This window comes from Pelodiscus sinensis, chromosome 14 (assembly GCF_052426305.1).
Source record: "Pelodiscus sinensis isolate ZL-2025 chromosome 14, ASM5242630v1, whole genome shotgun sequence".
Classification (NCBI taxonomy): domain Eukaryota; kingdom Metazoa; phylum Chordata; order Testudines; family Trionychidae; genus Pelodiscus; species Pelodiscus sinensis.
Genome location: NC_143065.1, coordinates 10,777,370 through 10,847,539, shown reverse-complemented (window position 1 = coordinate 10,847,539; position 70,170 = coordinate 10,777,370). Strand labels below are relative to the sequence as shown.

The window sequence follows — 70,170 nt, the reverse complement described above, 5'->3', positions numbered from 1 at the left end:
TGATGAAATGAACAGGCTGCGGGTTTCAAACAAACAAAAGGAAGTACTGTACGCACCACACTGTCAACTTGGGGTGTGCCACGGGATGTTGTGAACCCTTATAATTATGGGTTACTTTAACCAATTACCCACTCACAATGAGGATTTACGCCCACTTTAATCTGAGTGTTCACCTCCCAAAATAACCAAGGTAGGGGAGTTATCAATAGAAGGGGACATCAGGATGCACAACAGAGACTTCATAGTGCTCTTCCTAGAATCAGTACTGTTGTTAGCCGGCCACACACTGCAAGCAAGCAAAGGAGAGACATTTGTACAGAATGCGTAGTACAGGTTGAACCTCTCTAATCCAGCACCTTCTGGACCTGACTGGTTCCGAACCAGAGAGTTTTTCAGATCATGGGAGGTCGATATTGTCTAGCTGCGTTACCAACATTTCCACTGCTTTCTGGGCTGAGAGAGGATATTGAGGGGTAAATTAGAGCTAAATCGCAGCACAGCACACTGAGAGCCAGGCCCGGGGGTTGTAAACACACTTCATGGGACCAAGGGAAACTTGGCTGCACCCGTGAAGAGTGGACATCCGGCTCACTGAAATCATGCTGGATGACGGATGTTTCTGGAGCAGAGTGCTCTGGACTAGAGAAGTTCAGCCTGTATCTGCATTGCTCCCCCCACCCCTTGCAGAAAAAGCTGACGTCTTATAGTCTTCATTCTCACCCCCACTGGTTGTCAGCCTGGTACTATTCCTCCCAAGACACGCAGACTGGACACAGATTTCATGATGTTACGCTGATGCCTTTGAGCTTCCACACCCCACTACTTTTGGAGTGCTCTGTTTTCCACAGGCTAACCCCTTAGTTCTCCCTATACTCATTAACATTGCCATAGTAACAGGCAGTCACCGTAAGGAAGTCTTCAACTTTTCACCCTGTCTGCAAAGGTCATCGTGTGGTGTCTACTGATCTCTAGTAGACATTATTATCCAAACTCAGCAGCTGGTTTCAAACCATCAACATGTTGCAAACATACACACAAGCTCAGCAGATAGTAACTTAATTGATCTTCTCTTGAGAGTAATGCTAATTTACCCTAAAGCATAATTTGGCTAGTTATACTAAACTAAGACCTCTAGGACCTGTGTATTACAACACGAATTCCTATTTATATTTCACCTCTATATCCTAAACATACCTCATCTTTTTCATCTTTATCTACAAGTTGCCACCCTTGATGGAGTGATTAGCTATAAAAAGCCATCACCCATGACTATGTTAAGGGCTGGTTGTTTCTCCGGATAGGAGGTTCTGTGAGGGACAAATAGAAGCATAGGCACAGACTTGATAAAAACATTTGTGTGGGAGAGTGAATTACTTTGGTTGTTTTTTACTGTGGCTCTTGGTTGATTTTGGACATTGGTTGGAACAGCTCTGAAGGACACTGGATAGGCTGAATTCATTGTGGCTGGTTCCTTTTGTTGTTTTGACATAAAACCTTTTGCTATCCACATAAGGAAATACTGAGTGATCACTATTATTATAATGAAAGCTTGAACCACAAGCCATCCTCTGAATCCAGTTTCTATTCCCAGAGGAGTTGCTAACATTTAATCTGCTCCATCTGATAATTTACAAAATGTTTGTTTTGCTTCGTTTGTGATGTTCCTGATTTCAGTAAAATGCAAACTTTATTTTAATAACTATTTTATTTGCAAATCCAGTGGCAGCTAATGCTCTTGAAACTTCCAGTTGTTTTGATCTACAGGCAGTCCCCGAGTTACGCGGATCTGACTTATGTCGGATCCGCAGTTACGAACGGGGCCCTCCCTCTCCCTGGTCTCCAGCAGACCAGGGAGAGGAAGTGTCTGGGCTGTCCGCTGCCCGCGTGTTCCGCCGCTTTGCTCCTCGTCCCCCTGGTCTGCAGACCAGGGGGACGGGGAGCAAAGCAGAGCAAAGCCACGGAGCCCGAGGGCAGCAGGACAGCCACAGCGCGTCTGGGCTGTCCCGCTGCCCCCGTGCTCCGCGGCTTTGCTCCGGATGCCTGTGGTACAGCAGCTGGGGCGCTGCCGGTTGGTCCCGTAGCGCCGCTCTGGGTGCTACGGGACCAACCCGGCAGCACCCCAGCTGCTCTGCCCCAGGCGTCCTGATTCAGCCACTGCTGGTCAGTTTCAGCAGCGGCTGAATCAGGACGCCTGGGGCAGAGCAGCTGGGGTGCTGCTGGGTTGGTCCAGTAGCGCCGAGGAGCGGCGGCGCTACTGGACCAACCCAGCAGCACCCCAGCTGCTCTGCCCCAGGTGTCCCCAAGTCAGCCGCTGCTGAAACTGACCAGTGGCTGACTACAGGAAGCCCCTGCCCCGGGCTTCCTGGAATCAGCCGCTGATCAGTTTCAGCAGCAGCTGACTTGGGGATGCCTGGGGTTCTTAAGTTGAATCTGTATGTAAGTCAGAACTGGCGTCCAGATTCAGCCGCTGTTGAAACTGATCAGTTTCAGCAGCGGCTGAATCTGGACGCCAGTTCCGACTTACATACAGATTCAACTTAAGAACAAACCTACAGTCCCTATCTTGTACGTAACCCGGGGACTGCCTGTACTCAGTTTTGATTGTCTCAATTGCAAATAACATTTTATTTTTAAAAACACGTATAAGAGAGATTACACTAAGCCCAATACCTGTAGTTGAACAGAAGTTTTGAGTTGTGAACACATACCTAATTTGACCTTAATAAAATTGTTTGGTTAATAAACATTACTGCCTTGTCTATTATAGGTCAATTTCTCCAAAGGAGATTTCTACTTCATAAGCTGTACAGGACAAGACAGTGGTGTTGAACTGGGATTTAGTTGGTTTCTTGGTTGGTCCTCTTCTCCTTGGCCATATAGTGATGGTGTTAACACACAACACCTGCAGCTATACTAATGGTCTCTTTGTGAGCAATGGGTGAGCCATGAGTTGGGGGTAGGGGATTTTTGATAAACCACTAGAAAAAGTTCCTGCAGTTGCTCTCTGTAGATATTGTATTCCAAGGGGACATCCAAGCAGCAGTGTTATTTTGGAATAACTGATGTTATTTCAAAATAACATGATGTGCATCTATACAGCAAGTTGTTATTTTGAAATAATGTCGAGCTGGAGGACTTCTTACTCTGACTCCTATAACCCTCATTTCACGAGGAGTAAGGGAAGTTGAAGGAAGAATGCTCTTCCTTCGACTTCCTGCTGTACAGACAGCCCCAAAAGATTAATTGAGCTATTTCAACTTCAGCTACACAATTAATGTAGCTGAAGCTGCGTATCTTAATTTGACTTTCGGCCTGCTGTGCAGACATATTCTACGTGACCTACAGAAGTGATAGTTGCCGACCGATCCAAATATGGGTGTGGTTAACCAAGCACGGGTAAAATCACTGTGAACAAGATATACAGGGATTCTGGTGCACCACAATTTTCTTAATAATGTGAACCACGATTAGGATGGGGGGGGGGGCATGTCATACATCCTACATTTCTGATTGCCTTGATATCTATTTTCATTTAGTGCAGCATTCGGCTCTCTCTGCTGTAAATATCTGAATGCATTTTGGACAATACCAGTTTCAAATTTGCTCTTCTTTGATAAAAGGTGGGGCATTTCCAATTCTAACAATTAAAGGCAGCCAATGATGCTGTTTAACACGTATTTACCATATGCAGAACAAATGTTTCACACTATTGTGTACTCATTGATGAGCAATAATCTTATCCACAAAGAGCACCAAAAAGAAAACTGTTCTCGTGGTGTATTCAACAGTGAAATTCAACTACTATGACAACTTGGCAAATTTCACACAACAGGAACATGAATAAATTGAACCTGTTTGACTTATACACCTGGTATAGGTGCAGCCGCCTCCCCCCTCTGAAGTTATTGGCTGGGGAAAGATCTTTGTCCACTTTTCTGAGGTGCCATGGTGACCTCCACTAACACACTTGGCTCCCTTGTTTGCACCATTGGAGTCCCTTCAAATACATACTTTTCCAATTGACGCTTTATAGACAGCTAATGCGATCCCATTAGTCCAGGCTATAATTTTAGTGCCTCCCCTATTTTGGTTATTAGCCTTCTCCAAATTCAGCATACTGCCATGGGGAATGACATCATGGACTCTAGAACTGGAAGGGACCTCGAGAGTTCACTGAGTCCAATCCCCTGTCCTCACAGCAGGACCAAGTACCATCTAGATCATCCCACATAGATGTCTGTTCAACCTGCTCCTAGATATCTCCAGTGATGGAGATTCCACAACCTCCTTAGGCAACTTATTCTAGTGTTTAACCACCCTGACAGGCAGGAAGTTTTTCCTAATGGCCAACCTAAATTTCCCTTGCTGCTTCTTGTCTGATCATTAGAGGCCAAGGAGAACAATTTTTCTCCCTCTTCCTTGTAACACCCTTCATCCTGCTTCTCTGAAGATGAGAGCCGTGTACCAAAGGGTATGCCTACATCAGGCTGTCCCAGATCTCAGTTATGGGGTGTCAGAGCTCTCACAGGCTGGAGCTTTCGCACACTCTGTTTCCTCCACATGGGGGTCTGATACCAGACTGAGAGTTTGCGTTTAGTTGACTTGCCAGGTGCCTGCACCAACTCAACTGTCAGGGCAGCCAGGTTCTACAATGGAGGAACAACACCGCCAGGCAATTCTCGCTGTAAGCCAGTTCTGACCGTGGCCTCACCGTGGCTGGTGGTCGGATACCTGCAAAGACCTGTCTTTTCCCTGATACAACTGTAGTTAATGAGCATGGTAGATTTGATCTGTTACCTTTCTTTTCCCACCTGCTCTTCTGATGTGTATCTTGAGAAGCTGAGTCCACCGGTTGCATTGCCCACGGTTTGGCACTGATGGGCTAAACGCAGGGCCAGATCTCCAATACCCTGCTGGTTTTTAACAAAGTACATTTTTGCCTTTCGCTTGGATTTTTCAATTTTAACAGCTACCTACCAAGGCACATTGTACACCTGCCGGTGCCAGATTGGAAGACTTTCTTAGTTTGTAAGGCCAGTGCAAAAAAAAATCCTATTTTGCTTTTGGTCAGCCCCCTCAAAAGGCTGGCTCAGGCAGCAGAAGGTACTCTAAAAGCCATTGAAATGACAAGCATTCCCACCTCCCAACTTGCCATGGGCATTGATCAGCTTCCAATCTGATAAGAGGATTGGTTCATTCGACTATCTCTGAAAACGGGGGGTGATGAGAGAAGTGGGACTTTGGTTAAATTATATTCTAACCAATAAAATGGGGTTGTTTTTAAGTGTCAATGTTATTTTTGATGAGAGCCCTCATAGAAAACACATCGGAGCATTAGGACTGGCAGAAGGTGGGTTAATCTGTAACGGGAAAAAGCTTTTACCCCCTTTGAAAAATATCCACTATCAGCTCCCTTTTGTGTAAGAGGTAATGGTCCTACAAAATCAATGTGCAGAGTTTAATCAGTTCCCCAGTGGTTTTCAAAAGGAACATCGGCATTGAGAATCTTAACCGCTGAACTGGGTTTATGTTATTTTTATTTGCCTTTCGCAGGGCTTTCAAATCAGAGACAAAGTCCTTTTGACTTCCCTTAATCAGAGAAGCTGAAACGGGAGTGATAGGCTGGTTCACAAATGTGAAAGCCAGTTTACGTCGCATCCCCTACAACCCTTTCTGGGAGCTAAATTTGCTTTCAGGGTAAGCCACAGAGGCTCTGTAGTACATGAGTTAATATTCTATTTCACCTCTATATCCTAAATATATCTGAGGTGTCTTTTGGCCTTGTTGCCATGGATAGAAGAGAACTGGGTGTGGTAACGTGGGAATTTTGGGGTAATATTTTTGTGAATCCATGCGTTCCTCAGTTTCCTCCCGTTACTTTGCAGTGCTGCCCCCTGAAGAGGAAGGGTTACATTTGCTATCAGGGCAAACTAAGAGGCATGGGGAAGGGTCACCTGACCCCATCTTGGTGGAGTGAGTAGAGTCGTTAAGGACTGACCAAACCTAACCCAGATCAACAAATGGTCCAAAGGGAGAAGGCAACTTCCAATGACTCATGAACACTCAACAATGGGATGCTCTAGCCAAGAAGGTTTGAACCTGGCATGGTCCTGCTTGGAAACTGGCTATTACGAGAGGTGTCCAGCAGAAAAACACAGGTGCTGGAAGAAGTAGGTTGCTCTTTCGGACTAAGGGAGTCGGAGAGACAGAACTTGGAAAACGGAGTTCGCTACAACGTGGTGGGTGAACTGCTCTGGTTTGCCCTGCATGGTCCCTGCTTCAACCTGTCTTTCTCTGGGCTAACCAATGCCATGTTGCACTCACTGAGAAATCCAACTGGTTTGAAAACGGTGCTTCAGAGTCACTGAAAATACTGGCTGGAGCACGTTAATCCCAGGGCTTAATCTGTGAATGAAAAGTGCCAGGGCTGAAGCGAGTCTTTTGCTTTTGTAACCGATGTGGCAACCCGAGAGATCCCAGGGCAGTGAGCTGCCAAGCCTAGCGAAGCTGCGGGTAAGCCCTGGCAAGCCCTGGCACAAATTACACCCTGATTAGTGCTTGAAGAATGTACACGACTCTACCAGGAGAGCGTCTCGCCTGGCCTTGCTGCACAGAGCTCCCTGTGTGCAGTAGGGGTCCGGGAGCCCTGCAGCACAGTCGAGGAGGTGGCAAGGCAGTATGCCCTCCTCCCCCGGAGAAAGGGTGAGACTCCGTCCTGGCACGTGAAAGGGGTCCCTCCCAGAGGCTGCTTAACAACTGGGATGTAGCACAGATCCTGTGGATCCCGCCAGTGGACAAATAGGCAAAAATAGGGAGGTAACAGTGTAGTCGATTAACCAATTAACCGATAAGCAAAAAAGTATAGGTTAATGCTATAGACGTCACACATTCTGCCCCTCCTTGCCGGTACATTTTTTAGCAGACTGGCCAGCAGCCTGGCTGAATCCCAGCTTGCACTGGGTCTGGGACCTACCCCCGCTGCAGCTCTGCATTTAAAGTGTATTAGGAGCCGGGCGGGCAGGCAGCCCAGCTCAGTCCTGGCTTGTGCAAGGTCCAGGACCTTCCCCCACAGCGGCTCCATATTTAAAGTGTGTTAGGAACTAGGTAGGCAGACAGCTTGGCTCAGTTCCTGCTCACACAAGGTTCAGAAGCTCAGACCCCGCACCCAGATAGAGGCTGCTGCCACCCTGTGCTGCTGCCTCTGTATCAGAGGCAGCAGCATGGGGCGACAGACAGCCATCCGCGAAGGGAGCTGGTTTTTTAACTGGCTCCACTTGTGAATCAGTTTCTGCCTGGCACCTCACGCTGCTGCCTCTGATACTGAGGCAGCAGCACAGAGTGGCAGGGGGCTCCCCGGGTGTGGGGCACACTGGCTGTCAGTCCCACCCCCAGGGAATATAGAATAGTTGAGTAACTGATCAGAATTCATGAGGTTAATCGACTATTCAAATAACCGATATTTCACAACCCTAACCACAACCCCATGCATCAGGTGTCCACAAACCTACTGCCAGAAATTGGGACTGGACAGGATGGATGGACTTCTTAAAATTGTCCTGTTCTGTCACTGGCAGAAGACAGGATACTGAGCTAGACAGATCACCTGTCTGATCTAGTATGACTGTTCTTATGCCTGGGCTGTATGGCCTGCCTCTGCCCACCCTAAAGAACAGGAGAGAGACACCTAGTTACTGCTGCCACCAGGGGACAGACACAACAAAACCCTCAAGGAAGTTCTAAGCACAGCCAGTTTGTGCTGGCATGACACAAGGAAAAAGGTGTTTCCTAGGGATCCCAAAAGAAGCTTTTAGGTCAGAAACAAATATGGAATTAGTCCTACCCTTGAGAAAGTGTGAATGTTTTAACGCATCAATGAATATACAGAAATTATGCTGGACCAATATTTACAAGAACTTTCTACAGCATCAAACCCACTGGATGAACTAAGTCCAACACCTCAGGGTTATGGGGCCAAATGAAGAATCTGCCCTCAAAAATGGGAAAAGAAATTATCTCAGCCACTCCAGTTCTCAAGTGCGATGATGTGATCAAACCCACGAGGGTTGGTGCACATGCAAGTAGCTATGGACTAGGTCAGGGATGGGCAATCATTTTTGATAGTGGGAACCACTCCAAGATTTGGTAAGTGTTCAAAGGCCGCACGTTGGGGGTGTATGTGTAGGGTCTGGAAGAGAGGTTGGGTGCAGAATGGGGCTCAGGGTAGAGGAAGGGGATGCAGGACATGGTCTGGGGTCTGAGACAGCATTTGGGTGAAGGAGGGGACTGTGACCTGAGGTAAGAGATTTGGGGTGCAAGAGAGGAGTGCCTAGGGGAGAAGTGTAGGAGGGGTGAAGGGTCTGGGAGAAGTTGTGACCTGGGGAAGTGGGGGCGTGCAGAGGGTTTAAGTGGTGACCAGGGAGAAAGAGAGAGCAGGGGCTGGGGTTCAGGAGAGGGTGGGGCAGGCTCTGGCCAGGAGGCATTTACCTAGGCAGCTCCCAGCCAGTGGGACCCTCAAGCAGGCTCCCTGCCGGCTGCAATCCCAGGCCGCTCAAAGCATCTGGTTGCTGGGTCCATGTGCCTGAGGGCCCTGGTGGACTGTGGGCTGGCTGCAAACCTTGGTGGGCTGAATCTGGCCCATGGGCCACATTTGCCTGCCCCATGCCTAGGTGCTACAAGGTTACAACAAAATGACTGAGTGGAAGTTAGTTGCATTGTGCTCTGCACACTCATGGGAACAGAAATACAATCTGCTGGAGTGCGAAGGAGCGCCTGCCGAGCACGTGGGTGGACATTCCACGTCACAGAGCTCTATGCAGATTGGATTCCTGTACACTGACCGAGACCATCAACTGCTTTATGACCGGGACCCAGCGCTGCTGAGATGCCCATGTCTATCGATGAGACTAATGGGTTCATAGAATCACAGAATCCTAGGGCTGGAAGAGGCCTCAGGAGTCATCAAGTCCACCCCCCTGCCCAAGGCAGGACCAATCCCAACTAAATCAACCCAGCCAGGGCTTTGTCAAGCTAAGACTTGAAAACCTCTAGGGATGGAGATTCCACCCCCTCCCTAGGGAACCCATCCCAGTGCTTCACCACCCTCCTAGTGAAATAGATTTTCCTAATATCCAACCTAGACCTCCCCCACTGCAACTTGAGACCATTGCTCCTTGTTGTGCCCTCTATCACAGCCTCTCTCCAGCCTCTTGGGAACCTCCCTTCAGGAAGCTGAAGGCTGCTATCCAATCCCCCCTCACTCTTCTCTTCTGCAGACAAAACAAACCCAAATCCCTCAGCCTCTCCTCATAGGTCATGTGCTCCAGCCCCCTTGCTAAATATGTTCTTGCCAAAACCCAAGGTAGCAGCAGACATTGTCAGAGAGCCCGGCGGTGCTCTCAACTAGCTGGGAGCTCGAAGATGCCATAGATGCACACAGACCCACGTCGGAAAATAGGCTACAGCAGCCACAACAAGCAACCTCAACAGCTGTGCAACTTCAAGAAGGTCCAAGCAGCAATCGAGCCACCTGGCCTAGTCACTGAAGGGCACTAAGGCAATGGCAACTGCGGTACATGGACAATTAAGCAAGTCAAATGGACTCATGACTAAGGCAAGTGGCTTATAATTTAGAATTAGATGAGAAGCCCTCAACTTCGCCCAGGAAGGACATCCAGGTCTGAGAAGGCCAGCCCGTGCAGTGGCCAGGCATTGGCAAGTTCAAAGAAGAAAGTATCTGCATGTGAACATCACAGAACAAAGCAACGTAACTACCAAGAGCCTTTAACACCTCTGCCAGGCCGACGTTGAACGAGACCAGCTGTAGAGGTAAGTGAATACAGAGGACACCGTTATCTGAACATACGGGTGTATTTTTTCAGGTGTATAAAATAATACCCATGGAAGTCATACCACATTGAAGTGTGATAGAGACACTGAAATGCAGTTGTGCTCCTTCGTATTCCTGGACAACTAGCGATGGACAATGGCCCACCAACCCCTTCAGTGGAATTTAAGTCATTCCAAAGGAAGTCTGATTTTAATCATTACTAGCAGCCCACATTACCCACGAGCAAATGGAGAGGCTGAGAGAACTGTCCAGACAGCCAAGAAAATCCTACGGCAGGAAGAGCCGTTCCTTCCTCTTTTGAGCTAAAAATCAACACCGATAACAGTCACTAAGCACAATTCCTGATGGGAAGACCACTCGGAACTACAGTTCCGCTGGGGGACAAGACCCTATCTCCAAAGGGGCCAGACATGAAGAGATTAGGCAAATTGTATTAAAAGACAAAAAATGCTTCTGAACTTTCAAAGACCCTCTCTCTGAACTGCCTGGTCTCGAATCTGGTGAGTGTGTTTGTGTCAAACTGGGTGGAGAACACCAGCTGTTAGAAAGGAAAATAATTTATCACCCAGATTATATGTGATTGAATTCTCCACGGTTGATCTCAACAGAAACTGTCCACTTCTAAAGTCTGTTCCTCAGAAGGGACCATCAGCAAAGAAAATGCCACAGACGGTGGATGCAGAAGAAGACAATGATTCCAGACTGACCACAGCTGATCATTGCAGCTAATGGTCAGCCAGATGTTGTTTTGCTCTCTGGTCACGTAATTCGAAAACCAGATTCAGAAACACTGTTACTCGTGGTCCCGATGTCTCTTGTCTGATATTATGTATGTGACTGTGGTGCCTCGGCGTGTGTGGAGCAGGGGATGTATCTCGGTTAGGGGTTTATAAGGTGGGACCCCGATCTTTAATTGGGCCCCTATGTGCTACCCTGATACAAATAAAACACCCATGCTGGAGACTCATGGGCAAAGGCCATAGGGTTATGCAAAACTAGGATGATTCAGAGACACGTTATAAATGGAAAGAAAGTAAAATGAAGAGGGGAAGATGTAATGGAATATTAAACCGTATAATACTGTTCAATACTAGGTGGTACCCTGTGTAGCATTCCTTATCTGAGCTGCGCATAGCTAGCTGTGTACTAGAGATATCTTAACGAGACCACATCTTCATGTCTCTCTCAGGCGGACGTTCTGTGAGCAGCATGTGCCTGATACATGACGACTCGCGTTCAGCATCACTCTTGGTTAATGATACCTGGTGACAGCAGCAGGAAGAACTCGCTGTAAAGCCCCCAGGACTGGAGCTCTGGATTTTGCAGACACAAACCTAGTCCAGAGATGGGAAGGGTTTGAGCTGTGTACAGCCATGGCCAGGCAGGAGAACAACCACATGGTGGGAATGGGGTTGACAGAGTGCTATTAGCTGGAGATTTCCTCTGCAAACAAAGTACACAGGCTTTGCTCTAATTGCTGCTAAACCAGGCCCATGCATGCATGGATTACTGCTCTCTGCAAGCCAAGGAAGGGAGCTTAATGCCATTCCTTGAGGTGGAAGATGATCTAGCTATGTATTTTAGAAATGTGCATCTGTCTGAGAGTCCGCTTGTTCAAGAACTCCTCCTAAACGGTCAGAGCTACGGCCGCCAAATTCAGTAGGCAGCTTCCTCTTCTCTTAACTTGAAGCAAGGTCAGGGTTTGGTTGTGCCTGGAAAACGGGAAGTGCTGGGAATGGGACAGTTCCTCCATAACATGGAAAGGGAGGGGGCAGAGAGAGGAGGGATGTGAAAGGAAGAGGCACCAAGAGGAGGGAAACTTCCACCTGCATATGAGCATGTTTCGCCAAGAAATCCTGCACACGCAGCTTGGAAATGTGTGTACATGGGTCAGGCCAATTCCACTGTTCACAGGAAAGGGAACCCAAATCAGAGGCTGTCAAACCTGAAGCACATTCATTTAAAGATTCAGGCAAATTCTTGGGGACATTTTTGTGGTCTTCATCCCTTCCTCACCCGTTTACTAATGTTTGCAAGACCAAGCGAATTGCCTATCGACATGCCAAATCACTGAGAGGCACCAGCCTGTTCTGAGCCAGAAATACAGCTCCTCATCCCATCCCCTTCAAACAACAGTGAGAGGAATTAACCGCTGGAGCGGTTCACCCCGTTCTCCCTTCAGCACTACAGAATCAGCCGCTGTGACCATGACCCTGAGCTTCAGAGCTGCTGCATGGTCTGATCCATCATTCCATTAGCCCTTGATGAGGTGTGGAGGATGGCAGAGAACTTCATTTCCCCGAGCCTCGCCGTGCTGTGCTGGAAAATGGCCGGCTGGAAAATGGTAGGCTTGACAGTTTCTCTGCTATACTAGCAGATGTACCCGGCATTACTTGGGTCTGTAAGTGAGGTAGGAGTGCAACTAGCTCTTCCGGGGGGGCATGCAAGGTATGATTTTGGGCCCTCCTCCTCTCACTGCTCACCACTTGAGCATCGCTGCTTAGCTAATGTCAATTATTTGACCCCATCTTCTCAGTGCATTCAAGAGCAATTAAAGAAGTTTGCGTAGTTTTAATTGTGCCTAGTATTACACAGGGGGTGAAAGTAACGTAAGTTACTCAGGGCAGAGGGGCAGGGGAGTGCGATATGACTGTACCTGTAAGTAATTTAAGTGTGGGGTGGAGTGTGGGCTCCAGACGGGGTGGGTGGGTTCAGGAATAATGGGGGTACTGGAATCAAGGCAGGGGTCTGGGGATAGGGAACTCAGGGCTGCTCTTCCCCCCGACTCTCAGGGAGTGAGCGGGAGTGCGCAGCATGTGAGTCTCCTCTGCTCTCCCCTGGAAGGCGGGAGCGAGGGGAAGGTGCACACGCTGTACTTTCCCCTTGCTCCCCCAGAGTCAGGAGACGGAGAGCAGAAGCGTTCCAGTCTCATGCGGCTGCAGCCCCCCTCACCCTCCATAAAGGGTGAGGGGGGAGTCTAGAGATTGGGGCAGCTCCAGACCGGGGGAGGGAGCCACACCCATCCCCCACCCCCAACCAGCCCCTTTCACTTGCCTGCCTGCCTGCTTCTAAGCAAGGCAGCCTGCAGGAGAGTCCTAGGAGCGCAGCTGGGAACAACAGCAGCTTAGCACCCCAGCCCGTCGGCGTCTCTGGATGGGGGAGATACCATGCTCACGAAGGTGGTTTCCCCAGGGTGAGGCTCATCCAGTGCACTGCGGGTGTGCTGACCCCTGCGATTTCCCCAAATGCGGGAAATTCGACTGCATGATTTGTGGTAGAGGGGGACTGCGTTCACGCTTTCCCCTGGAAATCCTTTCTGCGGCGTGAGGGAAGACCTGGCACACGCGTACCTCGAATGCACCAGGTTGCAGTCCCTATTCCGGCTCCTCCAGCACCTTTTATTGAGGTTCTGGCTGCACTTTTCCCCTCACCTTTTTATTTATGCACACCCCATCTGTGGCCCCACAAAGTCGTGAGAAATCCTCGTCAGCCTCCTCCTGGCTCTGGCGAAAGCTGCTATATACACTACCAGGAGAAGGATGCTGGACGAGGAGGTTCTCTGCGACTGTGGGGCCTACTTCCGCTTCTCCCTAGTGTCATGCATCCAGGCGGAGTTCCTCTGGGTGGTGTCCTCTGGCTCCATTGACAGATGTGAGGAGCAGTGGGTGCTGTTCGGGGATCTCTGCTCGGTGTCCCCATCCGGGTCCTTCGTTTTAAATCTGTGACCCACACCCCTTGACCCTGTTTTGTCATTATTTGTCCCCCGATATTAATTGGATCCTGGGTTTAGTCGTCCCTCCTGCAAGGCTGGGGGAGGGGCTTTGAGAAGTGGGCGGGCTGACGCCTGCCCACCTCTAGGGTTTCAAATACGCATGTCATGTTTGCTCCCTCGCTGTGGAAGAGGCGGGGCGAGGACAAAGCAGGGCGGGGCTAGAGAAAGGGGGAGAGCAGGGGCAGGAAGATGTGGGGCAGGACAGGGCCATGGGCAGAGGAAGAGTTGTCCCAGGCCCCGCACCCCCCAAGAATAGCCCTGGGGGCCAGACAATAGTTACGTAATGACAGCAGATGTTGGGATACAAAAGCTTTCTACTCTTTAAAAGACAAATTTCTGGCATCACATGCCTGAGTGTACTCAGTGAACATCCTTACATCCAAGTTCTCAAGCCGCAGTCTTCTCCCTTTACCTGGCCGTGAATTTCAGTGCTTATTGATGGAACTACTTTGCCACTGGTCTGCGTGTGCTGGGTGCAATCGATGTTTGCTGGCATTGACTGAGAACCATTGAATCCTTCCGAGCCTCCTGATGCGACTAGGAATCTGCGCAGGAGTGTGAGGTGTATTTAGTATACGAAGCAGAGATATCACAACCGGAGCACCAGGACTTTTCTCCACGGCGCCTCCTGGTACTGCCTCCAAAGAGCCTGTCCTGCTGAAAAGCAGATGCGTTGCAGCCAGAGTCAGATTCAGGTTTCACAGCCCGGGCCCTGTGCTCAGGGCCATTCTGATCCAGTTTTGGGTCAAGCCCCATCAGTTCTATTGCACTGGAACGATGCAGCCTCGGCATTGCTCAATGGAGGTTGGGCCTTTAATAAGTAGCTATATCAGCATGGGGTTCCTCCCTTCCCTGGGGCCAGGGAACATCTTCCTGGTACTGTCGCTGGTGCAAGAAGCCAGCTGAGAAGTCTGCAGCACCAGGAATGAGACAGGCCCAGTATACAGGGCCAGCCACACTGCTGAGACATAGAATCATAGAGCTGGAAGAGACCTCAGAAGGTCATCAAGTCCAGCCCCCTGCCCTAGGCAGAACCAATCCCAACTAAAACAACCCGGCCAGGGCTTTGTCAAGCCGAGACTTAAACACCTCTAGGGATGGAGACTCCACTACTTCCCTAGGTAACCCATTCCAGGGCTTCACCACTCTCCTAGTGAAATAGTTTTTCCTAATATCCAACCTGGACCTCTCCCATCGCAACTTGAGCCCATTGCTCCTTGTTCTGCCATCTGTCACTACTGAAAACAGCCTCTCTCCATCCTCTTTGGAACCTCCCTTCAGGAAGCTGAAGGCTGCCATCAAATCCCCCCTCACTCTTCTCTTCTGCAGACTAAACAGACCCAACTCCCTCAGCCTCTCCTCATAAATCATAAGCTCCAGCCCCCTAATCATTTTGGTTGCCCTCCGCTGGACCCTCTCCAATGCGTCCGCATCCTTTTTGTAGTGGGGGGGCCCCAGAATTGGACACAATACTCCAGATGTGGCCTCACAAGAGCCGAATAAAGGGGAATAATCACATCTCTGGATCTGCTGGCAATGCTCCTCCTAATGCAACCTAATATGCCATTAGACTTCTTGGCTACACTGTTGACTCATATCCAGCTTCTCATGCACTGTAATCCCCAGGTCCTTTTCCGCAGAACTACTACTTAGCTGGTTGGTCCCCAGCTTGTAACTATGCTTGGGATTCTTCTGTCCCAAGTGCAGGACTCTGCACTTGTCCTTGTTGAACCTCAATACACATACACTGAGCAGTGAAACCATCTCACTCCTCTGATGGGCGGGAGCACACAAGCCCCCATGCCCTTGGTCCCAGCACCTCTGCTGGCCACGTCTCTTGGCTGCTGCTAGCTGAGGCCTGGGGCACCCACCCTCTCTCCTGGGATGACCAGTGGCTGCTAAAAAGGGAGGTCAGATCTCATTAGGGAGGCCTCTGACAGGAGCCAGAGCAAGGAGCCGACAGCTAAAGAAAGGCTGTGAGAGGGACCTAGCGCCGAAGGTGTCCAGGCTGGCTGTGCGCCCCAGGACAGGGTCGGCGCCGAGGCACAAGGACACACAGTAGTGGAGAGGTGAATAAAAGAGCCACAAAAGCGATTCAAGGGCTGGAAAAAAGGCCTTACAGTAAGAGACTTAAACTCTTAATCTGGATGCCTTTCTCAGGGTCACATTAGTCAAACCCAAGTTACTGGGTGTGACGGCGTGTTGGGGTCCCCCGCCTCCTGCACCCCCGTAATGGCACGAACCGACTCCACCAGCCGGTAGAATAGAGGTGGTTTATTGCTTCTTCAGGATACAGCACAGATGTCATCAGGTTACAGGGCAGGCCTAGGATGCCTCAGCCCCCCTTGATATGGGGTGTGGGGGGTCCGGCTTCTAAACCCCCCAGCCTGTTGCTGAGGCTGCTTCCTCCATGCTCCCAGACAGAAACTAACCTAAACTAACTCTCCTCCAGCCCTGCCTCCCAGCCAGGGCAGCATCCACCTTCCTTTGTTCCTCTCCATGGGGGTTAGCTGGTCAGACGGGTTGAGACACCCTCTTTGCATAATGACTCATCGCCTGTCTTGCTCGGTGGTGCTACAGACAGTGGCCAGTGAGTTAGCAAGTTACCCCCAACTACGTCACACTGGGCTTGACAGACGGTGTCAGGGTGAGGTTCACTGGCCTGGGACGTGCAGGAGGGCAGACTAGAAAAGTCCCTTCTGGCCTTAATCTCTCTGGAACAGTGAGGGATTGGCGGGTGTCATCTCTCGGCAGACCCTGGCGCAGCAGCCTGGGTCTCCCTGTCTGTACAAACAACTTAAGATGCCAAAAGGGAACCGGATAGCCCCCATCCGAGTGGGAGAGGAGGTGTCAGCAGCGTGCCAGGCCGCACCGCTCACCGCTAGCTCCAGTGCACATTAATCTTCAGGAAGGTACCATACTCCATGTTGACTTTGTTTCTTTAGTGCAGAGGTGGGGAACCTAAGGCCCGGGAGCCGGATCCAGCCCCTGAAGCTTGGGGCTCCCCTCAGCATCGGGAGCCTGCGCTGGTGCTCCAGTCCCCCACCGTCTCCCTATGGAACTGGAGCACACAAAATCTACTAGCCTGGTGCGTGAGGGGAGTGTGGGGAGTGTGGGGAGTGTCCTTCTCCTCAGTCAAGGGCCGCACCAGCGAGGGGGGTGGTTGGTTTGTTTGTTTGTTGCGCTTCTCACTTGTGTGCGGCCCGGAACGGATTTTTCTGTGGGTCAGAGGCCTCCAGCCCAAACAAGAGTCCCCAGCCCTGCTTTAGCATCTCACTTGAAACCAACCTGAGTTCAAATTGCTGGCTTCCCTGTGCCCCAGCACAGTCTGTTGGGTACGTCTGCCCTTCGAACTGGAGACGTTAATCCCAGCTCCCAAGCAGACATACCCCCGCTGTGCTGCGTGGCCACATGCTGGTTTTTGTGCACTAGCTCAGTGAGAGCTGGTGTGAGTAGGTCTCCTTCCGCTGGCAACGACACCCCCAGCCCTCCAGTAAACGTACCCCCTGGCTAGCACTTCTGGGGCAGGTGAAGGAGGCCCCAGAGGAGCTGCTGTCCAAGTCAGAGGTGGATTGCTAGGACTTTTGAGACAAGGAGGGGTCTCGTGGGAAGGGGGAGCCCCCGTCATTGTGCGTGGGGGAGCCATGTTCCAGGATGACCAGTCCTGAGTTGTGGCCATCTCTGCTCTCCCTTCTGGAACTGGCTGCGAAGGACTCTGTGTCTGGGATGTGCTCTGGAGACCCAGCAGAGCCATCAGTCATGGCTGTCACCCTAATAGAGACCTCTGGGCTGTGTCTGCTCCCCCAGGGGGAGTGAAATGAATGGCTGCCCACGTGGTGAGGCCAGGTGCAGGAGCGGGAGCATGGCGCTGGGAGTCGCGCTGTGGTTAATGGGACTTGTCGCCACGCCAGCCCCAAGATTGATGTTTCCACGGCAGAGGGGCCGCGTCTCAGGGACGCCGCGTTCTCAGCTCTTGTTCCCGCCTTAGGGCGCCTTTGAAAACTACAAAACTTCCAGGGCTTCGAGGAGGGGGCTGCTCACTGCGGGACGTTGGCAGATCCTCTGGGCGGCAAGTGCTCTTCCAAGAGCTCGCTGCAGCTCAGCGCCGCGGTGCAGACAAAAGAGCATGTTCTGCCACTGCCTAGCCTTGCCTTGCCTTGCCAGAGACTCAGTAGGAGCCTGCACAGTTAATTTCCCCACCTGGCTCTGCACCTGACAGCCCATCTGTTACGGGGCCCTGCTGCGTCCCAGCCCAGAGGTTGTCATACAGCCATGGCAGCCCCGGGGCTGTGTGAGTTCTCCAGATGCTGGGCCCTCCTGTCCAAGTAGCAGCACCAAGCCCCTGTCTGCCTTCCACCCACTCTTTCATTTCCACTGTTTCCCTAGCGTCTCCTCGCTGCAGCCTGTATCTCACTGGCCCCCCTTCTGGTAACCGCAGGGACACAGCTACCTGGTCCCATTGCAGGCCCAGTGTGAGGGGTCACAGTCTGGGGCAGGGCCCCCCAAGCCTGCTGCATCCCCAGTACCTCCAAGCCTGCTGTTTCCAGAGTGGCCTCCATGAGCCTGCAGCTTACATAGCACCCCCGAGCCTGCCGCCCCCACAGTGCCCCTGAGGCTGCCGTCCCCAAAGTGCTACCCCCGCAGCGCCCCCCTGAACCTGCCGCTTCCACAGCAACCCAGAGCCTACCACCCCCACAGTGCCCTCACAAGCCTGCCACCCCCACAGCGCCCCAGAGGCTGCCGCCCCCACAGTGTCTCCAAGCCTGCTGCCGCCCCCACATCGTCTCCGAGTCTGCTGCCTCTGCAGCACCCCCCAGAGATTCTGCCCCCACCACATAACAATTCTGAGCCTGCCCCGCTGCGGGGCGTTGTGAGGGGAGGTACAGAGCTCTCCTCCCCCCACGTAGTCTCTCAGTGGCCACGAGTGTGGCACTTGCTCAGTCCTTGGCTCAGCAGAGCACCCGGGCCAGGAGGGGGTTGTGTTGGGTGGGAGGGGGGTGTCCTCCTCTGAGGTGCAGAACCCAGCAGGTTTGGGACAATGCTGAGCCCAGGAAGCAGGACAGTTGCTGAGTGCACAGGGGACTGGCCACACGCAGGGAAGAGGCGGGCGGGGAGCAGGGCAACGTGGACAATGCCACTTCTGCAGCACTAGCGCCGGGACCTGGTGACTGATGGGCCAGGGAGGAGGTCAAAGATGCACAATGTCCCTTGCCCCTCACAGGCTGGCCCTGCCCAGGTCCCCCCAACTCTCACAGGCTGGCCCTGCCCGCTCCTTGTCAAGCTGGCAAAAAGGAACTGAGCCCACGTGCCGTGCTACCGCTGTACGCGATGCCGTGACTCGGATTCGAACCGAGGTTGCTGCGGCCACAACGCAGAGTACTAACCACTATACGATCACGGCGAGCTACTGGGGCTCTGCGACAGCCGCCTGGCGCTAGCGCTCTTCACAGCGGCGCCGCTGACGTCATCCGTTATACTACACCAGTAGCTCCGCCCCCTGTTCTTTCTAAGACCCATTCGTGTTGTCGCTTCTACGCATGCGTACCGCAATGGGGCGGGGCGGGCTCCGTCCGGCAGGGAGCTCTGTGCTGTGACTGCGCATGTGCACGATAGGGCCCGTCGTGACAGACGCTCTCCTCCTGAGCGCGCCTTTTGGGGGCGGAGCTGCGGGTGTCACTTGTGAGCATGCGCGTGCTCGCTGGGCGGGTGTGTGGGCTTCTCTGCTATGGGCCGCTGCCAAGACAGGCCCGCTCCAGGGCCTCCCCCCCCGTGAGGCACAGTGACCTCCCGCCCCGCGGGCACACACAATGACCCACGGGCACGCGCGCACTCATACTCCTCCCAGACAAACATGCACACTCAGCCACTGCTCCCCCACGGGAACACACTGCACTGGTTCACACCCACAGGGGCACTCACATCTATTCACAGCCTGATATCCATGCACAGCTGTGTGTTCAACACCCCCGCCTTACACACTGTGCAAGTGCCCCCTTATGTCCCCCTTGTCTCTCCTATGAAATGGGTACATACAGAATGGAGGCAGAACATGCATTCCAGAAGAACCTTGACTTACTAAACAAGCTACACCAGCGGTGGGCAAGCAGTGGCCCGGGGGCCGCATGCAGCCCATCAGGGTTCTATGTATGGCCCATGAGACATTTTGTTTATTGTTGCCCATGCGCAGAGTTGCCAGATTCCGCTGGTTTCTGTCTGTGTCATTTTTTCCACTTAAAGCCAGGGCATGTAAAGTGAGGTGCGTGCTTATTGCACAGAACATTGTGAGAGCCATGCACTCCCTCTGGCCAATCAAAGCCCTGCTACAGTTCAGTCAGCACATCCCACAAGTGCAGTTAGCAAAACTTCTCTATCCCGGGAGAAAATCTTGCAGCCCACATTGATGAAGGAGGGCCACTCCTGTGGCCCACTTACTAGCCTAGGTTGTCCCTTGCTCAGCTACACTCCTGTCTTGTAGAGCTATACTCACCCACAGTCCTTGCAGCATTTGACTGCCAAGCTTCCTTTCATAAGGCAAGCACGTTGTTTAGCTTGGCTCCTTAGTGCAGAATCTCATGAGTTTCATTGTTTGAGTTTATTCATAACAGGACATCCCCACTTGCTGATTTTTTCCTGTAGATTCTCTGGTAGGTTTCTTGTAGGCTGTCTACACTGCACAGCTTATAGCAGCAAGGCTGTGTAGACGTGGCCCTGTCACTAAAAGTTGGCATCTGTCTCTTGGCCTGGGAGAGCACAATAGGCTTTAACCTTCTATCTCCCAAATATCATGGCAATGAGCACAAGGTAATTTACCCATTAAACACTGTACAGTTTACCATAACCTTGAAAGAGACATATAAACAATAATACTACTTTAAAGTTCTACTGTAAAATGTAACAGCCCAACTATCATTTACACATCTTCCCAACAAATCCTTAAAGGTCGATCCTGGGTCAGTTAGCCTATGAGCTGGTTAACCTTTCTGGCCATTTGCCACATTTTAATCAGATGTCTAACATTTCAATCAGATAAAGTCACAATCGCTGCAGCTGACAAAGCAGCATTCACACATGCGCTTGCCTCCATAAAACCTTGTTGTTCATCGGGAGGTGGGGGTTAAGCACCCAGGAAAAAAATAAACGTTTTATTGGGCAAGTGCAGGTATAGACATAGCCCTGGTCTTTTGACTGGTATCTCGGTAGGCAGGCAGGTTTCGTGGGGAAGAGGACAATACTCACAAGGCCTGACAGACAGATAAGAGTCTAGTATCAGAGGGGTAGCCGTGTTAGTCTGAATCTGCAAAAGCGGTGAGGAGTCCTGTGGCACCTTATAGACTAACTGAAGTGTAAGAGCATAAGCTTTCGTGGGCAAAGACCCACTTCAGTTAGTCTATAAGGTGCCACAGGACTCCTCGCCGCTTTTGCAGATCAGAGTCTGTTTCTTCTGGCTCCCAGACCTCAAGAACCCCTTTTCCAGTCTGGACACATCCCTACAGACACTTTGTAATGAGTATGACCAGTGGGCACACCTGGCCATGGGTTGTGACCTTACTTGTTCCCCGTTCTGTGACCTGTTAAGGAGATACCCAACTCCAGGGATCCCTGTAAATCTCTGTGCCCTCTGCCAGTTAGCTCCCTGGGTTGCAAAATGTTTTTTTGGGTTTGTTTCTAAGTATTTGAATAAAAGTTACATTTCTTTTGAGAAGCAGTGTGGGCCCAAAGCCTTTAAGGAGGTGGGTGGGTGCCAACAAGCCCCCTAAAAGCTTCACCAATGAATTAGTTGTCGCACTCTGCAGCCACCACATTTGGGGTATGTCTACACAGAAACATTATTTTGAAATAACTAGTTATTTAAAAATAACTTAGTCTGTGTCGACACAGCAGGCAGTTATTTCGAAATTATGTCAAAATACTGGCAAGCTGGAGGACTTCTTACTCTGATTCCTGTAACCCTCTTTGTACGAGGAGTAAGGGAAGTTGGAGGAAAAGTGCTCTATTGCAAAATAAGTGCTGTATAGATGCCCCTCATTTTGAAATAAGCTATTCTGAAATATGATACACAATTGACATAGCTCAATTTGTGTAGCTTATTTTGAGTTAAGCCTTGCTGTGTACATGCACTCTTGGAAAGCTGAACCCTGAAGGTATGTCTACATAGCGGCACTATTTCAGGATATTTCCAGTATCCTTAAAGAACTTTTCTGCATCTTTTGAGCAAGCCTGTTATTTCAAAATATAACAGGCTCGCTATTCCGACATTCTTGTAAACCTTGCTCCATAAGGAGTAAGGGACATTTTGGAATAGCGTTCTACTTCAAAATTTGGTGCTAAATTTCAAAATAAGCTGTTTTGTAATTAACTTGAAATAAGCTATGCAATTTGCAAAGCTCAAATTGCGTAGCTTATTTTGAGCTATGAGTGTAGTGTAGACACACCCAGGAAAAGCCTGGCTATGCTTGGGTTCCCTAGCACAGTGTTTCTCAATATTTTTTACAGAGTACCCCTTTTTCCAAAAAAAAAAAAAAAAAAGTAAGTATACCCCCAGTACCTACAGTTTTCCGACAGACTTTTTTTCCTACCATTGCAACACGTTTAATTTAAACAACTTAATCATAGCTGGGCGGCCGATGAAATTTTTGGATGTAAAAAGTACAAAAATAATACAGCGCTGTAAAACTTAACTGAATTTTTGTTTTTTCTCCAGATTTCAATGGTGTTGACATACCCCTCCAGACTTGTCTCAAGTACCCCTAAGGGTACTGGTACCACTGGCTGAGAAACACTGGTGGGGGTGCCACTGCTGTGATAGGCTGGTTCAGCCTTAGCGTCTCCATCTTGGCACCCCATGACGTGCCCCCAATACCGTAACAAGGGGGCTGTACCTAGCACCCCGGAATAGGCTGGCCAAGCGCTGGGTGCCTCTGACACGCAGCTGGTACTAGTGCTCCACCACCAGCAAAAAACAATGGAGCCCACGTGCCGTGCTACCGCTGTACGCGATGCCGTGACTCGGATTCGAACCGAGGTTGCTGCGGCCACAACGCAGAGTACTAACCACTATACGATCACGGCGAGCTACTGGGGCTCTGCGACAGCCGCCTGGCGCCAGCGCTCTTCACAGCGGCGCCGCTGACGTCATCTATCATAATGCACCAGTAGCTCCGCCCCTTGTTCGTTCGAAGAGCCGTTTGTGCTGTCGCTTCTGCGCGTGCGTTCCCCAATGCTCTATCCTGCAGAGGGCGCCATGCCGCGTCTTTGCGTGTGCATAATAAGGCCGGGTAGGCGGAGCCGCCACAACGAAACCCCTCCTCCTGGGCGCGCCTTTTGGGGGCGGACCTGCGGGTCCCACAATGAGGGGGGGACGAGCTTTAAGTCGCGCGCTGCTCCACACAGACAGAGCGACACGCCGGGCGCGCGCGGAGCTACCTTCGCTGTTCTGCCTGGCTCGCTGGCAGAGGCCGAGCCCCCACCCGGCCGGCCTGTCAATCAGCGCCTGGCGCGCGCTGCTGGGCGGGGTCTTACTCTCCTCTCCTCCCCAGCCTGGGCCGGCTGGCTAGTCCGTTAGAGCCGCGCGCTGCTGGGCGGGGTCTCACTCCCCTCTCTTTCCCCCTCCCCTCAGGCCGGCTTGTCGGTTAGAGCCGCGCGCTGCTGGGCGGGGTCTCACTCCCCTCTCTTTCCCCCTCCCCTCAGGCCGGCTTGTCGGTTAGAGCCGCGCGCTGCTGGGCGGGGTCTCACTCCCCTCTCTTTCCCCCTCCCCTCAGGCCGGCTTGTCGGTTAGAGCCGCGCGCTGTTGGGCGGGGTCTCACTCCCCTCTCTTTCCCCCTCCCCTCAGGCCGGCTTGTCGGTTAGAGCCGCGCGCTGCTGGGCGGGGTCTCACTCCCCTCTCTTTCCCCCTCCCCTCAGGCCGGCTTGTCGGTTAGAGCCGCGCGCTGCTGGGCGGGGTCTCACTCCCCTCTCTTTCCCCCTCCCCTCAGGCCGGCTTGTCGGTTAGAGCCGCGCGCTGCTGGGCGGGGTCTCACTCCCCTCTCTTTCCCCCTCCCCTCAGGCCGGCTTGTCGGTTAGAGCCGCGCGCTGCTGGGCGGGGTCTCACTCCCCTCTCTTTCCCCCTCCCCTCAGGCCGGCTTGTCGGTTAGAGCCGCGCGCTGCTGGGCGGGGTCTCACTCCCCTCTCTTTCCCCCTCCCCTCAGGCCGGCTTGTCGGTTAGAGCCGCGCGCTGTTGGGCGGGGTCTCACTCCCCTCTCTTTCCCCCTCCCCTCAGGCCGGCTTGTCGGTTAGAGCCGCGCGCTGCTGGGCGGGGTCTCACTCCCCTCTCTTTCCCCCTCCCCTCAGGCCGGCTTGTCGGTTAGAGCCGCGCGCTGCTGGGCGGGGGGCGCTCCCCGGGGCCGGGTGGCACGTGATCAGGCCCCTTGTGGGGCGCCGGGCGCGTCCCCTCCGCGCTGCCGCTTGAGCGGCCTCTGGCCGGCGGCGCCCCCAGCAGCAGCCCGCCCGCACAAGCCGCCCCTCCGCCGTGCGGGCCCGCGCCAGCGTTGCTGCGGCCCAGCCAGGGGCTGTCCCGGGGCCATGCTGCTGCAGCGCGACAAGGCCGCTGCCTCCGTAGCCGCGAGCGAGCCCCTTAACCGGGACAGGCAAGTCACGTCCGGGCTGCGCCCCGCCTGCCTCGGCGCTCCCGGGCCGCCGTCCTGCGAGGAGCCTGGGCGCTCAGCCCGCGGGCCCTCCTGTCCCAGCTGCCTAGCACTGACCTTGCCCCCTTCCCACCCCCATGGCTGGGAGCGCAGGGCTCCACGATCCATCTCAGGGACTGAACTGTCGGTTAATCGAATAGTCGAGTGCGCTCCTGAATTCTTATCAGTTACTCCACTAGCTTGGGGGGGGGGCTGGCAGGCAGCCCCAGTCCTGAGGAAACCCCTGCCACTCCACTCTGTCAGAGGCGGCAGCATGCCAGGCAGGAGCTGGTCCACAAGGGGAGCCAGTTTAAAAACCAGCTCCCTGTCGCATGAGGTAGCAGCACCCCTCTCCGGGGGTGGGTCTGAGTTCTAGCTTGTGCAGGGTACAGGAGCTGAGCTGGGCTGCCTGCCAGCTGGCTCCTAGTATGCTTTAAATGCAGAGCTGCAGCAGGGGTAAGTCCTGGACCTAGTGTAAACTGGGACTGAGCCAGGCTGCTGGCTTGTCTTCTAACAAATTTAGTGGCATGGGGAGGAGGGAAATGCATGTAATATAGTCTAAGCATTAACCGATAAGCTTTTGCTGATTGGTTAATCAACTACACTATTACATCCTTAATCTATCTGCAAAGGGCTATAACAATGTGAACCAAAATGGATTCTTCAAAGTAGGCAGAGATTCACCCAGTACACTGAGCTAGACAGTACTGCACCAAGGGGTGGGAGTATTTCTTCTAGGCATCAACTGGGGATGACCTAAGACAGATGTCCTGATAGCCCTCCTCCTTCTCAGCAGTAGGTTCCATATTAGGTCCTGGGCATAAACATAAATCAACATATATGACTCTATTGCACTTCAACAATACCAGCCTGGATAAAGTTCTTGGTAGAGAGAGATGAGGCCATCCTGTCTCTGGCTGACTGAGTCATGCAGTAATATTAAGTAGAAGTGGGCTTCATCCTCCCTGACTGAATTAACCTCATTATCTCTAGCCTTATTCTTGCCTGCATATTTATAGCTGTCTCTGGAAATTTCCACTGCATGCATCTGACGAAGTGGGTCTTTGCCCATGAAAGCTTATGCTCCAATACATCTGTTAGTCTATAAGGTGCCACAGGACTCCTTGTTGCTTTTGCGGTAATATTAGTTCATTCCAAGTGCTTTTTATCATCTGTCCTCTGACTGTTTAAGAAACACTGCAGCAGAAAGTTCATTTATTTGGGGAAGTGGACACATTTTTGGCAGTGGTGTGGCTGCTTAACTAATTCCTTTGTTTAGTTATTTTTAAAAAGTACCCATAACAAAAGAAATGAAATAGTAAAACCCTCTGCTCAGCTGTATGTTGCAGAATACTTGTTAGTATTCTTTTTTTTAAATTTTGGTTTGTAGTAACTGGGGACTCAGTTAAGATTGGAAGCTCATTGTGTTAGACATTGTGAAAAGACAGTTGATCCCTGCAGTGAGAAGCCAATAAAGGCACAAACCCCTAGGGTATGTTCTGTCTGAAGTATGCTTCTTTATCAAGGAGTTCTACCAAAGTCATTATGTGAAAATCTGTAAATTGGCATAGAGATGAGTCATCTGGGATAAAGAAAGCAATCTACCAACTGGGGCTATTAAGTGTGTAATTTAATTGTGTAGTTGACCAAAAATGTGTTAAATGCATGATTAAGCAATAAGGGTTAACACTGCAAGCACTCAGTCCAGGAGTTATCCCTGCTGCTGCTTTGCATTGAAAGTCATTTAAGAGCCCGGTGAGCAGGCAGCTTGGCTCGGTCCCAGCTTGTGCTGGGTCCTGGGAGCTACCCCTGCTGCAACTCTGCACTATTATTGCAGAGCTGCAGTGGGCTTAGCTCCCGGGACTAGGTGTGAGCTGGAGCTGAGCCAAGCTGCCTGCTCACCTGGCTCTTAAATGACTTTCCGTGCAGAGCAGCAGCAGGGATAGCTCCTGGACAGAGTGCTTGCAGTGTTTTTTAGCCAACCTGCTAAAAATATACTGGTGGAGGCAAAGGGGATGCATGTAGCTGATAACATTAACCGATAAACATCTGTGTGTTAACCTATAAGCTTCTGCTTATCAATTAATTGTTTAATCGACTACACTATTACATCCCTACTAGGAACCCTCAGTGATTATCTTTGCAAACCTGAGGAGGACTGGAGACTTCCCAAAGGACTTAAGAAGGGCAAACATAGTACCTGTCTTTAAATTTGGGCACTAAGTGTATCTCTACTCTGCAATTGATATCCTCCACCTGGCCTGTGCCAGGTGATTTGGGCTCATGGAGCTTGGGATAAGGGACTGTTTAATTGCAGTTTAGATTGTCAGACTTCAGCTGGAGCTCAGGTACTAGGACCTGGCAAGTTGGGAGAGTCCTAGAGCTTGGGCTGCAGCATAGTTCCTAACATCTACACCACCATTAAATAGCCCCTAAGCTTGAGTTGAAGTCAGTTGGCAAGGGCCAGCTGTAGATGTCTAATTGCAGTGTAGACATATACAAAGTTGACCTGGGAAATTGTAGACCAGTGAGCTTAACTTAAATACCCGGAAGGATAGGAGAACAAATGTATTAATCTGTAAGCACCTAGAGGATAGTAGAGTTATACAGCATAGCCAGCATGGATTTATCAACAAGTAACCATACCAAACCAACCAATTTCATTCTTTCATAGGGTTATTGACCTTGTGGGTAACAGGAAAGTGTAGACATCTTGATTTTTGTAAGGCTTTTGACATGGGCTTACATAACAGTCTCATAAGCAAACTAGGGAATTTTGGCTTAGATGAAATTACTGCAAGTTGAACTTCTCTAGTTAGGCACTCTCTGGTCCAGCAATATCTGTGGTCTGGCATGATTTTAGTTAACCAGAGGTCCACTTATGGATGTGGCCAAGTTTCTGGTGGTCTCATAAAGTTTGTTTACAATCACAAGTCCTGGCACTCAGTGTTCTGTGCTGCTATTTAGTACTAATTTACCCCTAAATGTCTTCCAAGAGCCTCGTAAGTAGTGAAGTGTTGATAACGCTGCTAGACAATATCAACCTCCCATGGTTCTGCAAATTCTCTGGTTCAGCACCAGTCAGGTCCTGAGGGTGCTGGACTAGAGAGGTTCAGCCTGCATAAGATGGGTGCACAACTGGTTGAAAGATCAGATTCAAAGATCCCCTGGGGTCAATTTTGATTCAAGTACTATTCAATATTTTCATTAATGACTTGGATAAATTTACAGATGTCACTAAGGTGGGAGAGGTTGCAAGCACTTGAGAGGATAGCATTAGAATGCAAAATAATCTTGACAGACTTCCTTTCCCCCCTCCCCTTTCAGCAGGCTAGTCTGCAGGACACTTGACCCTGTGTGCCCTCCCTACATGTTGCTTCTGCCAGTCATGCATTTTTGGCACTGCTCTGGCCTGCAGCCATTCTGGCTACACCATGGTGCTGGAAACAGTTCACAGAAATATTGCACTGATTTTGCTTGCTCATTCATCACACTCTGCTGCCACCTAATGGCTTTTCTGTGACATTGAGTTGTAAAAATAATTTTTCCCCTCTACTCTGCATCCTGCTTGTCTTGCATCCTCTGGACTCTGCTTTGCAACTGCAAATGCTTCCCAGCTGAGTATTAGCTATGATGTAACTAGCTCCAGCGTTTCCCGCAAGAGTTAGTTAGATCAGGTTTTTTATTTTAATGCTAAATTTTCAGTTGTCCACAATTTTCTGCAAATTACTCATTTAAACTATAGTAGGAGAGCCTTCACACATTCATGATCTTTCAGTTTCTTATTTTCCCCTCATCCCTCTGCAGCTTTTTTATATTTTGTTTATTGCTCCAGAATTTCATTGCCATTTTTGTCAGAAACAGGTCTGTCAAGAGGGAGATGGACTGGTTATTTTCACGTTTTACCCCAATTACCTCTCATTTATCATTTCCTTATACATAATAAGCAAAGGTGAGTCTGGTGGAAACATCAAAAGCAACACAATGGCAAATTTATTACGAACCCTTTTTCAAAGCACAAATAAAATAGCGTGGAAATACAGACTGACAAAACCAGAAAGCGCTTGATGTCTTAATAGAATCACAATTAGAAGTTAAATTTCAGTACTGAAAGGCTGAAATGTTCAAATATCTGAGGTAGGCATAAAGAAATCATTTTGTAGCATAACTCTTGGATTCCTAGTCTTCCAAAGGGGAAAGAATATTCATGTTCATTTCAGTTACACATACATGAACTGTGGCTTTCACAGGTCAGAGCTTAGGAAGCTGTGATTGTCTTTAATGGCTGGAGTGGTAGGGATAGTGCGGTGACCCCTGTGCCATGTGGAAAGTTGGGGATACAGGAACGTCTCAAATGGGCTGCAGAGGCAGGTATCCCATAGTTGGGGACTAGATGATCTCCTGAAGTGTCTTCCAACCCTAATGTATGATTCTATACATGTGCACATCCACCAGAGTCTGCAGCATCCGTATTTGCTCCCTGAGAACCCTACTATGTCCTGGTATACCTTCCTCTTCTTTTCCAGCTGGGACTTCAGGGCCTCTTTCCTCTCCACTCTTTCTTTCTCCAGGTGGCCAGCAGTGTTCATTCTCCAGACTCTGTGCTCCTGATCCAATGCAAGTGTCAACTTGGAGCATCTTCTGGAACATGTCAGTGCAAGTCATCTTCTTTCTCCTCCTTATCTAGCTCAAGTGTTCTGTGGCTGTGAAAGGGGAGACCTGGAAGGCCACAAAGGCAGCAGCTGCAGATTCAACACATATACCATTGGCATGTATTCACTACAAAAAGTAAAACCTGGGAAGCCAGCCTCACTCCCCTTGGTCCATAAAAGTTGTAAGCAGCACTACGTTCTCACTTCTGCTTAGGATGCGTTGTGCATGCACGCATCACAGCACCACCCATAGTGTGTATGCCCTGCCATTGAGTGGAAAAATGAGGCAGGAATTGCTGGGACACATGAATCTAGTAGTTCACGGTGAATGCACTGAACACTGGCATCGTATCCTGCAGGCAGGGTGATTTTAGCCAATATATCACTCCTGAAGGTAACAGGCATAGAGCGCTCGGCTGCTGGCATCCTCAAGTAAACCACGACTATGCACTGAGCGGTTGTGTGCTGCCATGGTGCCTGCTAAAATTATCACCAAGTGGCATGGGGAAAAAAAGAAATAAGGCAGCTGTCCCTAGAAACCAGCAGAAGAAGAGTGCAGAGAATCTCCATGAATTTTTCACCAAGATCTCAGGAGGATTCAAGGGATAGCCCTATGTGCGTAAACCAACAGCTTCACTTGGGCCCCTGCCTAACTCAAGGGGAGGAATAAAAAGCATTTAGTTACCCTACCTAAAGATTCTCATCTGAACCATGACCTCTTCTAGCATGAGTAACTTAGCAAAAGCTCAAAAGAGTGTCTGCAGGGTTTTTTTGGCGGGGGAGGGGAAGGCGGCATCCCTGTAACTGAAAATGTATGTACACTTACCAGAGATTTTTTCCTCTGAACTATGCTTGTTCAGGTAGGACTGTCTGGACTGCAGTAGAGTCAAAAACAGATCCTGGCTCTCTGTGCAGCTGGATCCTCTGGTTGCCTGTTCTCCCATACTGCTCCTATCTAGGAGGGGAAGAGGTTCATTATATATAGCTGCCATTTTGAATGTGATCGCCATCTTGGACTGGCAGAAGAATAACCTGTTCTTCCTCTTGGGGGCCCCTTCTCCGTTGGGCTTTTGGCCCCTTTTTTGAGTTTGGCACCAAAATGAAGGAAAAGGCAGGAACTGTAGTGTCTAGTGACAGTAAATTTGCCTACCAACCAAAATGCATATAAGGGAGTGTCTGTCACTCTGAGAGTGTGCTGTGTCTCTGGATGCTGTGCAAGCAGGTCAGCCCAGGGAGACATAGAGACCCTCATATAGCATACCAGCCAAGCTTACAGTCAAAGCCTTGAGGGAATAGGCTTCAGAAGGAGCCAGTAACGTCTACAAAGATCCCTTTACCTTACACCAGTGGTGCTCATCCTTTTTTAATTTGCAACACCCAGGGATGGGAAAATTTTTGTTGTGCAGCAAAAAAAACCCCAAAAAAGTGCTGGGAACATTTTGTTGCGTCCCCTTTAATTTAGAGTGCAGGTCTGCTCCCCCGCCGTGTGAGTGCTAGGCCGGTAAAACAAAATGGCGGCTGGCCCGGCGCTGCGACCCCCAGGAAGACAGACCACTGATTGTGCACCGCTGCCTTACACCACCAGACAGAGAGATGCACAGTGATTGCTCCTCTCCCCCAACATAACAGTTCTTTACACTGGACTTGATGATAAACAAATATGTTTTATTAAGTATAAAAAGTTGGATTTAAGTGATTGCATGTGAGAATAGACAGATCAAAGTAAGTTACTAAATTAAAATAAACAAAACAGACCAGATAACCCTAATACACAAGAGTGCATCTATACTGCACCCATAACTCGATGTAAGCTATGTAATTTGAGCTACGCAAATTGCATAGCTTATTTCGAGTGAATTTCAAAATAGCTTATTTTGAAATTTGGCACTGTCTACACAGAACTTATTTTGAAATAAATTGGTATTCCGAAACATCCCTTACTCGTGGAATGAGGTTTACAGGGACATCGGAATAGTGAGCTGGTTATATTTTGAAATAATGGGCATGCTCAAAAGATGCGGAATAGCTATTTTGGGATACCTCTGGTATCCCAAAATAGCACTGTAGTGTAGACATAGCCTAAAAAACCTGTCTCATGCATTTTTTTACCCTAACAGTTCTAATAATCTCTTTCAGAAGCTAAGTAGGCTCCCAGCTTGGGCCCAATCCTTCCCTTTGTTCAGTCTTAGATGCTTCCAGCAGGCATCTTGGGTGATAAGTGGGGTCTCCTGGCATCTGGCCACTTTTATTGTTTTATTCCCCCCTTCATATCCATTTTGCCCAAGGCAGGAATTCTTTGCGCTCAATTAAAAATTTTTCACCTGGAATGGAAAAGTACCAGATCCAAAATGGGTTCCAGCATCAGGTGGCCTAGCCACATGTCCTAAACTACAATCCAGGGTGACAGGGAAAACAAAGCCACTCACAAAGTGTTACCTTATTTCCTATGCCATTAAGTGCCTTCTCTTCCCCATATCAGTTATCATCCTTATTAGCACATTTAGAATTATAAACAGATCCACACTTTGTATTTCTAATTTCACATACAAGAATGATACATGTACAAAATAGAAAATCATAACTTTAAAATTGGTTTGTTATACGATGCATTTTGCTTAAAGCATCATTGAGTCATGCATATTTATATTTCATAAAGCCTGGCAGGAACTGACACAAACATTTAATCATTTTAAATGATTGTTGTAAAAATACTGTAGAACTAGCTTTTGGAACCAGGTTTCATATTGACAAGGAAACTGTTAGCCAATATAATCATATGATATCTTTACACTTCAAGGTCTCTTGACTCTCTCTGAAAGCGCAGCTTGACACTATGCAAAACAATTCCGAGGAACTTTAGCAGATCAGTTTCTTTTTTCCTAGTAAATGTGCCAGGGATTAAACGTTAAATCTGTTGCTTTTGAAAGCAGGCTAATACTGTCACTGACACACACAAACAAACACACACATTCTCTAAGAGCTCGCACACACTCTCTCTCTCTCTCTCTCAGAAGTTTACAAGAAAATTCCTTCATGATGCACCTCAAAGATCTCATTATAGCTAGAAAGCCAGGCCCACCCACAGTGCAAGGTGCTTCATATCAGTGCCACGCTGCATGGACTTGATGTTTCATGAGCACGTGCCCTTGAACTGGTGTATGTGCAGCACTGCAGGCTCTCACTATCAGCTTAGTTCTGTTGCAATAATATTTGTGAACCAGCACGCATCCCCTTGTTGTGTAGCATGCCACTGCTGCCTAAGTTTCTCATCAGATTCCTGCAAATAGACACTAAGGGTATGTCTAGACTACATGGCTCCGTCGACGGAGCCATGTAGATGAGTTTACTAGACATAGGAAAATGAAGCGGCTATTTAAATAATCGCCACTTCATTTACATAAAAATGGCCACTGCACTGTGCCAATCAGCTGTTTGGCGGCACAGCGGGGCAATCTGGACGTGCCGCGGTCAACAACGGAAGCCTTTGTCGACCGCTCCGGTATGCTTTGTGAAATGAGGTTTACTGGAGCATTTGATAAAGGCTTCCATTGTCGACCGTGGCCCGTCCACGCTGTGCCGCCAAACAGCTGATCGGCAGAGCATGGTGGCCATTTTGATGTAAATGAAGCAGCGATTATTTAAATCACCACTTCATTTTCCTATGTCTAGTAAACTCATCTACATGACTCTGTCGACGGAGCCATGTAGTCTAGACATACCCTAACTGTGAGAATAGTGTGACACTGTTGCAAACAAGCAAACATCGTTCTGGGATGTATTAGCAGGAATGCTGTGAGCAAGACACAAAAATAATTCTTCCACTCCGCACTGATTAGGCCTCAACTAGAGTATTGTGTCCAGTTCTGGGTGCCACATTTCTGTAAAGATGTGGACAAACTGGAAAATGTTCAAAGAAGAGCAGTACAATGATTAAAGTCTAGAAAACATGGTCTATGAGGGAAAATTGAAAGAACTGGATTTATTTAATCTGGAAAAGAGAAAACTCTGGCTGCGTCTAGACTGGCATGATTTTCCACAAATGCTTTTAACGGAAAAGTTTTTCCGTTGAAAGCATTTGTGGAAAAGAGTGTCTAGATTGGCACGGACACTTTTGCGCAAGAGCACTTTTTGCGGAAAAGCATTCGTGCCAATCTAGACGCAGTTTTGAGCAAGAAAGCCCCGATCGCCATTTTCGCCATTGGGGCTTTTTTGCGCAAAACGGTTCTCAATTGTCTACACTGGCCCTCTTGCGCAAAAGCATTTGCGCAAGAGGGCTTTTTCCCAGAATGGGAGAGTCATTGTATTTGCAGAAGAACACTGACAATCTTACATTAGATAGTCAGTGTTCTTGCACAAATTCAAAGTGGCCAGTGTAGACAGCTGGCAAGTTTTTCCGCAAAAGCAGCTGTTTTTGCGGAAAAACTTGCCAGTCTAGATGCAGCCAGAGTGGACATAACAGCTTTCAAGTACCTAATAGGTTGTTACAAGGAGGGAAGAAATGATTCACCTTATGATGGTACAAGAAGGAATAGGCTTAAATTGCGGTGTGGGTGGTTTAGGTTGGACATTAGGAAAAACTCCCTTTCAGGGTTTTTAAGCTTTGCAATACACTGCCTAGGGAGTTTGTGGAATCTCTGTCATTGGAGATTTGTAAGAGCAGGTTAGACAGACACCTGACAGGGAAGGTCTAGGTCAATGTTCTCAAACTTTAGCAAGTCAAGGACCCTCATTTTAATTTAATTTTTTTCAGGGTTCCCCTGTCCTGCCCCACTCCTGCTTACTCCATCTCCCTTCCCTCTATTACTCACTTCTCCCACCCTCATTCATTTTCATTGGGCTCGGGAAGAGCGGTTAGGGTGCGGGCTTTGGAGGGAACTCTAAACTGGGGCCAAGGGTTGGAGTGTGGGAGGGGGTTCAAGGTCCTATCAGCATTTACCCTAAGTCCCAGGAAGTGGCTGCCACTTATCTGATAAGCTGAGCAGATAGCTTTAGCGGTTCCTCAACGCTAAAGCCACATTGGACAGGCATTGGCCACACTGGTGATGTATGTGAATGTCTCAATGAACTTTTCAGTTGAAAAAGACCTTTTGACCATGGCCGGAGCATAGAGAAAAGGCAGAATTAAGCCAGATGACTTGATGTTAGACTCTCAAGAATATAGATTCAGCATGTGAATAATTCTATGCAGACAAATGCCCCTTCTCCTACAGCTGTTCTGAGTTATACACAGCACACAGTTTGGAACATAACCAACTGTCAAAAATATTCAGGAAACATATTTGCAGAGATTTGAGAGCTGATACTGTATTGTCAGGAACCTAAGAAAACAGACATCTTTATGTCGCCTGGCCTTATCTTACTCTTTTTTTTGCTGAGGTTCATGTGCACCTAGCTCTTCAACCTCTTTCCAAAACTAATCTAAAGTTTGCCAAGTTTGGGGAATTTGCTCTACTGTCTCACCAATCCACTGAATAGAAAATCCAATATCATACATCGAGATCTGAAGAATATCAGACAGCACTTCAGATATGTTGCTGTAGAGGCAAGGGAGAAACACAAGTGAAAAGCATCAAGTGTGATGAGAAAACCAGTAGCTGAGGAGAAAGACTAAGCGTCCCAATTTGCTGGATATTGCACCACACTTTTGAAGAGTTTGATCAGAGCTTCTTTGCTGTGCTTAACAGTTTTTCCAAGCCTTGAATGAAAATTCCCCCTTGTGGTACAAAGAGAAGGCATTGAATGTGTTTAGAAGTTCAGCTTGTTTTGAAGATAGAAAAACACAGGGATTCCTTCTAAATGTGGAGAAAGTGCAACATTTTCAGATGCCATTTGCTGCAAAACTGAGGACGAGTTTTAAAACATGAGTGTAGCAAAGAACAAAAAGTGCTAGGGGAACTTTCTACTAACACATTTCTGAAGCCAGATTAAATGAATATCTGAGATTTTGTCAAGCAAAATAGCAATGAACTGTGCTTCCTCAGTAACGTTGGCAATGGAATTAAGTTGGACATTCATTACTTGCTGCTTCAGTGAAGTCATTCTGAATTCTGTTCTCGGTGCGAGAAAAAAAGGTAGAGGTTTCCAAATGCTGCCAAATAAAGGATCAAACCCACTAATTAATTCTAAGGTAACTACAGAATTGCTCCATTGCAGGGAATCATCTGACTTGTGAATGCTCATAAAAAGCCAGCTCTCATTCTTTAATATGTTATGCCATATGAATTAGCCCTTGCAAAATGGTCTGATTCTGACAATCATTTCCATTGTGTTGTCTCACAGTGATTCTCCTTTGCTTATCTAACTGAAGATCAGTACGAGTTTGCTCAGACGTTTGCAACTGTAAACAGGCTGCTAGGTGATGCCGAGTAGTTTTGTGATATCTGCAGGCATTGTTTGGGTTGTTTAGGTCATTGCATCCTCTCTTTTTTCACACATTCTTTTAATTAACAAAAAGTAGAGGAGGCCAGAAGTATAGCTTGTTTGTTTACTCACACCCATAGATCCATTCACATGTGTACACTATTTCCCTGAAAAAACATTTGCAGCTCATTTCCTGCTTTTTTATAAAGACTCACTTCTTGCTTTTTGGGTTTTGGCTTTCTATTTCTTATAATTTCTGGGGTTCTTTTGAATAGACTCTGACACTAAATAAATGACAAATTTTTCCCTAAACTTTCTATCCTGGTGAAAATTTCACACCCCTTATTTTGTGCTACCACAAACAATGTAATTGTACACTTGAATGCCTTGAGTATTCAAGTCTACCCTTGCAGCAGGAATTCTCTTTGGCTCCGTCTCAGCTGTAGAACTGCACAGGTGATGAAAAAAGAGGTAACAGTGATCATCACCTCCTTGGACATATTTAATATTCTCTTTGCTTTTCCACACCTTCATATTGTCATCAATGAGCCATTTGTTATTCCAAATTGAGCTTTACACAGCAACCCATATGTAAACTCTAATCTCTTCCTGACGCTCTTACAGAAAAATATTGCTTTGCAAAGTAGTGGCTGGTGAGAGAATATATGGCACAGAACAGAACATACAAACAAGAAGCATATAAAAAGGCAGTTTTCAAGGATGTTCTTCAAAGCCAAGTCAAGAGTGTTAATGAAATAGGGGGGCATTTTGCTTTTAAGTCCCTTGAATATTTAAATAGATTTCTTATTTTAGAAAACATGCCGTTTCAAATTAATTATCTGTGTAATTATCTAGGGCTTCGTGCGCTATGAATTTCCAGTTTCTCCTGCGTATATATTTAATGGAACCTGGTTATCACTAAGTGACTGTTCTTACCTTAGTTTCTCCCTCCAGTGCATGCCTTATGTTTTCAATGACACACTTGCTTGACATTTACTCAACATGTCTTCCTCTGTAGGGTGCATGTGAGATCAGACATTGTAAAAAATGATGTCCTCCATGCTCGTTCAGAACCTGATGACAATTCTGCCTTATCAATCACCCAGTTTTGTTTGTTACATATTTCTGTAAATGCTTTTCGTTGTTTGAGTTTGTCTTTTCCCTGGACACTTGGGTTCCCACTGAGGATGCTGAGGAAAATTACATACAGCTCAGCAACTCAAATCACATTAAATTCCTGAATTTGGGTCACTCAGAGATTATAAACCAACTCTCTGGTCTTATTGTAACACACTCTTGGCTGATACCTTAAAGATTTTGTGAGAATTATGACAATATGAATGAATTTAACATACCAAAAGGAAAGGGGCCTATGAGGATTTACTAACAATGGTGTTTCACAGGGCAAGGTGGAAGGAACAGGGCTACTCACTCAGATTATTGGGTTTGAGTTTCTTCAGTGGTTACTGTTAGCCAAGTCATTAGGAATTTAGCTGGAGGAGTGTGCAGGAGGAGCAGGCATGGGTGGTACCTGATGACCTAGGAAGACGGAGTCCAATTCCTTGGACTTTTCTGTTAATTGGTAACCTGCTCCTTTGCCAGCCCTGGCACAAAGCAATGGGAAGGACGCTGTAAGCTCGAGGGAGCTGAGAATTCAGTATTTAATCCCTACAAGAAGGTCTGCGGTGAGTCAGTTACTAACAGGGGCTGCAGCCAATGGGGAGTGGGGCCACCTGGGCCGAGGATCCTTGACCAGGGCACCAGCTCTGCTAGAGAAACAAAAATGTGGGAGAGAGAAAGGAATGGGCAGGGCAGGGTGAGGATGAGAGCAAATGGCCAGGCTGACAGAGCACTAGGGAAGGTCAGCACCAGGGCCGGGGACGGAGGACATGGAGGCTCTGGGCTGGTGTTCTGAGGACAGGGCTTGGTTTGAGTTTAGTGGACTCTTAGGGCTGAGGTTGTGCCATTCGTTGTATTTGAAAGGAATTGATGGCGAACCTGAGGCTTTTTGGGACAAGCAACACTTGGAAGAATCCAAGTCTTCATTATCTAGAGTCTCATTCCTCAGTGACACCTCCACTTTGGAAGCTCATTCACTCAAACTCAGAAGGCCTCATAGTGGAGTGGGGCAGGCAAGGGTGCATCCTCTACATGTGGTGGCATTGGATGACCTGGGGGAGAAGGAGAATACCTGAGCTGAGAGATTGCACTCTGTTCCTGGCTTTCTCCCCTAGCACCATGGGCCAGTCCCTTTCCCATGCTGGTCTATGCAGTGGGGATAGGGGATCTTAGCAGCCTCTTAGGAGCTGCACGCTTTGTGTCTGACAAGGCACTGGGCAGCCTAGTGGGCAGGACCACCATTCATTCACTAATCCACACCTGAGGGGGGGAAATGCAAATGAGCATGTGTCCGTTAGGCCAGTGGTTTTCAAACTAGGGGTTGCGAGTCGTGACTCAGCACTAGGTCACACAATGTCAGGCACTAGGTCCCCTTGCTGTAGGCTGACCCGGTCACTAGTGGGGGTCCTGAGGCAGACTTCCCGCCTGACCTGGCACTGTGGACCATGTTGCATCCTGGAAGTGGCCAGCAGCAGGTCTGGCTCCTAGGTTCAAGGGGAGAGGCCTCTATGCACTGGTCCCACCCCAAGCACTGGCTCCACATTCCCATTGGCCCGTTCCCAGCCAATGGGAGCTGGGGAGGGTCTGTGCCTGCAGGCAAGAGCAGTGTGCAGGGCTGCTTGTGGACCTCCATCTAGGAGCCAGACCTACTGCTGGCTGATTCCGGGAAGCCTGCCTTAGCGCCCCCACTGCACCGCTTACCAGGAGCTGCTGGAGGTAAGCCCATGCCCAACCATTAGCACCAACTCCCTACCCCAGCCTTGAGCCGCTCTAAACCCGGAGCCCACTCCTGCAACCCAGACCCCTCATTCCTGGCTTCCTCAGAGCGTGTACTCAAGTGAAAAGATGTAATTATGTTGGGTTGTGAGCATCACAATTTTCGTCAACTGGGTTGCGAGAAAAGAGTTTGAAAACTGTTGCATTAGTCTGCAGGGTTGCCTTCTCTTGCCATTTCATAGATTTCAAGGCCACAGGGACTGTAGTGATCTAGTCCCGTGGTGTGAAAACATTTTCAGTTGTGTCCCCATACCAGCAATGGAGTCTCCCCATGCCCCCTCCATTACTACACAGCTTCCTCAGCAGCAGAACTTGGGCTGAAAGCAGCCCTGGGGGTGGAATTGGGGATGTGGGAGCAGCTGGGGATAAAGTTGAGCTGGGCTGCGGACAGGAAGGAATGAGGGCAGAGTTGGGCTGGATGCAAAGCGGGAGAGGGAACTGGGGTTGGACGATGGAATGGAGTTGGGACTGGTGAGGATCTGGCCTGGAGGCGCAACAGGACTGTGGGACTGAACAGGGTTGAGGGCAGAGCTGGGCTGGTGGTGGAACCTGGCTGGAAGTGTGGTGGTCCCTCCTCCCTCCTGTGGGGGTTGCCCTTGGCCCTGCTGTGCACCCCCGAATGTTCCTCTGTGCCACACTAGTGAGGAACACTATGGGACCACTGATTAGGGATGTAATAGTGTAGCTGATTAAACGATTAACCAACAAGTGGATGCTGATCAGTTAACACTACCAGCTACATGCAACCTCCCCTTCTTCCCTCTCACTCTTCTCTGCCCCTCGCTTCGTGGCTCTGCATTTAAAGTATTTTGGGAGCTGGAACACAGCCTGACTCATTCCCAGCTCACGCCAGGTCCTGGTAGTTACCCCTGTTGCCAGGACCTGGTGCGAGCCGGGACTGACCCAGCCTGACTGTGCCTGCTCCCAAGCTCCTTTAAATGCAGAGCCACTTATTGGTTAATTGTATTACATGCTTCCTGACATCTCTGCCACTGATCTAGTCTGACCTCCTGAATAACACAAGCCGGAGACTTCCTCAAAATAACCCCTAGAGATGATTTTTTAGAGAAAGTCCCATCTTTATTTTAAAAAATGGCCAGTGATGAAGCATGAACAACATCCCTTGATCAGTTGATCCAGGGGTTAATTATCCTCCCTATTCAAAACGTGCATCTTATTTCCAGTCTGAACTGGTTTGTCTTCAACATCCAGCCATTGGGTGGGATTAGCTCTTTCATTTCTAAACGAAAGAGCCCATAAGTAAATATTTTTTCCCCAGGGAGGTACTTATAGCCTGGAATCAAGTCACCCGTGCACCTTCTCTTTGTTCAGTTAAATAGATTGGGATCTTTTAGTCTGTTACTCTAGGGAAAACCTTGCTAACTCTTTAATCATTCTCACAGCTCTTCTTTGAGCCCTTTCAAATTGCTCAACATCTTTCCTCAACTGTGGACACCAGAACTGGACTGAGCATTCCAGCAATAGTCACCCTAGTGCTAAGTAGAGAGAGAAAATAACTGCTCTGCTCCTACTAATGGTTCTCCTGTTGATGCATCTCAGGATTACATTAGCCCCTTTGGTCACAGCATCATACTGGGAGCTCAAGGACAGCTGACTATCTACCACAAACCTCATCTTTTTCAGGGTCACTGCTTTCCAGGACAGAGCCCCATCATGTAAGTGTGGCCTGCAGTCTTTGTTCCCAGATGTAGACATTTGCAGTTAGCCGTATTAAAACACACCGTGTTTGCTTGCCCCCCAGTTTACCAAGTGTTCTCGATCACTCTGTGCTGTGGCTTGTCCCCTTCATTATTTACCATTCCCCCAATTTGTGATGATTTTGTTTTCTTCCGAGTGATTGATAAAAATGTTAAATAGCACAGGGCCAGGAACTGATCCCTGCAGGATCTCACTGAAAAAAACCCTACTCAGTGATGATTCCCTATTTAAATGACATATTCAGACCACCAGTTAGCCATTTTTTAATCCATTTTATGTGTGCCAGGTTAATTTTATATTGTCCTACCGGTAGTTGTTTTAATTAAAATACCACACAGTATAAAATCAAATGCCTAGCAGAAATCTGTTACTTCCACACTATTATCTTTAACAATCACATTTATATTAGGGGGAGGGGGTGTTGTGCTGCACCCGCTCCTCACACAGTGTGTTGGGAAGGCCAGGGGGAGGTCAAGATTCTAAAGCAGACCAAGACTATGTTATAACCTTGTAATAAAATCTCACAGTCGGGAGCCAGGTCTAGGATTGCTGAGTCTGACTGATGATGTCTGAGCTTTTGGGGTGGGTGCATGGTGTGAGTGCGGGGTCAGCGGCACCTACCCCCAGCCCATTATGTGGGCCTGGGTCATATTGAGCCTTTGGCCAGCAATGCCAATGGCAGGGTCCTGTTCACGTTTAATCTAATCGTGGCACCATGACAGGGCAGAGTTAAGGGTGTTTGGGAGCCTCAGCTGTGCTTTTCCCCACTGTGATTGTCTACACATCACCTTAGCTTTGAATTCCTGGGTTTTGGGGGGGATAAACCTGTTACTTAGTTTTATTCTCAGCCAGTTGAACATTGGTTTTGTCCAGGGCTAGAGCCCCGGAAATGAGCTCAGGAAAGCAGCTGAACAGTGACTGTCTGCTCCTGTCCCTCTGCGAGGCAGGCCTGGGGCAGTTGAAAAGAAGGAGGCTGCTCGGGGCTTCTCCTATGTTTGGGCAGTGAGGAGGGAGAGAGGCTTCCCTTGGGCAAAGAAGAGGGAGAGATCAAATGGACCTTCTTTGCACCCCTGAGCTCACTGGCAGCTCTTCGCTTATTGTAATGTTGAAGGGACAAATTCAGTGCTTCTCTGGACAGGAGAGAAATTCAAGGCTCTTCCTGTGTTGTCCCTCTCCTGCAGGCTGTTCCAGAGCTGGGAAAGAGCTCCCAGCTTTATCCTCTGTAATACTTTGGGGCTTAATCCAGAGCAGGTAGAGTTGGCCCTGTAACTCTGGGTGCTCTGCTGCTGTGGTTCACATCCCAGACGCCAACAGCCAGCAAACGCGTGTGTAGCTCCCTGAATGTCTGTGCGCAGTGCAGCCTTGTTTTAGCACTCCGATCCCAGCAGCTTGTCTATAGCACAGCAGCCCCACTCTACTCTCCACCAGCCCCAGTTACTACCTGCAGGGTGACCCCAATACACCCTATGACAGGTGTGGATTGTATTTGCTCTGTTCGCTTTGTTATGTTGCATGTGATTTCTCCTATCCTGTAGTAAACCCATGTGTGTGCCTCAGTTTCCTTGGGCACTGCACTAATGCCTAGATGATGATGGGATTTTGGTGTGACAGCCTCCCCCACATATACAGTGGAGCTGTGTCTAGATTGGCTAGTTTATCCAGAAAATCATCCGCTTTTCCAGAAAAACTTGCCAGCTGTCTACACTGGCCGCTTGAATTTCTGCAAAAGCACTGACTTCCTACTGTAAGAAATCAGTGCTTCTTGCGGAAATACTATTCTGCTTCCGTTCAGGCAAAAGTCCCTTTTGCACAAAGCTTTTGCGCAAAAGGGCCAGTGTAGACAGCTCAGATTTGTTTTCCGCAAAAAAGCCCCAATCGTGAAAATGGCGATCGGGGCTTTTTTGCGGAAAAGTGCATCTAGATTGGCATGGACGCTTTTCCACAAAAAGTGCTTTTGCGGAAAAGCGTCCGTGCAAATCTAGACGCTCTGTTCCGAAAATGCTTTTAACGGAAAACTTTTCCGTTAAAAGCATTTCCAGAAAATCATGCCAATCTAGATGCAGCCTGGCTGATGCTTTCTGTAACCTGAGTCTGGAAGGGGGGTGTAACCAGGTAACACCTATTTCCTGGGCAGGGCTGGCTGCTGGGCTGGGGTGGGCTGCTGAGTGTGTGAGTCTCCTATAGACATAGTCTCCTATAGACAACCACCTAACCTCAAGATGATTCTTACCAACAACCTCAGGACATACCACACTAATACCATCCCTGGAACTTTCCCTTGCAACAAACCCTGTTGCCAGCTTTGTCCACATATTCACTCTGCTGATACCATTATTGGACCTAACCAATTCAGTTATAAGATCAAGAACACATATTCCTGCTCATCCAGAAATATAATTTATGCTATCATGTGCCGACAGTGTCCGTCTGCTATGTACATTGGACAGATGTCTCATACACTTCACCAAAGGATCAATGCACAGAAAACAGATATTAGACAGGATCACAAAGAAAAAACAGTTTCTTGCCATTTCAACCAGAAAGGGCATTGTCTCAAGGGCTTAACTACCTGCATCCTGCTTCAAAGACATTTTAACACCAGACTTGAAAGAGAATCCTCTGAACTGTCATTCATGCTTAAATTTGACACTTTACACCTAGGTCTCAACAAAGACGCTAATTATCTTACCCATTACAAAGATAGCTTCCCCAATTATCACCTCTAATATCATTAGCTCGCAGACATTTACCTCCCCCCCCCAATCCCCTCTCTGTTCTGAAATTTGATTTGTCCTTTTCATATGTGTTCATTTTTTTTGATTGTATCCTTTGGTATATATGGTCATGCCAATTTTCTTCCACTATTTGATCTGAGGAAGTGGGTCTGGCCCACGAAAGCCCATCACCTAATAAAGCATCTTGTTAGTCTTTAAAGTGCTACATAGTCCTGTATTTTGTTTGAGTTGGTCTTGGCTGGTTTGGAGTGCAGGGAGGGGCCAGGGGCCTTGGCTCTCGGCCCCCTCTCTCGAAGATGGATTGGACTGACTGCTTCTGGTGTCTGTGTTGACAAGTTTGTTCTATGCTGTGTCCCTGTCAACTAATAAACCTGTTCTCCCTGCCAACTGAGTCACATCTGGCTGCGGAGGGGGGTGCAGGGCCCAGTGACTCTCCACAACTTTGTGACAATCCCCAGTCCCAAAACTGTCTGTCCTGCTGTGTCCAGCCCAGAGGAGTCACAAAGGTTTGCTGCACCTTTTAAGAGACAAAAGTACAGCTTGTCCCTATAACGGGAGTGAATAATCACTGCAGTTCAAATGTAGCGTGGAGTTGTACCATAGGCAAATAGAGCAAGTTAACAAAAGGACAGAGGTTACATGATAACAGGCACAAGAAAGCGAAAGTAAAGCAGGCTACAAGCAAACACGGGTGAAAATATGCTTTTTAATGGCTAAAACCCAACTTAATAAGCTACGATTTTGCTCTAGGTAATTTTCTCTTCAATCGGTCTTTTTCTAGTATGGCTAACCAGGTCCCAGTACACAGAGTACAGGAGTGCTTGGTTCTGTGTCTCCTCAGGTGTAGGCCAAAGGCGGAGTCTCTTTCTGTCCCTGATGTCCCCAAAGGAATTGTCTTTGTCCTAACATCAGGAAGGCCTCCGGGGATTCAGTCTCCTGTGTCTCTCAGGGTGCAGGAGCCATGTTAATTCTCTGTCTTGTGATTTTGGACTCAGAATATCTTTGCTGGTTTAGCTAGAGTAATTTTGTTTACTATAAGTAACTCTGTGGGGATCAAATATTTACTAATGAGCTCTTCAATCTAGCAGACAACAATCTAACATGAGCCAATGGCTGGAAATTGAAGCTGGACACTTTAAGACTGGAAATAAGGTGCACGTTTTTATCAGGGAGTGTCATTAACCATTAGAACAATTTACCAAGGGTCATGGTGGATGTTCTATCACTGACAATTTTTAACTCAAGTCAGGATGTTTTTCTAAGGACTTATTTCAGGAAGTTCTCTGGCCTATGCTCTCCAGGTGGTCAGACTAGCTTTCTGGCCTTAAATCTGTGAGTTCTGAGCTTCCTTCCCTTGGGTCCAAAACAAGGAAGCTGCTCCGGGTTTCAAAGCAATGGCTGTTGCCTCTCAGCTCGGGAACCAGATGGTGCTCAAGGCATCATTCCTTCATACGATGGACTATTGTGGGGCTGTCCAACTAATTCCTGAGTTTGTGTTATAGCTGGAGTACATCTGGATATGGCGGGTGTCACAATTTCACTCAATGAGAAGGGATTGACGAACAAAGCTTTCGACTCCACGGTAAATCTTTCCTATTTTTCTGCATGGGCCTTTGAACTTTCTCTAAGAACACTAACAGGGTATTTTACAGGAAGAAGAAGGATTCCCAGAGGAAGAACAGAATCCACCTCCTGAGAACAACAGAAAGGAGAGAGCTAGACGCCCGGCCTTCTGGAGGTATGGTAATCCCAGCATGTGTCACTGCTCCCCAGACAGCTCCTATTAACTCACTACACATGCCACAGTAACACAGAGACTAGCACACAGCCACTTTGGGTATGTCTACACTGCAAGGTAAGCCCAGAGTCCGGCTCAGACCTTAACTCCTCTTCCATCTGTACACACATCTCTTGGCCTCGGCCCTATAGCCCCATGAAGATGGAAGGTTTGTACCAGAGTCAAGGTGGTGCTCAGGATACGAGCCCTTGCAATGTCCTTGGGCTCTGATGCTTGGAGTCTGCCAAAAGCATCCCACAATTCTGTGGGTCATCTTCCTTTGTCCTCTTCTAAGTATTGTTACTTGACTCCAGGGAAACGGAAGCACCCCCCTCCCCTTGTTCTAGTACAGCAGCTTTGCGGTTAACCCTTGTGTTTTACTCTGACTGCCAACCAGAAAACACACCTTAGGAGAGTGCTCTGTTTTGGTAATGAAAGCGAGCTGCACCATGGTCGCATGAGACAACCAGAGCCAGATCTTGGGTAATCTTTGGTGCTCAGCCAGCAAAACAACAGATTTCAGTAAGAGTGCATAGAATGCCCATAAATACCCACAAATCGCAAAGAAGTTGGTAGTGTTGGCAATTTGCCAACCAGAGACTAATTCAGGGAGCAGATGAAGGAGTTCCAGAATGAGTACTGGAAAACCAGGACTGCAGCTGCGAGTCCAGCAACTTGCTGACATTGTGCCCTTCTAGCGATGGGTTTGACCAGGTGCCAGGTACTGTGCCGAGTGCTGATCCACCAGTGGTAGATGGTGACTTGCTCAGCCAGGATGACACCTCGGTGCCCACAGAAGCCACCAGGGGACTCACTGAATGAGGCAATTGAAGTGACTGCTGATGAGTCTGGGGCCATATGCAGAAGAACAGCCCACCAGGGAGCTGGCAACAGAAGGGAAAAGAGAGAAGCTGCCTTGGAGTCCAGTAAGTTTCTGGCTTATTTTTCTGTTTATTAATATAGGAAAGGGAGGGATTTGCACTCTACGACCAAATGCCCAGAGCTATTATAAGCCCTGGGTAGTGGTGTGTAGCTGCTAGTAGTGCATTGTTCCTGTCCTCCCCCCATGGAATGCCAAACAGGGACCAGGAAATGCCAGTAGTAAAACAAGCATTTCCTGGGAAAGTACCTTCTGGTTTGTTTAAATAAGACCCTTGTATTAGCCCTCTGAACACTACTCAGTACCAACCCCATTTTGCAATGAGCTGCCTGAAGGCTGAACTGTGTGGGGCGAAAGGAAGGGCAAGGGGTTCAAATGTGGTCTGTTTTCATGGCTAGTCCATGTCTGTCCCTGCCATCTAAGGGTCACAAAATTTTTAGCCCCAAATCTGACTGGGCGTTTAAAATCAGCCCAGAGATTTCCCAGAGGCAGAAGAAGGATGGCTGTGCAGTTCCCTGTGTTTGCATGCCATCCTGCCAGGCTGCAACAACAGCCATAGAGAGGCACTAGGCCACATGGATGCTAACGCAGCACCTTGTTGATTTGTTTGCAAAATTTGACCCTGGCCTGGAGGCTGATAGATTAACTCGGCTGTGTCCAGGGAGCTTCTGTAGGCCAAAGCAGCCTTCTGTCAATATATTGCAGTTCAGTTTCAAAGAGTAACATTTTCTGCCTTTGAAATTCCAAAATGAATTTTTGTTCTCCTGCACCGAGCTGTTGGAGACTGTAACCTCTGTGTCTTGTCCTATTCCAGGCCCCTCAACCTGCACAACCTACAGTATCTCCACAGCTCACCTTCACTGCAGAAGCCTGGGCCAATGTGCCTTCCTGGATTGTTCCAAGAGGAACCATTTCTGTGAAGAACTTATGGTTCAAGTTTGAGGCAGGGCAACAAGCAGGTCAAGTACCAGGAAGAGGGGCTTGTGACTAGAGGAAGGCCATGCCGAGAGGTGAGCAGAAGGATCAGGCTGGCTCCATGGTTTGGGGACAGGGTAGCAACACAGGGGCAAGCTTTTGATTTGCAGTTCCTGGAACGGGAACAGCTTGGATGACTCAGTGACTGGGCAGCTGATGTGATCAGCTTCTGTGTGTCCCCTGCCTCCAGCAACCTAGTGCCACGTGCCCAGCAAATAGAAGGAAGGCAAAGGAGAATGGGAGGGACTGGGGACACTCAATAGCATGGGAGGCGTCTTGTAGATTAACTGATTGCACTTTGCTCTTGGTCACGTCTAAAGCTTTCAGTGTTGCTGGTGTTTTGCATTGATCAAATCATGCTGTTTCTCCTTCCGGCTCCATTTCATAAGAATTCATATTAGTCAGAGTGCACTGCAATCGACCCCTTCCCACACAAGAGCAATCAGCACCCCCTGCTCTCCAAGCACGTTCTTCCATTGGGCGACGCAAGTCCATAATGTGGGAGCATAGAGCATCCCTGAGTTCTGTTGATGTGTGCACCCAACTCCAGCTATCGCAGGTGCATTTCCTGGCTAAGTGTGACGGTTCATGGGTCCATTAGGGGGGAAATGGCTTCATGACGGTTGTGAAGAGCGCAGCAAATCAGAGCAACGCACACCGTACTGATGACACTGGCACCCAAACGGGCCTCTAAACATCAGCCGCGGGATTTCGATCAGCCAAATGCACATTCACTCACCATGCTACACCTGCTGAGACTGTAATTACACCTTTTACTAGGGCCTTGGACATGAGGGGTCAGTTTCATAAGCCAAGGCAAAAAGGGGGTGCTCACGGTACCCCCAGAATAATAAAGGGAATAGTAACGCCACGTATCACAATTTACGACGTTACTCACCCGTCATGACTGTAGTGTCCCATTCAGTGGAAATCCCTGGCATCCAGTGCTTCCAGCCAACAGTGGCATTCTTAAATTGGCCTCTTTGGCCCATGAAGACCTGCATAACTAGGGTGCTCAAGCTCTCTGCCCGGACCCCCACAGCTCCTCTTCCTCTATTGGGCCTCAGAGTTTTTATAGCATGTTGAGGTGGCTACTACATAGTTCTGATTGATTGCTATTGAACTCAGCTGAATTCGAGATAGTTTGCTAGGTGACCCATACTCAGCCATGGGAAAAATGGTCCCCCTAGACATAGCTATGGAGTAGCGCCCTTTGCGATTTATGTTCTCACGTGCTCCTCAAGAAGTGCAAACGATGGGCACAGGGGAGCCATCAGGGTTCTGGCAGGATTTGGAACCACCATTCTCTCAAGGCCAGCAATTCCTTCAGGAATATCTTCCATGCCTGTCACCTTGCTCCACCTCAGAAACTACCACCCCTGCCTTGCCCAGTCAACTTGCCAGCACCAGATTGGTTGGCAACAAAGCTGGCTAGTGCCAATGCCTACAGCTCCCTTTGCAGTTATAGGACTCTGCTTCTGGACAGGCCTGGCTTCCCTCAGACATGTTTCTTTACATGGGGGAGTCAAGACAAGGTGCTCACAAGACTCCAGACACATGGCTCTCTTTGTGCAAAGCTTCTGGACCCTCTGCTCGTCATCCCAGGTCTGCATGATGATGTGGTCCCACTGGTCTGTGCTTGTGGCCCAGCTCACTCCAGCAGCATTGTCTGTTTAGGGAACAGCATCAGTCTGAGCCTGCCACATCGGTGTCTGCCTTGTCCTCTGCCTGCTCTGTTGCTAGGCCTGCCAGGGCCCTTTGGCAGGAGAGAAAACACCCCTGAACTGCCCAGCAGCCTCTCAGAGAAGCTCTACCCATGTTCTGAAGCAGGAGTGAAAGCCCAGGCAAGAGAAGATCACATCTCCGTGTTGCTGGCTCTGGTTGCAGGGAGCGCTGAGGCCAAAATGCTGACTCGGCAGGATGTGTTCGTAGGCTGTTCAAGTCTCCTGTATATGCAGCACAGACTGTCAGGTTCTCCTGCTGTATCACCAATACAGAGCTAGAGCAGCCACTTTTCAGCAGGCTGCTAGGAAGTCTGTCTGGGGCAGGGTGGTTTGGACTTGGGATTGGGTACTGCAGTGTGGAGACGGGAGCCCCCAGTTCAGGCCTGGGTTAAAAAATTCTTAACCTTGGGTTGGCAATCAGTGTAGATGCTCAAGCTTTGGCTCTGCTGACTCCAGTCCACTAACCCTGGGCTTCCATGGCAGTGTCGACATTCCCTGGTCAACGTAGCATCCTTCAGCCATCACTGCAGGTACCTCACACTCTGCTGGCACTTGGAACATTGCAGCTGCATGACTGTAGTGTAGATGCTACCTACACTGCTGGGAGCGGGTCTGCCCTTGGCAGGGTTACTCCACCTTCCTGAGAGCGGTACTTAGGTTGATTTTGAAGGTTAGGTCGGTTTAACAACGTCACTCAGAGCTATGGATATTTCATGCCCTGTCCGAGCATGGGCCTACCTAAGTTGGTAGTACAGATCTGACCTACTGCTGATAACAGTTATTTTTAAATGGGTTATCAGGTGGGTGTAGCCCCACAACCTTCAGCCTTATCACTGAGCCCAGCCCTCTTCTGCATCAGCTCTCAGTGTTACTGGGACGGCCAGAAAAACCTCTGCCTTATCGCCATTGTGGCCGACCACAGCTAGGAAACCCTGCCCACATGGCCAGTGGATTGCGCACATATCTGTGAGCTGGAGCGGATCGCTGGACATTGGCAGTCCTGGCTTCTCCTGGCTCTGGGAGCAGCTTGTGGTCCAGGGTTACACAGCGGGAGTAGCTCCAGGTTCTCGTGTGCTCCTCGAGGAGGGCAAACGACGGGCACAGGGGAGTCGGTGTTCTGGCACAATTCTCTCAAAGCCAGCGATCCCCTTGGGAATCTCTTCCATGCCTGTCACCGTGGCATAAACCCAATCACCTCAGAAACCACCACCACCACCATTCTGCCCAGTCAGCTTCCCAGCAGCAAGCTTGTTGGCAACAAAGCTGGCTAGTGCCGATGCCTACAGTCCCTTGGGGTGTAGCAACCCACTTCTGGACAGGCCCGGCCTCCCTCCCGCACGTTTCTTTACACGGGAGAATCTAGACAAGGTGCTCACAAGGCTCCTGCTCCCTTTGTGCAAAAGTTCTGGTCCCTCTGTTGGTCATCCCAGGTCTCAATGGGCAGGGTCCCTGGCTGTGCCGCAAACAACGGGGATAAGCCAGGGGTTCCTTCATACCTCCCACGTACATTGAGAGTGGTGGGCCAGGGTTACACTCTGGGACATCCATGGGCTTGGAATCCGGGCTCTGTGGATATAAGAACCCGAGTCTCTGCCATGTGAGCTAAACAGGCATCTCTGGTCTGGGAGCAGCAGCCCTCGTAGATCTCTAAAACTCTGGCTGATGTGGAAAGCCACCCCGTGCACTCTCACAGAAGCAGCTGTTTGCCACGTTCCTTGCAAGGGGCCGCATGGCAAAGCTGCTGAGACTGTTCTGTCAGGCTAGCTCTGCCTGCCGTGCTTTGCGCAAGCTCCCTTATCACTGACCTGGGTGGATGATAGCTCAGGTACATGGGCTTGGCTCACCACCAGGGATGTGCAGGGCTGTCTTAACTGCAGTCAGCAGAAGAGAGCTTGCAGCAAGAGGCACCACAGATGGCAACTTTCATTTTTCCAGGGGGATGCTCCACTCTGTCTCCGCCTCAGGGCCTGGCCATTATTCTGCCTCTCCCCCCGAGGTCGCACCCTCACTCTGCCTCTTCCCATCCCTGCTCCGCCCCCTCCCACCAGCCCCTCCTGCCTGCCACTACACTGCTGCTCAGCGGAATCCTGCCAAAGTAACAGCTGATTGGCTGGTGGGTGCCACCCACCATTTTTTTCTAAGGGTGCTCCAGCCCCAAAGTGCCCACTGAGTCGGCACCTACGGAGGGTGCTGTTCCCTGGGGGGGCGTCTTTTCCAAAATCACAGGAAGGTTGGAGAGGTTTGTGCGGCAGCCTGCAGCCGAGTGTCTAGGTAGGATAAATGGGTGAGCATAGGCTGCTGGGCACAAGTGGCTGCTGCAGCAGGGCAGGTTTGCTCGGTGAGCACCCTGCATGCACCTTGGTGTCTGTTTGCATCTCCCCAGGCATGTGGTGCAGCCTGTGTCGCGGGCCACGAGGTTTTGTAAGGCTCACGACAAGGTGATCCGGAAGATCTTCCTGGGCCTCCTGTGCGCAGGTGAGACTGCTAGGCCCTCTCACAGCATGTGAGGAATCCTCCCTGGGAACAGAGACACTAGAACTGAGAGCCAAGTGGACTCGCCCACTCAGTGTGTTCTCCAGGCCTTGGGCTGGCCTGGATTTCCATGTCTTCTGGCCTTCCCATCGAGCTTGCGCCTGAGCTCATCTCCCATCTAGCCGGCTGCAGTGGGCCTGTGCCGTTCTTGCCCCTTAGCTCCTGGTCAGACCTTCTCCTCCCAAGGGGTTCAGGCATCTCCAGTTCTGGGACAGTGTGGCCCTGTCCACCCACCCCACATGCAAACATGCAGAGATCTTTTCATCTGCCCTCCTGGCGACACCCCTCCCCCCCAGCTCCAAGCCAGCTGGTTTGACTGCTGTGGCAGCACAGGCATGGAAGGGGTTGTGTGGCGAGGGATGGGGGAAGAATGGCAGGAGGTGAGGGAGGGTTTGTCAGAGCTGAGTCTGCCCAAAGTCGCTCACAGCCTCTGTTCTCCTCCTCAGCGTACCTGGCCTATTTCATTGCGGCCTGTTGCCTGAACTTCCAGCGAGCCCTCGCCTTGGTTGTTATCACTGCTCTGGTCATCTTCTTCGTGGCCTGGGACTTCATTCAGAAACTCTATGGAGACCAGCTGTCGAGGTTGCTGAGCCCCTGTCTGAAATGCTTCCTGAAGTGCTGGCCATGGCTGAGATGGTGAGTCTGGCCATAGACTTGTCCGCCAGAAAGCAGCTTTCAGCTGGGCTGCATGTTTCACCAGGTGCAATGTGTCTCCATCACATCAGTGCACACCCATACCCCCATGGGCATAGGCAGCTGGGCTGGTGCGCACATATGGAGGTTCCCACAAACTGGGCAACCCTCCCCCACACACAGATGTGGCTTTAGAGACCTCTCCGGGGAAGGCTCTGACAGTTGCTGAGGGTGTGTGAAGAGGGATTGTGCCTCTCCATACTGATCAGGGCTGCAGTTTAGTTGTTTCTTTGAGTGACCCTCCTCTCTTACTTGATGGAAGCTGAGCTCTACGATTGGGAACTCACTCAAAGAGCAAACATCCCACTTTGGTCCGTGTGTTCAGGGCAGTAGGAGTATCCTGGGCTTTCCTGCCTTGCTGGGCAGATGGCACTTTGGCTTTGATGAGGCTCCTTGTCACCATGGAGGCACTTACTGGGATCAAGTCCCCTCTTAACCTTCTTTTCGATGAACTATAGACTGAGTAATGAGAATTGCATCAACTCCTTTACCCACAGTATTGCACTGGGAGGTCATGTTCAATTGATTTCCACCAGGGATGTAACACATCTAAGCAAAGCAGGGACAAACTGTATTTACATAAGCACAGCCAGGATTTCTTTCCCATTCCAGCTGGCTGTAATGGAAGCAGTGATTCAGACCTTGCTTACAAAGATATACAGATCCAGCAGATTATGACATTGATTCATAGGTTACATGAGGTATTTTTTCCAAAACATCTTCGAGTTATGCATATTTGTATCTATAAGTCAATTTCATAAAGCACAGGGAGGGGTTGTCACACGTTGATAACATGCAAATCTGGTGGCATGATTCCCATGATTGGAATGTAAATAGCAGTGGGAACTGCTGGGGAGGGACAGAAGGGCAGCACTGGTCATGTGACTGCCTCCCATGTGACTTTTCCCCACCCCACTTCTAGCCTGGTGGAGGGCCCTGCCTCGTCCTGTCCCTAACCTGCCCCTACTCTGCTCTTCCCTGCCCCTGCACTCTTTCCATTCCTAGTATTTAAGGAAAATGTTCAACAATACTACCAAAATTAGACGTTTTTAACTCAGCAGGCCAGATAACTTGTATCCATGAGATTGAAAAGAGCTGGATGAGGTGCTCACTGGACTCCTAATGATTTTCAATAACTCTTGGAATACCGGGGAAATGCTAGAAGACTGGCAGGAAGCTAATGCTGTGCCAGTATTTTAAAAGGGTAAAAAGTATGATTCCCATAATTATAGGCCAGTCAGCTTGACATTGATCCCAGGCAAGATAATGGTGCACCTGATATGAGACTTGAGCAATAAAGAATTAAACAAGGATAATGTAATTAATGCCAATCAACATTGGTTTATGGAAAATAGATCCTATCAAACTAACTTGATATGTTTTTGGTGAGAGTACAGGTTTGGTTGATAAAGATAATAGTGTTGATGTAATATAATTAGACTTTTTAAGGCATTCAACTTGGTATCACATGGCATTTTTATTTAAAAAACTAGAACAATATATAATTAGCACGGTATTCATGAAATGGATTAAAAACTGGCTAATTGTTAAGTCTTAAAACATTATTGTATATAGGGAATGACCCGACTGTAAACATCAGATCATAAACTTGGCAGATGAATTGATAAACTTGGCAAATGATACAAAAATTGGTGGAGTGGTAAATAATGAAGAAGACAGGTCACTAATATGAGTGATCTGGCTTGCTTGGTAAACTGGGTATAAGCAAACCAGGTGTGCATTTTAATATGTCTCAGTGTTCATGGCCACAGTCACAGCATGGGAGACACTGTCCTGGGAAGAAATGACTTTGAAAAAGATTTGCGAGTCATAGGGGATAGGATAATCAGCTGAACATGGGCATGCAGTGCAACACTGGCCAAAAGGCCTAGTATGATCCTAGGTGAATCTCGAGTAGGAGCAGAGAGTTTATCGTACTTCTGTCTTTGGCACTGGTGTGACTGCTGGTGGAATCCAGGTTCTGGTGTGCATGATTGACGAAGGATGTTGATCAATTGGAGAGAACTCAGAGATGAGTCATGACCTTCGTTAAAAGGCTATAAAACATGCCAGCAGTGGTAGATTCAATCTGTTGAGCTTATCAGACAGGGCCAACTTATCAGACAGTAGGCACAGTGCTGTCGAAGCAAAAACACGCTCCTCTCTGTTTAGGCGGCTAACAACTGATTTGCTTTATTGATTAGTAAAGCAAAGTGAGCCAAACGTGGTTCCAGCAAAGTCGGGCCCAGTAAAGCTGCTAATACAATCAATCCTAGTATTTTTATACCCTTAGCCAAACAGTCTGACGTCAGGGCATCCAATTACAGAAATTCTTAATTAAATTTGGAAAAACAAAGCCTTATTAACAAGATGGCGGACAAGTACGAGGGAGTACATCTCCTGTCCCAACCATCCCAATTAACACATACCAATAGCTTATCCTGTAGGCCTCTTCTCACGGGGTGACAGAAAGTTTACTCTGGTTTACGTGCTTGAGAGAAAAGCTAAAATGGTTTCTAATATACAAGATGGCTTCTAGCTAAACATAAAATAGCTTCTACAGTGCCTAGGGCCCACGATACTTTTAGGGCACATGAAAATGTTTTAATGTCTTTTAAACTCAGAAGAAAAAAATGAACTTTTAGGGTCGAAGAAAATGTTTTAATGTTTTTCTCACATCAGAAAAAAATGAAACTTTTAGGGACCACAAAAATCTATTAAATTTTGCCTAAAACAGAAAAAAATAAAATGTTGAAGTATTTAAAGTTATATCAAAAATAATTTTTAATATTCATATTATTATGGAGGAAGGGGCCAATGAAGGCAAAAGTGCCTAGGGCCCACGAAAGTCATAATGCGGCCCTGTTATCAGAGACAGGTTAAAGGGTGACTTGATCACGGTCTATAAGTAAGTAGCTATGCAGGGAACGAATATTTGCTAAGGGCTCTTTGATCTAGCAGACAAAGGTCTAACGAGAGCCAATGGCTGGATTGAAGCTTAGACACAGTCAGGCTGGAAATAAGGTGCACCTGTTTAACACAGAGTAGTTAACCATTGGGACAGCTTACCAAGGATCGGGTGGCTTTTCCGTCACTGACATCGTTTAATTCAGGATTGGGTGTTTCTCTAAGAGCTCTGCTCTAGGGATTATTGTGGCCAGTCGCTGGTCCATCCATACAGAAGAGCAGACTTGATGATCACAGTGGTCCCTTCTGACCTTGGAATCTGTGACACTATGGCTACGTCTACACTGGCATGATTTTCCGGAAATGCTTTTAACGGAAAAGTTTTCCATTAAAAGCATTTTTGGAAAAATCGCATCTAGATTGGCAGGACGCTTTTCCGCAAAAGCACTTTTTGCGGAAAAGCGTCCATGGCCAATCTAGACGCGGTTTTCCGCAAAAAAGCCCTTATCGCCATTTTCAGGGCTTTTTTTGCGGAAAACAGTACTGTGCTGTTTACACTGGCCCTCTTGCGCAAATGATTTGCACAAGAGGGCTTTTGCCCGAACGGGAGCAGAACAGTATTTCCGCAAGAACACTGACGATCTTACATGAGATCGTCAGTGTTCTTGCAGAAATTCAAACGGCCAGTGTAGACAGCTGGCAAGTTTTTCCACAAAATCATTTGATTTTGCAGAAAAACTTGCCAGTCTAGACACAGCCTATATGTTAATGATGCTGCCATCTTTAACGTGTTTACTGGAGTGCATCCCACGTCAGCTTCTCCATGGTTTGGCCTAAGGTCTATGCCAGGCAACCCAGCCGGTGCCTGAGCCGGTGTTGGAGCCCAAAGAACTCAAGTGCTGGAACACGAGTCATTGGGAGCCCCTGGGAGCTAGAAGAAGCAGCTGAGGGTAGTGTGAGAGCTGGGTGGAGGGGAGGGGAGGATGGCACAGTGTGTTGGGGGAAACCCATGGAGCAGGGTGACTCAGAGCCCATCTGCACATCCCTTTACATATGTAAGGCACCTGCTCCCTTTGTAGGGTTCTGCTGTCCAGGAGACCCCACTACCCAGTTCCCAACATTGTGTGGCATTACCGTGAGCTGCCCAAGGCTGGCTGCAGCATCCTGATTCCTTCTGTGCTGACCTGCCCCAAGGTCTCCACCTGGGCTCAGCACCCACTCCTGCTCTGGAAAGGAGCCACCTGGACTGGGACCAGCAGGAGCACCACAGCCCCCTTCCAAATGTCAGGAAAGTGCTAGGACAATGCTCCTATGCAGTTCCACCCTGACCTGAGCAGGATCTTACACTGCTGAGGCCATCTCGTCATCTGCCAGGGTGGGAAGGAGTCTCCTGACCAGCTGTGAATGGTAGAAAGTGTCACCCACAGATGCTGCTTTCTACACTGCAGACCGACTGAGGTCTTTGTCTCCCACCACAGGAGGTGGGAGGCTCCTGTTGGCATTGTCCTGAGCCATCCAGCCATCTTCCTGGGGGTTACTTTCCAGCCACTGCCATTGGGACAGCCTGAGGACAGCATGTCATTGCAGGTGGTAAAGGCCAAGTAGAGGCAGTTGCTGGTACTGACCGCTGGTTCTCTCACTGTTGCCCATAGGGGCAGCCTGTAGATATGACTGGAGGGAGAGCTGATCTGGCCATGTGCTGTCTGGTTCTTGCCTTGCAGGGTGTTCTGTCTGGCCGTGCTGGTGGGCCTGGTCATATGGCTGGCTCTGGACACCTCCAAAAGGCCAGAGCAGCTGATTTCATTTGCTGGCCTCTGCGTGTTTGTTCTGTTCCTCTTTGCCTGCTCCAAGCACCATGGTGCAGTAAGTGGATGTTTCCTTTGGGTTCTGTGCTCCCGTGCGGGAAGAACCAGCTTAGGCCCATGCTGCAGATGCTGCTTCTCCATGGGAGGGTCTCCCTGAGCAGCTCAGTGCTGCGTGTCCTGAGGGCTGAAGGTAGAGATCGTCGCTGGGAGAAGGCGCCCTCTTGTCCTGCTTGCATCTGTTATCTCCTGGTGCCCCAGAGAAGAAGCATGGGGGAGGGAGAGGGTGGATGCAGCCAGTGAGGCTCACTGGCAGAGATCAGGCAGGCGGCATGGCCAGAGAACTGAGCATAGGCCACCTGCTCCTGAGCCCCCATTCTGGCTCTCCAATGGACATTGCTCTGAACTTGACCTCTGCCCACAGTAGAGGGCGGAAATACTGAGCTAGGGCCAGAGATGCCAGGGGATTTGGGCACCTAATGCAGATAGGCACCACGTGGGGTTCACAAACCACTTAAGTGAACTTGGCACCCAACTCCCATTGACTCGCAACGTCACCTGATCCTGAAAATCTCACTTGGTGCCTCATTGCAACATCAGGTGCCTGAATCCCTTTGCAATGCTGCCCACCACCCACTTCTTGTTCAGGATGGTCACGTTTGCTCTGGGACTCAGTGGAACAGGGCCATTAACAGCAGAGGGCCTCTGAGAGAGCCTTGCATGTGTGCAAAGGGGGCTGTGTCCTTACACTGGGGTGCTTCCCTTTGCCTTTCATCTCCCTTGCACCTTCCTCTGCGCTGTCTGCCCCATGTTTTCCTCCCACTCCACCCCTTCATCCTGCATTTTCAGAGCCCACCAGAGCCCTGGGATATTCAGAAAGCCCTGACTCTCACTGGGCGGGGTCTTGTCAGTCACACAGAGGTGGAAGGCTCACTCTGGACTGGAGAGACCCCTGCAGAGCAGAGAGGGACGAGCATCTTGCAAAATGCTCCCTCAGCTCAGCACTGTGGGGCCAGTGCTCACCTGGTTCTGCCTGCTGCCTACTTTGGGTTTCTGTGGCACCCGTCACCATGGCAGCTGCTGGCTCCTCCCATGAAATGACCCGGGGGCTGGAGTGGGGGGAGGATGGGACTCAGTGATACACAGGGCACTGCTTTGCTCTCCATCCCAGGTTGCCTGGAGAGCCGTCTTCTGGGGCCTGGGCCTGGAGTTTGTTCTTGGGGTCTTTATCATCAGAACGAACCCTGGATTTGAAGCTTTCCAGTGGCTTGGCAATCAGATCCAGGTACTGGGGCACAGCTGTGCTAGCAGGCTGCCAGACGGGGGGGTGGGGTGAGGTGGAGTAGGCTGAGGCCATGCAGGCGAGGTGGCATGGGCCTCTTGGAAGCGGGGGAGTTGAGTGTGACGATTGAGGGGGTGGTGACGGGGTTGAGGCTGGCATGAGGTTGAGTATGGAGGTGGGAATGGGAGAGTGGGAGTGGAGAATCAAGGTAGGGCTGGGAGTGGGGTGGAGGATGGGGTGTGGCTGGTGCTGAGGATGGAGGTGGGGCTGGGCAGGCTGTCACAGGGACCTGGCATGACTGGCTGTTTTTTTAGCCATGCCAGGAAGCCAGGCAAGAGGCTCTGGGCAGGAGCAGCACAGAGACTCGAAGGGAGGACTAGTAAAGTTCCTTGTTCTGTGTTAGCAGAAAGTGGCTCCCTCTGTCCTGGGGCCCCATGGGCTCTGGCCCGTCTCTCAACTTAGCTCCCGTTAGCTCCTCAGTAAGCGGGGGCTCCCCAGCTGCTGGCTCTTGGGGCAGCTTCCCACCTTGATCCCTTTACAACACTGCCATGAAGTCCCCAGGGGCTGCTGCCAGATTGCTTGTCAGGCCAGACTCCTCCCTTGCACTCCTGGCTCACCTCCACTCTGTCCAGGGCAGTGGCTCTAGAGCAGCCCTCTAGGCCGATGGCCTCCCCACACCATGCAGTGCTAGACCACACTGGGGCTGGCTGAATTGGGGCTGGGAGCACGGGATGAAAGGAGGGGGACCTGCGGGGTGTCCCCGTGGTGGTCATGGTTCAGCAGGCCCTGGTGTATTCCCCAGGGCACTGCTCCCCAACTTGTCCCATCTCCCCACACAGATCTTCCTGAGTTACACCACCGCCGGCTCTGGCTTCGTCTTTGGAGAAAATCTGATCAAGGAGGCCTTTGCCTTTCAGGTCAGCTCGTGGGGAGGGCAGGGGGCTCAAGAACTAGCTTTTCGCTGGCCTGGCTCAGCCTGCGAGGGGATGCCCTTGGCACTGCCCGGGGCAGAAGGGTCTGCAGGGCGGTGTCGGGGATGGCTCATTCTGCCATTCTGTGCCCACAGCAAGAGCTAGCACTGAGAGCCCCCTGCTCTCTGCTAGCCCTTCAGGGCCAGCCCTAGCACGGCCGGAGCCCCAGGCTCACAAGCCGTCCTGCGCACGGCACGGTTCAGTGCCACACCATGCCCCGCTGCAGGCCCAGGGGCCATCTGTGGGGCCCCAGCCACCCCGGGCTCCCAGCAAGCCCTGCTCCCCCACACTGACCTGCACGCTGGTTCCTCCTGCAGGCTCTACCAATTGTCGTCTTCTTCAGCTGCGTGATGTCCATTCTCTACTACACTGGCCTCATGCAGTGGCTCATCCTGAAGGTAAGGCCAGGCCCGGCCTCTTGGGATTGCAGCTCTGGGACGGGGGCGGGGCCTGCTGGTAGGACCTGCCCCTCCCACCCTTTGCTCAGGGCTGTACAGGCCTTGGTGCCCCAGTGTTCATGTCAATACCAGCCTGTCCCCTCGTTTCACGAGGAGTAACGGTAGTTCGGAATAGGAAGCCTAGTCCGAACTACCTAGTCCATGCCGCGTGTAGCCGCGGGCACGGAGTCCAAACTAGCGGACATTTAAAAATGGCGGCGCCCGGTGAGATGCAAATGAAGCCCGGGAAATTCAAATACCGGGCTTCATTTGCAACTCCTATTGCCTACATTAACCACCCTAGTTCTAACAAGGGTGGTAGTGTAGACATACCCTCGGAGAATACCTGGGTTAGCCAGCTGGCTGGGAGCCCAGCTTGCAGTGTGGCACCCACACAAGTCCCAGGAGCTCCCAGCAGGCTGGGGCAGCAGGAATCCTTACGAAAGGGCAACACATGGTTGGAAGCTTTGTATTACATGTGACTCAGCCCCAGAGAGGCTGCCCTGAGCTCTCAGGAGCCCCCATGAGGCTGGGCAGTGCCTCCTGGCGTGTCTGCCTCGGAGGGCAAGGCCTTCGTGGAAGGTCAGGGGTTTGTCCTGCTTCTCTGCAGATCTCCTGGCTGATGCAAATCACCATGGGTACCACATCCACCGAGACCCTCAGCGTGGCAGGAAACATCTTTGTAGGGCAGGTGAGAGCTGCTGGGAGGCAACCTCAGACTGGGCAGCACCAGGACATGACCCCTAAGCCCCTCACACCCCCACAAGGGGCAGAGAGCCCCTGGCCCTCCACCCAGAGCCAGGCCCTGTAGCCTGTGCTGTGTTTCTCCTGAGCCCTCGCAGCCAGGAAATGCAGAGATGTCAGGGGCCCTCCCCCCGGCCTCTGGGTCTCTCCCAGTCCCTCTGAGGCTATGCTGGAGGCCAGGCCCCTAGTCCCATTCCCCCCCCCCCCCCCGAGGGGGGCCGTGCTGCAGAGTGTGCTGTTCCCTGGCAGTGCAGTGCCTGCCCACTGCTTCAAACTTCCCCTACATCCTTGGGGAGACCTGACCTCCAGGGCAACACTGAACCCGTGTCCAGGCCACAGCATCGGCTGGCGCTCACTGCCTTTTCTTCTGGCACAGACGGAGGCCCCGCTGCTGGTGCTCCCCTACCTGGCGGACATGACGCTCTCCGAAGTCCATGCGGTGATGACCGGGGGCTTCGCCACCATCGCCGGCAGCGTGATGGGGGCCTATATGTCCTTTGGGGTGAGCGCAGCACTCAGCACCCAGGCAGCATGTCCGGCAGGCCTGCCACCCATCCAGGCTTTACCTGCACAGGCCTGGCTTTGGCTTCTGGGGCCGGGTGCCATTGGGGGTGCCAGGTGCCTGGTTTTCAGGGACCCGGTCACTCGACATGGCATCCAAACCAAAAGTGCAGTTACCCAGGGGGGGAGGGATCATCCTCCACCTGCTCCTGCTCAGCTGGAGTCACCTCTGACCTGCAGGCTGGCTCCTTGAGGTATCCAGTGAGCAAGGGGGCGAGGCCTGGGGGCAAGAGGTGGAGATGGGACTGGGCTTGAGGGAAGAAGCAGAGAAAGGGTGGGCCTTGGGGGAAGAGGCAGGACAAGGGCAGGGCTTTGGGGCTCAGGTTACCAGGAGTTAGAATGAGCCATTCCATGGATTGCTTTGGCTCTCCATGTGGGCTGAGATGGGATAGCGGCTGCACCGAGCGAGACCATAGAGTCTAAAGCCAGATCTAGCTCACTTGCTATCGCAGGCCACGTGCCCCCGAGCCGCAGCAACGGGACTCAGACCAAAGTATTCCAGCCTTCCAGGGGACGTCTACACTGGAATCTGAGCCCGCAGCCAGGCCGGGGCTGACTCGGGTTCGTGGGGCTGGGCAGCTGTGGTGCGGCTGTTTGGACTCAGGCTGAGCCGTGTGCTCTCGGCCAGCTCTCGCTGTGCTGTGATCTCCACACGAGCCAGAACCCCCTTCCATAAAGCCCCCCAGAAGCCTGTCTTATGCCCATGCAGCTGCTGGACATGGGACAGACCTGCCTCCCCCTCTCCTGGGTGAGTCTGAGCCCTGATAGCACTGGGCAGGCTGGGAGCCCTGACACTTTGTCCAGCCTGAAGCCTGTATACACCAGCTGCTGCCAGGCTTGTCCTGGGGGCAGGTAAATGGAGGCTGGGGTGTGACAGGTGCAGCAAGCCCCTGGTTCTCCTGTCACTGCTGCCCTGCTGCTCACACCAGGCGCCCAGTAGTGTTAGTGTGCCCCGTGCCGGCAGAGCTGGGGGCATGAGGTGCCTGTGCATCCTGCCAGCAGGCACTCCTGGGCACTGTGCCAGGGCTCACCTCTAGGAACCTCCCCACTGTGTATGCTGCAGATTGACCCGGCCTCGCTCATCGCTGCCTCTGTCATGGCTGCGCCTTGTGCTCTCGGCATGGCCAAGCTGGTCTACCCAGAAGTGCAAGAGTCCAAATTCAAGAGCAAGGAAGGCGTGAAGCTCAGCAGAGGGTGAGTGGTGCAGTGCGGGGGTGGTGGAGGCTAACAGCAGCTGGCACTGGCTAGGCACCTTTGCTCTAGGGCAGTGGTTCTCAAACTGGGGCTCATGGACACCTTGCAAATGGTCTGCAGCACGAGCTCAGCCCCCTTCACTCCCCCCACAACGGGGAGCCGGCACTGGCACTCCAGCCTGGTGTCCCCATCCCCGTGAGGTTGGGGCACCTGCTTCCTTCTGGGGGGCGGGGAAGAAAGACCCACGCCTCCTTGCCGGATCTGGCTCGCGCTGCCTTGAGGCTTTCCCAGCTGCTCCCACTGGCCAGATTCCTGCCAATGGGAGCAGCAGGAGGCTGTGCCCAGAACATGGTGCTGGGAATGGCACAAGGTGCGAAAGCAAGTGCCCTCCACCTCCCATGCCCACCCCCCCCCACCTCCAGCCCCTCATGCATCCCCCCTGCTGAGACCCCACACCCCCAGCCTGCTCATGCACCCTCCCCCGAGCCAGGCAACCGACCTCTAGCCTGCTCCTGCATCCTACCTCCCACCCAGACCTCACGCTCTAACCCCTTCCTGCACCCCACCTACCCCCCAGATCCTGCATCCCCATCACTATCCCACTCACTGACAGCTCTGAACCCCTCATATTTTACCCAGACACATTCAGAGCCTGGGGGGGGGGGGGGTCTACAAAATCCACTAACCCCAGAAGAGTAAATCTGGCCCATAGGAAGCCCTGAACCTCAGTCCTCTCTGTCCCTCCCCCTTACACTCCCCCATGGGGCTGAAGCACCAGGGGAGTGAGGAGTCTCAGTCGGGGAGCCACATCAGTGAGGAGTGGGGGGCTTTGGAGGGTTTTTTTTGCTTCTCACTTGTGTGGCCCCCCAACTGATTTTCCTGTGGGTCAGTGGCCCCCGACCCAAAAAAGGTTCCCCAGCCCTGCCATAAATAAAGACAATGTTGAAAGCTTTTGTGTTGGACATAAATTAATATTTTACTTTTTTTTAAATGAAGTTTGTAAAATAACATGAGAAAGTTAAAGCGCTTAATCTGTTTCATACTTGTGATTAATATTTCCTTTCTTACTGGTTAAATTAAACCATCGTCCCTAGCTGCAGCACTAGCAAAGTGGCACGGGCGTAATTATATAATTAATGGTACGTTTCCATTAGCAGCTGGTGGTCCGCAGAAAGGTTTGCATTGAGCCAGGTAGGCCATGGGCCAAAAAGTTAGAGAACCATGCACTAGAAGATTTACCCAGCATTGCTTGGGTCCTTAACTCAAATACATTTTGTTTTTCTACATTTAAATCATTGCTCTGGGATGGGGCTGGGCATGAGGGTTTCAGTAGGCAGGCTGTCCCGGGGAGAGAGGAAAACCCCAGCCCTTGATCTACACAGTAGCTTGGAGCCAGGTGAGACGCACCTCTCCATAGCGGTTGCAGTGGCAGTGGCAGTGGGCACAGGCTGGGGAGGGGTGCATGTCCCCTGGCTGGGTAACAGACAGACACACAAACTGACAGACTCTCTGAAATATATAGCAGATAGCTGGCCCTTTCTCCACCCCACCCCCTGCTGGCCCAATGGAATCAATAGCTGTCCGGGTCCCCATCTCTGGCCCCCTTGTGGTCATTCTACGGTATAACTGTCCCTCCTGCCAGACCTCTCCCTTTCCATTTTATGAGAAACAGTCGAATTCCAGGCACATCCCATTGCCCTGCCACGGCCAAGCCCTGACCTTGCTTTAAGATGGGTAAGAGGACGTTGCCTACCCAATGTGGTGGTCCCAGCACTTACCGTATAGGAGGAGTTTGTGAACAAACAGACTCACAGGTAGACAGCTGCACATTTCTAAACCCTATAGTACGACTGGCCTTTCTCTGTCCCTGCACACACATCTCAGTGACAGTGCCGAGACGTCCGCTCCCACGCTGGCCCATTGGCTCGGGACCACAGCAGTGGTGTGGAGTTAGGGGCAGCGTGATTGACAGGTCTGACACAAGCTGCTTTTACAGAACAGGGAGCCCTCTGCCATTTGGCACTAGCCCTCCCCCCACTGACCATTCTTGTGCCACCAGCACCGAGCAGAACATCTTGGAAGCTGCCAGCAATGGTGCGGCTGCCTCCGTGGGGCTGGTCGCTAACATAGCTGCCAACCTGATCGCCTTCCTGGCCGTGCTGAAGTTCATCAATGCTGCCCTGGCCTGGTTCGGGGAGATGGTGAACATCAAGGAGCTCTCATTTCAGGTACTGCCAGGCTGAGCACCTGGGGCCACCCGCGCCTGCACGGAGTCGCCCCATTCTGTGCTCGTTAGCTCTGCCCCTCGTCTCACACGGCCTCCTCCGACCCCGCCAGCAGCCCGCCCTCGTCCCACCTCTTCCTGCTTCATCGCTCCCCAAGGCCCTGCCCTCGTCCCACCTCTTCCTGCCACTCTCCCGCCCCAAGGCCCTGCCCTCGTCCCACCTCTTCCTGCCACTCTCCCTCCCCAAGGCCCTGCCCTCGTCCCACCTCTTCCTGCCACTCTCCCGCCCCAAGGCCCTGCCCTCGTCCCACCTCTTCCTGCCACTCTCCCGCCCCAAGGCCCTGCCCTCGTCCCACCTCTTCCTGCCACTCTCCCGCCCCAAGGCCCTGCCCTCGTCCCACCTCTTCCTGCCACTCTCCCTCCCCAAGGCCTGCCCTCGTCCCACCTCTTCCTGCCACTCTCCCTCCCCAAGGCCCTGCCCTCGCTCCACCTCTTCCTGCCACTCTCCCTCCCCAAGGCCCTGCCCTCGTCCCACCTCTTCCTGCTTCATCCCTCCCCAAGGCCCTGCCCTTGTCCCACCTCTTCCTGCCACTCTCCCTCCCCAAGGCCCTGCCCTCGTCCCACCTCTTCCTGCTTCATCCCTCCCCAAGGCCCTGCCCTTGTCCCACCTCTTCCTGCCACTCTCCCTCCCCAAGGCCCTGCCCTTGTCCCACCTCTTCCTGCCACTCTCCCTCCCCAAGGCCCTGCCCTTGTCCCACCTCTTCCTGCCACTCTCCCTCCCCAAGGCCCTGCCCTTGTCCTACCTCTTCCTGTCCTTGCTCCTCCCCTTCTCTAGGGTTGCCAGGTGTCTGGTATTGAACTGGACAGCCTGGTATTTGCACCTTCTGTCCGGTAAAAAAATTCAGAAAATACCGAATATCTAAAATGTGTCGCTTTCTGGTTTTCCCGAGGCTCGGCTTGGGCGCCTGACGGAAGGCTGCTTGGGACATGCGGTGCAGCTTGGGGCAGGGGGAGCAGCTTGGGAATTAAAGGGACCACGACTCCATTTTGGCTCTGATCTTTTTTTTCTCCCTCAACAGAATTTTGAGCTTTTTTGGGGGGAGGGGGATGTTCAGTATTTTTTGTGAAACCACCTGGCAACCCTATCCCTCCCTGGAGGTTCAGCTCTTGCTTCACCTCTTCTTGTCCTGCTTCGCCTCCTCCCCCCAGGCCTCCCCTCGCTCCACCTCTTCCTGCTGTTGCTCCGCCCTCTCTCCACCTCTTCCCACCCCTGCGCCCTCCCCAAGGTTCTGTCCTCACTCCACCTCTTCCTGCCCCCTCTGCACCCTCCCTCAAGCCCTACTCCCCACTGCCTCTCACTCACCCTCTTGCTTCCACCGGCCTCTTCTCCCCTCCCTGGGATTCCCCAGGCTTTGCCCTTGCTGCTCAGGCCTATGCAGGGGCTCCCAACTCAGAAACCCACTACTCAGCCCCGTCACCTACATCAGCACAAACCCGACTTGTCCCCAGAGATGTTCTTCCCCTCCAGGATCCCTGCCCCAGCCCAGGGTCATGGCTCTCACCGCCTTCGCGTGGCTGGATCACCGAGCTCCTGCTGCCTGCCTCCTCCAAGCCTTCTGACAGTGGCAGTCCTGGCCCCCAGAAATGCTGTACCTCGCTCAGCCTGCCCGGCTCCCCCCACCTCCACACCCAGGACTCACGTTCCACCTCTCCTTTCCTGGAGCAGGGGCTGGCGTGTGTGTGGGGGGTCGGGCTCCAGCTAGGGGTGCAGGCTCTGGAGTAGTGCTGGGGATGAGGCAGTTAGGGTGTAGGAAGGGAACTGGGGTGGGGTCAGAGGGTTTGGACAGGCTACAGACTCTGGGCGGGGGGGGGGGGGGGTGCAGCCTCCGGGGCGAGGTCAGGGATAGGGAGTGGGCTCAGGGCTGAGGCAGAGGTTGGGGCACAGGCAGCGCTTACCTCAGGCGGCTCTGGCTCCTAGGAGGAGGCACAGCGAGGGGGCTCTGTGTGCCTGCAGGCGCTGTCTCCACAGCTCTCATTGGCCGTGGCTCCCAGCCCAGGGGACCAGTGGGGACAGAGCCTCTGCATAGACACCAGAGAGACATGGCCCCTTCCGGGGAGCTGGCACGGAGCCTGCCTGAGCCGCTAGCCGAGCTTTTAACAGCCCGGTCACTGGTGCTCACCAGAGCCACCAGGGTTCCTCTCAGGCAGGTGTTCTGGCAACCCTGCCGTGTGAGCACCCCTGGGACAGTGTGACCCTGTTTGCCCCTGGGAGCAGCTGCAAGGTGCGAACCACGGCCCAGCCCGGCTCTTTCCCCTGCCCCCGCCAGGGGTCTGCAGCAACACACCCAGTGCAGGCTGGCGCTGGGCAGTGGGGGAGCAGCCCAGGGAAGGGTGTGGGTCACACACACATCAGGTGTTAACCCCCACACTCCCTTCCCCCCCGGGGCTCTGTCCCAGGTAATCTGCTCCTACGTCCTGATGCCCGTGGCCTTCCTCATGGGGGCAGACTGGGAAGACTCGCCACTGGTGGCTGAGCTGCTTGGCATCAAAATCTTCCTGAACGAGTTTGTGGCCTACGAGCAGCTGTCCCGGTACAAGAAGAACCGGCTGGCGGGGCTGGAGGAGTGGAGTGGGGGCCGCAAGCAGTGGATCTCGGTGAGAGCCACCAGCTGGCACGCTGGGGAAGGGGCCGAGCAGCAGGCGTGAAGGGCTGGGAGCTGAGCTGAGGGACTCTGGGTATTGGGGTGGGCTGCAGGGAGGAGCGGATGGGGGTTCAGCGCACAGCTTAGAAACAATCTGCCTAGTGTCTCGGACATCCTGGTCCGGGCAGCGCCAGCCTGGCTCTGCCTCTGGCTTGAATCAGAAAGCGCCAGGCTGTCCAGCGAGTGCCAGCTGCCACCAAGCAGGGATGGGTGCCTAGGCGCCGGCATGGCAGGCCCAGGGGCACCTTGGAAGCAGCACCTTGCTTTGGCAGATAGCAGCACCTGGCCAGGGGTGGGTGCTGCCAACACTGAGCTGTGTGGGGAGGGGCGAGTGCCTGCAGTGCCCCTCCCTCTGGCTTGCGCTGCTCCAGTTTGCACCATTCCTCCCTGTTAAAGGGAGGAGCTCTTGGCGGCTCTCCCAAGCAGAGGCGGGGGGTGGACGGGGGGCGAGGGCCCATTGTCATGGGGGGGGGTGTGTGGCTCCATGGTGCCTCTCACCTGCTGTTGTACTATTTAGATGCGAGCTGAAACCATCAGCACCTTTGCCCTCTGTGGATTCGCCAATCTCAGCTCCATCGGGATCATGCTGGGAGGCCTGAGTGAGTTTGCAGTGCGAGGGGATGGGGGCTTGCGAGCAGGAGTGAAGCCTGTGGGGTATTGCTGGGGGAAGGCCCCAAGACCAGGATCAGGGCCCTACTTAACCGCTCCCTGCCAAGGGAGCTGTGCCAGGCTCCGCCTGGAGGGGGGGGTCATTCCATGCGGGACACAGACACAATGAGTTTCTGCCACAATCTGCGTAGACAAGACACGCCAGTGGGAGGAGAAATAGATGCTGAGGGGCAGGGACTGGGCTCCAGTCACCCGGCCACAGAGCTGGAATTTACGACTCCTGATGCCCCGTGCCCAGGCCCTTGGTGATGACTCTTGGGCAGACCACATGGTGCCTTTGTGGCCTGCTGGGAGGAAGGGGCGAAGTTACGTTGTTGAGCACCAGCATCACTAACCATCTACTCTAGAGAAACAAGCAATGGGAGACCAGCCCTTCCCACCAGTCGCGGCCACTCAGGGCTGTGACTCCTCTCACCTAGTTACTGGGCTACCCCAGTTCAAATTAGACACAAACACCCCTTAGTGAGCAGGGCGATTCTGTTATAAAGGGAATTCCCTTGCTGCCAGCCCAGCCACCGTGTCCTGCGCATCGCCCAGAGCCACAGGCTGCCGCAGCAGGGGGCCATCAGTGGCCCCTACCCAGCTTTTCCTGACTCCCAACTGGCTTCTAGGCGACTGGGCGCAATCTGTGTCCTCTGTCCCCCGCAGCCTCCATGGTGCCTCAGCGGAAGAGTGAGTTTGCGAGAATCGTGCTGCGCGCGTTGCTCACCGGGGCCTGTGTCTCTATGCTCAATGCTTGTGTGGCAGGTACGGGAAGGTGAACTGAGAAATTGCTGGGGGGTGGGGGCAGATAATCTGCGACCCCAGGTCAGTCCTTCAGAATGGGGGAGCGATGGCGGATAGGCTCACAGTGCTCTACGCTGGCCCATGCCCTCACGCCAGACACAACCTCCCTGGGACTTAACAAGGACCAGACAACCTCCTCAAAGTCGTTTTACTAGTGACCTGAGCCGAGCGTCTAGTTTCCTGCCGGAAAATCCTGTCGAAAAGGGGCCCTGGCAGTGTACGGCCACCACAGGCGGTGATGGGGAACCTGGGTCAGCCCCTGCTGGGGCCAGAGGCAACTGGTGAGGGAGGACCCAGGAGGCCACCAACCATAGGAACCTCCATCTTGGGGAAGAGCTGGGACAAACCCCCTCTGCCCCAGGCCCTGCCTCCCCCAACCAAGGTGACCCAGGGGAATAGGGCCAGGGGGCCAATGCCAGCAGCAGGAGTTCCCTCCCTCCTGCCTCCCTGAAGCCCTGGCAGTGGGTGGCCTGGTCCCTGTTTTCCAGCTTCCCAGGGTGGCACTGACTCCCAGGTGGGCCTGGGCCATAGCAGCTTTCTGCCATGGCTCAAAGCCACGGCAGGGCTGGCAGCTCCAGGGGCTGGCTGTGCCTGCAGCCTGGGAGAGGCTCCTTCTGAGGGCCTTATGCTGTGTCCCGCTCCAGGCCTCTGGGCACTGGGGGAACACAAGGGCTTCCCAGTCAACCCTTTAACAGGCTCTCCTGCCCCCAGGCATCCTGTACGTGCCCCGAGGGGAAGTGACCGACTGCTCTGCCTTCCTGAGAGCCGCCACCTTCAACACCACCAGCTACGACATCTACATGTGCTGCCGGCAGCTGTTTGCTAAGTGAGTGTTGTGCCTTGCACCAGCCCACGGTTGGCTGGCCTGCCTCTGCGTCAGGCAGCTGGTGCTTTGGGAGCTAATGGGACCTGGACCCACCCGCACCAATCCAGGGTGGCTGATGCCCAGTATAGACGGTACCCCCTGCGGCGGATGCCTGGTTTGGCATGGAACCCCCTGCTGCCACTGGGGGAGCTCCACCTTCACTGTGAATGAAAAAACCCCTTTTAGTGCAAAAAAGGTCACCCAGCTGGGGACAAAAACTGCAGCATGAGGTGTCCTGGTGCAGGGAAGGTGGGGAGGAGGGGCAGGGAAGGTGTGCACTGCGGGACGGGCTGAGCTGGGTATGGGATGCCTGGGCAGGGGCTCAGCTGAGAGGCTGCGCAGCGTGAGGAGGGGCTCCCAGCCCAGGGAATGGTGGGACAGGTGGTTTGGTGCTCATTGGGCGGGTGGGAACGTGGGCAAGGTTGGGCCTAGAAGACAGAGCCCAACCTCAGTGGTTTGAGCATTGGCCTGCGAAACCCAGGGTTGTGAGTTCAATCCTTGCAGAGGCCATTTAGGGATTTGAGGCAAACATTTGTCAGGGATGGTACTTGGTCCTGCTGTGAAGGCAGGGGACTGGACTCAATGACCCTTTCACGGTCCCTTCCAGTTCTAGGAGATAGGCAATCTCCATCATTATTTATATTATTATTATTATCCCCGGGAGATTCACAGAGTGGAATGCAGGCCCAAAATAGCATCACCGTGGCTGGCATTCACGCCGATACTGGCCACTGGCAGCACGGGTTATGGCGTCCCAGGGTGATTCCAATGGCAAGGTGTCTGTCTGGTGCCCAACCCTGACTGCGCTCTCCCTTCCAGCACGGTGCTCAGCAGCAACGGCACCTTGTCCTTCACCGGCATCTGGGAAGGCCTGGAGAGCAGCACGGCATCTCTGGCCCAGTGCTGCGGGCACTACAACAACACAGTCTGTGTGGGGCAGCCCTAGAGGAGATGGGCAGGCGCCCAAACCAGCGCTCGGCCTCGGCGCCAGCTACCAGAGCCCACGTAGACTGTGGGAACAGGCGCTGGCCTCACCCTCTGCAGCACCAAGCGCACAGCCCCATCGGCCTTTCCTCCTTGGACAGCACAGGACAGCCAGCAGCCCTATGCCCTTGATGGGGTTTCCTCCCCCAGTCCCTGGGTCTGTGCCCACTAGGGTGGATCACAGCAACTGCCCAGGTCGGCCCTCCCCAAGCTGGGCCTGCCTGACGACCCAGGCCTTAGCAGCAGTATTGGACCATTTCTGGTAGGACTTGCTGGGGACTTTGGCTCACGCCCCAAGGCTTTGTTTATGTCAAAACTACCTGCTACTAAAACCCTGGAGAGCCCTGGGTGCCTGCCAGTTGTTTGCGGTGTTCCTGGCTGGACCATGCCACCGCCCCTCAGCCAGTGGGACTCTGCCCCTGGGGAGGGCCACCTTGCCTCGCCTGCGGCATTCAGGCCAAATGTTCAGGGTTCAGAGCTCTGGGGCCTGATTTTCAGGCATGCGCAACCCCCCACCCTTCCCCAGCAGACAAAAGCAGAGCAAGGCGGAGGGGCCGGATGCCAAGAATGAGCACATAGCAGGGAGCGGCGCAGCCAGTGGCGCAGGCTCCCAAGGGACGTGAGGCCTTCGCCAGCTCTTGGTGTCCCCGCTTTCTGGGAGACGTGCCTTAGCCACCCCCCTTCCTGTCCCAGCTCAGGGGTGAGGCGCGAGGCTCTTTGGCCTGCGGCACGCGAGTAGCCAGGTTAAATGGTCTAATGTTCCCCTCTGGCCTGGAGCTCGGGGCTTTGCTTGCTCGGCCCCTGCCCCCTGGTTCACAAGTTC

At 51.4% G+C, this 70,170-nt stretch overlaps 1 protein-coding gene and 3 non-coding genes across 10 annotated transcripts; 2 read left to right on the top strand and 2 right to left on the bottom strand.

Moving 5' to 3' along the window:
* The first annotated feature begins 12,988 nt into the window (after positions 1-12,988).
* Positions 12,989-13,153, top strand: LOC112546594 (U1 spliceosomal RNA). The gene has a single exon (XR_003090331.2). It is a non-coding gene; the product is annotated as a U1 spliceosomal RNA (small nuclear RNA).
* Positions 13,154-18,948: 5,795 nt separating this feature from the next.
* On the bottom strand, positions 18,949-19,020 carry TRNAH-GUG (transfer RNA histidin (anticodon GUG)). The gene has a single exon. It is a non-coding gene; the product is annotated as a tRNA-His (tRNA).
* Positions 19,021-22,616: 3,596 nt separating this feature from the next.
* Positions 22,617-22,688, bottom strand: TRNAH-GUG (transfer RNA histidin (anticodon GUG)). The gene has a single exon. It is a non-coding gene; the product is annotated as a tRNA-His (tRNA).
* Positions 22,689-23,932: 1,244 nt separating this feature from the next.
* Positions 23,933-69,692, top strand: LOC102457463 (sodium/nucleoside cotransporter 1-like). 7 transcript variants are annotated; one of them, XM_075897456.2, is made up of 18 exons: positions 23,934-24,241; positions 44,141-44,220; positions 44,291-44,376; positions 50,378-50,469; positions 50,973-51,162; positions 55,848-55,989; positions 57,100-57,213; positions 58,050-58,127; positions 58,499-58,579; positions 59,229-59,309; positions 59,739-59,864; positions 60,987-61,117; positions 63,177-63,345; positions 65,799-65,996; positions 66,561-66,642; positions 67,324-67,384; positions 68,210-68,324; positions 69,183-69,692. In XM_075897456.2, the coding sequence occupies exons 2-17, from the start codon at positions 44,158-44,160 to the stop codon at positions 68,322-68,324; spliced, it is 1,809 nt and encodes a 602-aa protein (XP_075753571.2). In that variant the 5' UTR covers positions 23,934-24,241; positions 44,141-44,157; the 3' UTR covers positions 69,183-69,692. The 7 variants fall into 7 exon arrangements, 6 of the variants coding, with proteins under 6 accessions (XP_075753572.2, XP_075753571.2, XP_075753570.1 ...); XM_075897455.2 differs by having other exon boundaries at positions 23,936-24,241; positions 67,361-67,384; XM_075897453.2 differs by having other exon boundaries at positions 23,941-24,241; positions 67,361-67,459.
* Positions 69,693-70,170: the final 478 nt, after the last annotated feature.

Excerpts from the sequence above, each read along its gene's own strand:
- LOC102457463 (XM_075897453.2), top strand. The coding sequence starts at position 44,158 with ATGGCGGGTGTCACAATTTCACTCAATGAGAAGGGATTGACGAACAAA. Across the intron at positions 44,221-44,290 it reads ACAAAGCTTTCGACTCCACG|GAAGAAGAAGGATTCCCAGA; the intron begins GTAAATCTTTCC and ends GGTATTTTACAG. Across the intron at positions 65,997-66,560 it reads GCCGCAAGCAGTGGATCTCG|ATGCGAGCTGAAACCATCAG; the intron begins GTGAGAGCCACC and ends TGTACTATTTAG.